At 45.5% G+C, this 65,738-nt stretch overlaps 7 protein-coding genes and 1 pseudogene across 8 annotated transcripts in view; 2 read left to right on the top strand and 6 right to left on the bottom strand.

Moving 5' to 3' along the window:
- The window catches only part of LOC124008477 (ephrin-A2-like), a 24,506-nt gene extending 23,203 nt beyond the window's left edge, over positions 1–1,303 (top strand). The window contains exon 4 of the mRNA XM_046319774.1: positions 565–1,303. Coding sequence (XP_046175730.1) covers positions 565–698 — 134 coding nt within the window. The 3' untranslated portion in view covers positions 699–1,303. The remainder of the gene's footprint in view (positions 1–564) is intronic.
- A 710-nt stretch (positions 1,304–2,013) lies between these two features.
- Positions 2,014–3,821, bottom strand: LOC124008476 (coiled-coil domain-containing protein 122-like). The gene is made up of 5 exons (XM_046319773.1): positions 3,671–3,821; positions 3,316–3,464; positions 2,752–3,150; positions 2,470–2,586; positions 2,014–2,206 (listed from the first exon to the last, which is right to left on the bottom strand). The coding sequence occupies exons 1-5, from the start codon at positions 3,702–3,704 to the stop codon at positions 2,060–2,062; spliced, it is 846 nt and encodes a 281-aa protein (XP_046175729.1). The 5' UTR covers positions 3,705–3,821; the 3' UTR covers positions 2,014–2,059.
- A 2,720-nt stretch (positions 3,822–6,541) lies between these two features.
- On the bottom strand, positions 6,542–9,344 carry LOC124008239 (tumor necrosis factor ligand superfamily member 11-like). The gene is made up of 2 exons (XM_046319374.1): positions 8,951–9,344; positions 6,542–7,480 (listed from the first exon to the last, which is right to left on the bottom strand). The coding sequence occupies exons 1-2, from the start codon at positions 9,098–9,100 to the stop codon at positions 6,845–6,847; spliced, it is 786 nt and encodes a 261-aa protein (XP_046175330.1). The 5' UTR covers positions 9,101–9,344; the 3' UTR covers positions 6,542–6,844.
- A 12-nt stretch (positions 9,345–9,356) lies between these two features.
- On the top strand, positions 9,357–12,391 carry LOC124008238 (peptide chain release factor 1, mitochondrial-like). The gene is made up of 9 exons (XM_046319373.1): positions 9,357–9,833; positions 10,039–10,136; positions 10,229–10,310; positions 10,494–10,601; positions 10,720–10,892; positions 10,959–11,076; positions 11,238–11,374; positions 11,461–11,559; positions 11,674–12,391. The coding sequence occupies exons 1-9, from the start codon at positions 9,494–9,496 to the stop codon at positions 11,782–11,784; spliced, it is 1,266 nt and encodes a 421-aa protein (XP_046175329.1). The 5' UTR covers positions 9,357–9,493; the 3' UTR covers positions 11,785–12,391.
- Positions 12,315–18,579, bottom strand: LOC124008240 (WW domain-binding protein 4-like). Its single transcript, XM_046319375.1, is given in 11 exon segments — positions 12,315–13,324; positions 13,517–13,701; positions 13,851–13,998; positions 14,001–14,037; positions 14,129–14,204; positions 14,354–14,424; positions 15,574–15,753; positions 16,105–16,231; positions 16,608–16,670; positions 16,936–17,008; positions 18,445–18,579. Coding segments are annotated over 11 exon segments (1,179 nt in total). The 5' UTR covers positions 18,447–18,579; the 3' UTR covers positions 12,315–13,107.
- Positions 18,580–22,389: 3,810 nt separating this feature from the next.
- Positions 22,390–30,217, bottom strand: LOC124007708 (SLAIN motif-containing protein 1-like). 2 transcript variants are annotated; one of them, XM_046318416.1, is made up of 9 exons: positions 29,615–30,217; positions 28,628–28,761; positions 26,445–26,576; positions 25,934–26,041; positions 25,018–25,167; positions 24,183–24,545; positions 23,166–23,318; positions 22,670–22,958; positions 22,391–22,560 (listed from the first exon to the last, which is right to left on the bottom strand). In XM_046318416.1, the coding sequence occupies exons 1-9, from the start codon at positions 30,013–30,015 to the stop codon at positions 22,485–22,487; spliced, it is 1,806 nt and encodes a 601-aa protein (XP_046174372.1). In that variant the 5' UTR covers positions 30,016–30,217; the 3' UTR covers positions 22,391–22,484. The 2 variants fall into 2 exon arrangements, with proteins under 2 accessions (XP_046174373.1, XP_046174372.1); XM_046318417.1 differs by lacking the exons at positions 25,934–26,041; positions 26,445–26,576 and having other exon boundaries at positions 22,390–22,560.
- Positions 30,218–31,002: 785 nt separating this feature from the next.
- Positions 31,003–52,199, bottom strand: LOC124008052 (annotated as a pseudogene).
- A 5,571-nt stretch (positions 52,200–57,770) lies between these two features.
- Positions 57,771–58,647, bottom strand: LOC124008622 (28S ribosomal protein S9, mitochondrial-like). The gene is made up of 2 exons (XM_046320033.1): positions 58,534–58,647; positions 57,771–57,953 (listed from the first exon to the last, which is right to left on the bottom strand). Exons 1-2 carry the CDS (start codon positions 58,630–58,632, stop codon positions 57,807–57,809), a joined length of 246 nt encoding a protein of 81 aa, XP_046175989.1. The 5' UTR covers positions 58,633–58,647; the 3' UTR covers positions 57,771–57,806.
- Between the last annotated feature and the right edge of the window lie 7,091 nt (positions 58,648–65,738).

Genomic DNA, 65,738 nt, shown 5'->3' with positions numbered 1-65,738 from the left:
TCATTTTCTCTCCGCTTTCAGATGGTTCTGGCCTTCTCTTTCTCTCTGTTCGATTCTGTCCCATCTCTCCTTTCAGATGGTTCTGGCCTTCTCTTTCTCTCTGTTCGATTCTGTCCCATCTCTCCTTTCAGATGGTTCTGGCCTTCTCTTTCTCTCTGTTCGATTCTGTCCCATCTCTCCTTTCAGATTGTTCTGGCCTTCTCTTTCTCTCTGTTCGATTCTGTCCCATCTCTCCTTTCAGATGGTTCTGGCCTTCTCTTTCTCTCTGTTCGATTCTGTCCCATCTCTCCTTTCAGATTGTTCTGGCCTTCTCTTTCTCTCTGTTCGATTCTGTCCCATCTCTCCTTTCAGATTGTTCTGGCCTTCTCTTTCTCTCTGTTCGATTCTGTCCCATCTCTCCTTTCAGATGTTCTGGCCTTCTCTTTCTCTCTGTTCGATTCTGTCCCATCTCTCCTTTCAGATGTTTTCTGTCCTCTCTGTTCTGTTGTTTTTTTTCTGTCTGTTCAGACTTCAGTGTTTTCACTCTCTGTTGAGTCATGCTGTCATTCTCTCTGTCTGTTCCAGGCAGTTCAGGGTTTGACTCTCCAGAGCCCTTTCTGACTGATGGAGCTGCAGACTGGAGCCCAGAGTCCATGCTAGCCCCAGCCCTAATACCCAGCCTGGCCTCACTGCTACTGGGCTTCCTCTCATCGCTGTGACCCCCCCCCCCCTCCACTGGACCAAGACCAAGACCAGAGTCTTTGCTGGAAGACTGCCTGGCTGGCTGTCCCTCAAACTCCCACACGCTCAGGGAGAAACTCTCTTTCAGTCCTGGATTAAAAACCACTGTGGGCCCCCAGGACAAGCATTTACAGCCCCTGGGCTAATTAATGGATGAAGAGCCCCTAGTCTAAACTTAACCCTAACCCCCCTTGGGTGTCTGAAGGGACATGGATGGGGGGTGGTGGTACTTGGCTGGACACACGCATGCCTGACCACTGTGAATCTGGACTGAACTGACTAAACTGATGGGTGTTTCTGTTATGTTTACATGATCACATATAATTTAATTGAAGTTGGTCCTACAGATGATGTCATGGTTATATTTGAAATGGACAGTTAATTAGACTTCCAAAGTGCAGATTCTGATCTGACACTCAGAAACCTTCTGATGGACAGAGAAACGACTCAACTATATTTACTGCTGCAACGCCCAGCCCACAGAGCGAAGAGGAAAAGGAAGTGGAGAGGGAAATAAACAAAGGAGAGAGAAAGAAAGAGAGTCTCTGGGGACCGAGACTTCTTTAATGTCGGGAAACAAACAAGAACACTGACACGTTTCTACTCTGTTTCATCTTATTTTTGTTCCGTTTAAAAGCATCATCAATTATTAATATGTGTGAGAGAGGGAGAGAAAGGAAATTTTGGTCCCTACTTTATTCTCTAACCCTAAAACTGTTGATGATGACTCAGTATTCTGTTCCTCTGATGTTGCGTGTCTTAGTGTGTGTAATCCGCCGGTAGTTGGTTCTATCATGTACAGCATTTACGCTAAGGCGATCCCTGCCATGGTTTAATGTATAAAAGGTTTCCTTCACGTCTCCATCTCATCAGTTTGTCTCCTGTTCTGATCTGTTGTTTTTGTCAAGATGATGAGAAACAGGAGAGAAACACACCAATAAATATTGTTTTGTCTACAAAGTGACTGACAGTGATTATTGTCTTCTACACAGTTAACACAGGAATAGTTGCTATTTCTTAATTGGTTGACACCATTGCCCTCTGCTGGTCAGTGAGTGTCACAGTTTTACCTCTAAATTCAGGGGGAAACCCAAGTTATTTATAATGGGGAGGGAAAGGGAGTTTTCTGTAAAGACATGTTTTTGTTTAATGGCTTTCCAATTCATTACTTTCACTGAAAAAACTATGAGAGGGAAAAGTGTAAAAAAGAAGAAAATGAACAGCAACAAAACTGTCATGCACAGACCTACACTAGTGCCTGAAGTATGTCTTGGTTAGGGAAAACTCTAGCCTTAGGTCATACTACAAAACATACAGTTTTATGAACCAGAATGCTAACTTATGGCACCTCGAGGTGTCTCTTGAGGTCCTGGATCTCTCTCTCCATGTGGTAGATATCATCAGACAACTGCCTGTGGCCGGACTGGGCCTTCATCAGTTGGCAGTGGAGACGCTTCACGATGGCATCGTACCGTCTGTTCTGGATCTGAGAACAACACATTTGGGTTTTAAACAGATATTGTACTTTTTGATTTTTGTTGACATTGTCCTGCATTTCTTTCCTTTTTGTATGTACAACACTTTGAGCTGCATGTTCGAAAGGTACCAGATAAATAGTTATTCTTATTATGAATACTGTACATGGTGTGTCTTTATCTGACATTAACTGTCTGGAGTGAGTTCTTTTCTGTTGGATTAGAGGAAAAAGGGGGTAAGTGAGCATCAGACAATAGGGATTCACTACCGTACCTCGATATGCTTCTTGATCAGTGTGTGACTCTCAAACTCCTTCAGGATGAGCTCTCTTCTCTCAGTCACCATCTTCCTCCGGTCTGAGATCTGCCCCCTCATGTCATCCAACTCTTTCTGTCAAGAGATTGCAGTTTTATTATTGATTCACGATAACAACTTGCGACCAGACGAATTGGAGAAGACAGGGATCACAGGACCTATTTTTTTTATTTTATTTTTTACATATCCCATATGACTGTAATCTGTCAACATCTACACTGGTTCCTCAGCTGCTCTGACCTGTGCCTGCTTCACAGCATTCCCCTCTGGGTTCTCCAGGTCGGCCCTCAGCTCCTCTCTCCTCTCTGTGAGCACTCTGACCAGAGCCCTCTTCTCCACTAGCTCCCTGTGAGCCCTCGTCTGGCTCTCCGCTTGCAAGACGGCTGTCCGGTGGCCCTCCATCTTGTTCCGGTAGGTGTTGTAACCGGCCAGCACACGGCTAAAGTTGTCCTCCTCTTCCTCGATCAGAAGTCGGAGCACTGTGTTTTCGTTGTAGACGGTGACGGAACGCAAGCCCAGGTCTTGCATGTGTCGCTGCAGGTGTTCCATCTCACCCTCCAGGATGAGAATCTGCCTCACGTTGGATTTTAACTCCACTTCAGCTTCTTTGCCTTTCTTCTCAATGTCTGATAGTATGGCCTGGTAGCAGATGAAAACAACATTGCTTTACACTGAGTGTTAAAACAAATGTTCTGATATTAATGTTGCAAGGAAAATATATATATTTAAGCAGCAATAATTACAGTGTTCCTGGAGTTTTAAAATGTTACTGGTCAGTGTGTTAGCAGGTAAGGAGAGATTCACCTGGAGAGAGCTGAGCACTTGTTGTTTCTCCCGAAGGGCCACAATCTGGGCATATCCTTGTTGTGAGACGTCTTCTAAAGCTTGTGTTAGAGAGAAGTCAGGCCCTCCATGTGTCTCTACAGCAATACATGGAAGGGACCCTGTCACGTCTGAAGAAAGAAGGTGGTTTGTTATTAGCTAAGCTAGCTAACGTTAGCTTCCTAAATTAGCTAGTTGTAGTCCTACAAACATGAACTCTTTTAGTATCTCCACCCCCAACAACTTTAGGCCTACTTTGCTGCTGTTTTAGCAAAGCTTCCCAAGATAATACAGATAGTCCAACATTTTATATGGAATTTGCTATATGTTTTCTTGCCGTTTTCCACCGTCATCCCAGCAGAGTTGGCCATGTTGACACGTTTGTTGTTGAGCGCGAAACAGAGTTGGTTTTCGCGCTCAGCTCAGCACGTGCGCTCTCTTGGCCTGGTGGACGTTTCTGGTGGGGGGTTTCCGGTGTGATTCCCCCAACACGCCCCATATTGACTGACTGCACCTTTGCCGAGTAAAACAATATACTTATGTTAAGAATTAAACCATTAAAGAAACCACAAGTTCAGACACACCCAAAGAGTTCCATTGAATTGAGTGGCTCATCTTCATTTTCCAGATATTGGAGAAATGTTCATTTGTGCCCTTCCCACACAAAATGTAGGGAAAATAAATAGTGATGTTATTAAAATCCATTGGTCAGTGAAGTAAACTAAAGGAAATGTAGCCCTAGTTTTTGTATACATTTATTTTACAATGGATTGCCAGATTTGTATGTGATAAAATGACAGGGACTTGTCCCTATGGTTTCTGGTGGTATGAGACAGTATAGATGTCAGCTATGTGTATGTACATGTTTCTTTGTTCCCAGTGTGAGGACATAGCCTACTGGTTAGATCCACAAGTGGTCTTTTAGGGTTAGCGAATAAAGGAAGGACCATTCTCTCCATCTCTATACCTTTGTAAACATCATTTATGATATGAGAAGACGGCAGTTATGGAGAAAATGTGTCTGTAGGCTATTTGCTTGCACACAGCAGACCTCCGGGATATGTACTCAATTCACTCATTTTGTTTCCTTACTAAAACATGAATATAGGAAGGATATAAGGAAGCTAGTACTGAAACATCCCCATTACGCTTCCACGTGCGCGTGTGTGATGGGATCAAGTCCTTTCAGTTTTTGTGCAGCCTACTGGAAATGTATTGCAACCATCCAGATGAACAAAACAAGGTTTCTTTCCCAGGCCCATGCAGTCCATAAAGCCATGACCCAGTAGGATTTGGCTGTGAAGGCGGGTGAGGGACCCACCATTTGCTAAACAATAGCCGATAGACTTGATTTATTAGCACAGGTCCTGACAGTTATTTGTGCTGGTGGATGTAAGTGTTTGATTTGTTGTTTGGGTTTGTTTGCGCACTAAAAAGAGCAAATTGTTTGAACGTGTTGACAGTTGGAGTCCCCCATTTGTGGTTGAATGCTTAGGTATAGGGAAAACACTGGCTATTATTGTTAACATGTTTGCCTCCAGATGCTGAAGTTCTGAGTAATTAGCTGCTGTGGTTTCTGAGTCTTGTGGCTTTATTGAGACACGTTTACGGTGTACATAATAGGTACAGGTGTGTGCCGGTGCCCCGTAACCAGTTATGAAAACAAAACGTATGTGCTGCAGTGAACATCATGATCTTATAGGCTATTGCGCCATTACATCCTATGCACTTTTTCTGCGTTTGAATTTCTCATGTGTGTTTGATTAAATAGAGCCCTCCTCACTCAATCTCAGTCTCAGTCCCATAGACACAACAGGATAAACTGTATGTATGACTCAACAGGGTGCTCCCCCTCCCTGCCTCCTTCCCTCCCTCCTACTGTCCCTCCCTTCCTCCAATCCCTCCCTCCTTCCAATCCTTCCCTCTATCTGTGACTTAATATAACCACAACTATTTCCTGTCTGGTTCCCTGACATTGTCTCTCATTCCCTGTGTTTCATCAGAGCTACAACATGTGTGCCAAAGAGACGGTTTTTACTAGGTCACAGGTGTTCCTGTTTTTACCCTAGTCTGCATTGTGTAAATAAAACATTAACTAGAAGTATCTGTTGCTATTATTTTGTCCACTCCATCCTTCCTCAAAATAGGAAGAGAGACAGTGAAGGGGTTATGGATGGCGATACAGTAGAACATAGCTATGTTAATTTTTAATTTCATATAATGTTGATCTTTTAAATACCATTAATAGCCCTAGAACAGGGGTTGTTGGCTGTGGGTGGTCAACTACATGAATACCCTTTTATTCATCTCATCTGCTGATATTTGGGCTACCTGTGTTTTGAGGTGAATACTGAGGTTTCTATATGTTTGATGTCATTCCATTCACTCCGTTCCAGACATTACTATGAGCTGTCCTCCCCTCAGCAGCCTCTACTGATTTGAAGTATAGTAATTTGAGTGCTTGCATCAGCAGTTTTACAAATGAAACCTTTTTTTGAAAGCCGAGCTGATTCGTGTGCTATTGTTGCCCATTTTCCGATAGGTTAAAGAACAGTGCCAGCTATATACCAGACTGAAAACAAATGAAACAATCTTTGTTTCAGTGGATGACTTTAATGCTCTCTTAGCAGTGCAACTGTAGAGCTGAGATGGTGTAGTTAGGTGGCATTAATGCATGTTTTGACATGGAAATGACATACGAGTGAAGAAAGCTTTCAAGGGAAACATGGTGTGTGTGTTGAATTGTTCTAATCCAAGCATGGACAGATCGATTCCTCACTTCGCAAATGGATTTTCACGTGAAGAAGGCAAACTGAGCATAGTAATGACATTACACGTCAACAAAGGAGTATCTCATTTTAAATCAGAGACATGAGGCGAGGTGGGGGAGGGGCAGGACTATAGGGGTCAGTGAAATCAGGGAATGAGTAAGGAGAGTAGGGGGCCTCTAAATGTGCATGACACGGCACTCTCAGCATGCATCACTAACTGGAGTTATTCCCTTCTAACCACAGAAAGCACATAAAATCGTGGTGCCCTGCACTCATACGCCTGAGACAGTGTCAAGTTTTCAGAGATGTGCTGAGGTAAACAGTCTCAGGGTGAAACGTAATGGTCTAATGATATCCCTATTTTCCTATAAAATGGGTTGAAGCATGGCAATATTGGTGATAATAACAGAGCATTTATAATCTCTCTCCTGTATTTCTACAATTGTATATGGCTTTATTGGAATGTTCTATAAACACACAAAAAACTGAACACAGAATTGAATACGAGACATCAGAAAATACATAAATATTGAAAACTTCATAAAACCAAGTTCAAAGTGAGCCAAATTCAGTTTGTTTTCGCAGTATAAAAATACAAAAATCTATTCCATATGCAGACAGTCCAGCTACCTAACAGATATGAATTCCACCTCATCTACAGCCCTGAGCTGAGAATGGGATTAAAGAGATATCAGTTACTAATTCATCAATTAATTGCCCTGGGTCTGCTTCCTCATTCTTCATCTGCTGATTCTGAAGGCCCCGAAGTAGCTTCCCTCAGCTTCCGGGTCCAGCAGCCAGGAGTTGGACACGCTGACGTAGATACTGTCCCCGGGCCCCAGGGGGAAAGCCCCTCCCTGCTGCTGACAACACATGTGGTAGTGGCCCCTCTGCCAGTGCTTGGTGCTGCCGCTTTTCATCAGCACAGCTGACCTGAGGGGGGCACTGTGACTGTGACGCTCGTGGAACACGTATTGTATAAGAAGGGCACCAGCCCCGCCCCCATCTTCTCTGTGAATGCTAGGCTCTGCTGAAGCCCCTTTTCTCCCTGGAGCATGAGACCCAGACTCCAACAGTGACTCCTCTACCTGGTCGTAGTACCTGAAGCAGGTTTTGGCATAGATGTAGTACAGGCCTCCCTCGCGGGGATCTACTAGGATCCTGCCGTCATGGTACCCGATCTTGGACAGGTGTCCATGGGCGTGGTCCCAGTGGATCATGGTGTTCTGGATATCTCTCTGGATGTGCCCACTTGGAGGCTGAATGGGCAGGTGGGCTGATGGTATGACCTCCCTGGGTTTTTTTGGGCACCTCTGTGACTCCCCTCTCTGGAGGTCGTCCGAAGTCTCAACTAGGGCTGGTCCGGTCTGGGTGACCTGAAGTTGCCAACAGAGACAGCGGCAAGAGAGGTTAGAGGTCACAGCAGCCCAAATCCCTCATTGGGCATCAATACACTGCTGTTAGACGCATTTATAGAGTTATTGACCACTTGTCACTTAAACTTTGTTACTGCAGTGGGCTAAATCAGGGTCACACAGTGTATTTCTTGGTAGTCTTAAACGAATCTACTTTGAAACAAGTATACACCTTCACACACATGGTTGTGGGCTTAAAAAGAAGACACCTGCACCATGTCAGATATAGAGTTGAAATGTATTACATTTTGAGTTTGCATTTCAATATTAACCTTTATATACATCACAGAAGACTGAAATATAACAAAACTGTTTGACATAGAAACATCGGATTTTCTGCAGGTTTTTTGAAACAATGTTTATTATTTGTGAAAAATATGAATAACATTCCACCCATGAGGCCACTAGGTCACTTTATATGTACAGTATATACTGTATTCTAGTCGAGGCTCATCCTATATAACTAGTTCATCCACCTCTGGCCTGCTCGCCTCCCTACCACTGAGGAAGTACAGTTCCCGCTCAGCCCAGTCAAAACTGTTCGCTGCTCTGGCTCCCCAATGGTGGAACAAACTCCCTCACGACGCCAGGACAGCGGAGTCAATCACCACCTTCCGGAGACACCTGAAACCCCACCTCTTTAAGGAATACCTAGGATAGGATAAAGTAATCCTTCTCACCCCCCCCTTAAAATATTTAGATGCACTATTGTAAAGTGGCTGTTCCACTGGATGTCATAAGGTGAATGCACCAATTTGTAAGTCGCTCTGGATAAGAGCGTCTGCTAAATGACTTAAATGTAATGTAATGTAGTGCTGTACACACATTCTCTATTAATATACTGTCCCTACACACCAATATACATATTTATATTCCGGACTCTGACATTGTTCATTCTGATATTTCTTAATTTCTTTCTTTTAACTTTTTGTATTATGTGTATATTGTTTTGTATTGTTAGGTATTACTGTACTGTTGGAGCTAGAAACGCAAACATTTCACTGCACCTGCGATAACATCTGCAAATCTGTGTAAACCAATAAACTTTGATTTTGACTTGTTGCTCTCTTGTAAAACATAAGGCTACCTTGTAAGCCATAAGATGCAATAGCCAGTAAAACCGTCCATACAATATGAAACACTTTGCCTCTATTTGAAGTTTAATGTGTTATAAATGTTGTGGTGAGAGAGCAACCACTTGAAATGGATTACAATTGTGTATTTGTGGCAATCATTGTATGTAATCATTTTCTTGTCCAATGTTTTCTTGCAGCACCTGCAAACTGTTATGACAATAACCTTTTTCTTACAAAATACAACTTGGTGCTATAGAATTACATAGATTTTATGACCATTTTTAGAGGAGACTCTTGGTATTATCCAATCTAAGAGACCTATGCATCAGGACTTGTGTTATTATGATTTCCTTACCTGTTGAAGATGACCTGTCAAGTGAAGTACAACAGCAACACTTGATACCACTTGAAGAAATCCCATGAAAACGACGGTACAAATAAGAGTCCTGTTTGAAGTTGCTTCTGTTCTCCTGAGCTGCTGAAATCTTGGCAGACTGCTTTCCATTTCATAAAGATCCGTTTAATACTGAACGTTAAATTTCCACTGTGTTTCATAAATGCAGACCCAATGTTAGTCTATGCTTTCCCCGAGATATGTTTGTATTTCAGCGTATTCTCATTACCAATAGAAGTTTTTAAGAGGTGGTTTTCTAGTTTAGTACCCCCCTCTTTGAGGACCAATCAGATTACAGATTAATTTAAATCGCTTTTTAACACCACCAGGGGTGCTGTTGTAAAATACTGTGCGAAAAACATCATTTATGACTACATATCCCAGCATTCAACACCACTCTTTGACCTTGCTGGAAGCATGATTATATTCTTTACAATGTTACTAAATATGAGGTGATAAACTCATGTAACCAGTTTACGCTTATTTCGTATACACTGTAGCCAGATGCTTACGCAGAAATGTATTCGACTGTATGGCTGGTGCGCCCTCCACATGCGCAAGAGAATATGGAAGGAACTAGCAAATCGATCACTCGTACCATCAAGACGCTTTTGTAACAATCATTTGGGAGATTTATACCGGAATGAGTCCGTACAAAGATATATTCGGCAGCTTGTGGAAGAGTACAGAGATGTCACCAAAACATTACAACATGGGTTTCTCAACGAACCCGCCAGGAAAGAGTTGAACAAGAGACAGGTGGGACTTTCAGCAGTGGCCACTGCGTTTCAGAGCGCTGAACACACCGTGAAAGACCTAGAGGAGGTTGAAACTCTGCTTCAGAGTAAGCAAGCTGTGTTCTGTTTCGTGTGTTTTGTTAAATTGCTACCTAGCTAGTGGTCTTTCTGTATCTTCCTTTCATAAGTGTCTGTAACGCCTACGTGCCGCAATAACCAGAGGTCGCTAATGCTTCAATAACAATGTGCTAACTGTGAAATGTGTCATGTATGTGAAAATAGTGTACAGTCATCCATATTCTCCTTTTACAGAGACAGTCGGTTCCAAAGAGGAAGACCGACAAATGGTCCAGCTACTGAAAGAGGAACAAGCACAGATCACCCAAAGAATCGAGTCATTGAGAAAAGATGTACGAACAGACATTAGACACAGAACATTTTAAATTTCTGCCTTGGGTCAGTCTGGAACTTGATGATACAATCTGAATTCATATTCCCCCAGTTGATCCAGACACTAGTACCCAGTGACCCACACGACACCAGTAATGTCCTTCTGGAGGTGGTAACAGGGAGGACAACAGGAGGTGAGTCGGTGAACTGTAATTACTCAATGAACAGCATAGGCCATGTGTAACAGTATAACTATAGACCGTCCCCTCGCCCATACCCGGTTTCACATCCGTTACACATGGACAACAGCTCTCCATTACACTCCTGGTCCTGATGATAATGCATGTCCCCTCTCTGGTGCACGTGTTTGGATCCAGGTGACATCTGTCAACAGTTCACCAGAGAGATGTTTGACATGTACCAAGGCCTTGCCAGCCACAAGAACTGGGCCTTTGAGATCTTCAACTACACACCTGCTGAATATGGTAATGCTTCTCTCCTGTCTGTCCTACTGTCTCCGTGTTTTATGGGTCACTGGATGAAAGTGTCTGCGTTTCTGTATGATTGATTGGTGTGTTTTATGGTCTGATTTGATTCACTCAGGTGGACTGCACCATGCGGCAGTAAGGATAGCGGGGGAGAGTGTGTACCGGCATCTGAAGCATGAGGGAGGGACACACCGGGTCCAGAGGATCCCCGAGGTGGGCCTGTCCTCCAGGATGCAACGTATTCACACAGGAACCATGACTGTCATCGTCCTGCCACAACCCAACGAGGTACTGTCCTGTCTGTCTGTCGGTCTGCCTGTCTGAACGATAATACATTGGGATTCTGTTTTGTAGCTGGACATCAGCATTGACCCTAAGGACCTGCGGGTTGATACGTTCAGATCGAGAGGGGCGGGAGGACAAAGTGTCAACACAACAGACAGTGCTGTCCGAATAGTACACCTGCCAACAGGTAAGCGCGTACAGTTCGGGGAAACAGAATATTTATTGAAAATCTACTCTAAGAAGTTTTTAAAAAATCAATGCCACTTCTCAATTCTTGATTTTGAATTGATCTCCTGATATTGACTGAATTGAAATGGAATTACTGACTGACCCGTTCTCTGACCCTAGGTACGGTGGCAGAGTGTCAGACGTCCCGCTCTCAGCTGCAGAATCGCGACACGGCCCTGCGCGTGCTGAAGGCCCGCCTTTACCAGAGCATGATGGGCAGAGAGACGGAGCAGAGACTTACGGCACGCAAACAGCAGGTGATCCCCGTCACAGTCCCATCCTAACGCTTTACTGTCCCCCTCCTCCCAACTCACCTCAGCCATTCATGTTACTCCTTCTCCAGGTGGGCACTCGCTCCCAGTCAGAGAGGATTCGCACCTACAACTTCAGCCAGGATCGCGTGACAGATCACCGGACTGGTTATGTGACCAGAGATATCAAGGTGGGCTTCTAACTTTGCAAACAAGCAGCCTATAATGGAAGTTGATTTGTTGTGTAATGTTTTTACATGTAGTGGTAATAGTTGGTTAATGTGTCTTCTGCATTCCCTTGGCAGGAGTTCATGAGGGGCGGGGAGCCCCTGGATGATCTGATCTCAGAGCTGTTGGAACACGGAGACAAGGAGGCTCTGCTGGAGCTGGTGGTGACCTGCAGTCAGAGATACTGACTCAAGACAGTGTGACGCCTTAGGTCTGGGAGCTAGCTGACATGACCCACTGCAGCAGCACTGACAGAACAGTCAGACCAGATATGGAAGCAGTCCCTCGAACACTGATTCAGTTTGTGAAAGAATGGCGTGTGGGTGGAGAAGAAAGCAGAGAGAGCCTGGCTGCAGACAACCCAGCTCTTTAACCAGTCTCAAACATACCCAATTACACCCTTAATAAAGTCCTAAAACTTGCCTGAAAATAGTTTGCGACGAGCCCTGCTCCTATTGGGTGTGTCAGAGCTATGTTTCAGCCCAACACACACCCTCTAATCTCAAGCACCCAGGCGGTCTGGCAGCTGGCCAGCCATGGCATCAGTATCTCTCCTACACAGCCATAGCAATGAGCATGTATTGGCACCAGTAAAGGGTTGAATTACCTTCGAGCCTACTCGAGCCCCTGTGAAATGTTTGAGTTGCTCTGACAGAAGTCTGCAAAATAAATCCAGGGAAGATGATTGATTACTAAAGGAAGAAGCACAGAGAAAATGTCCACACCAGCAGAATATATATTCAACAGTGCTCGCAATAAAAAAATTAAGTACAATCTTTACTCAATCATACTGTAGAAAACTTGCTTTGCATTCTTTCTCGCATACTCCAACCATGCTGGAGTACGGTTCACGGCTAGGATTCCCCAAAGCATCGTAGCACTAGGATATTAATACCATTGAAAATAAATAGACAAAAGATGACCGTAGTGCTACGATGGTTTTGGGAAACCCAGGCATGATGTAAATGTAATGTAAATGTGATGTGGAAAATAACCACCACCACAGTAAGGACATCACAGGGGTCCTTCACAAGCCATCCACAAATGATCCAGTTAAAAATACATCACACACGCATAAGAATATACCTCTGGGAATGACAGTCTGTCCGTCACGGCTGTACGCCATTCAACTCAAACACAAGCAGGAGGGCATCAGGCATTGAAAAAGGAAATTGTAAAGAGTAACACTTGAGGTTAGGACAGCTAAAGCCACTGATCCAGCAGGTTTCAGACGTCTGCTTGTCCTATTCAACCCCAAAAGCTGCTGATATGATGTAACTTGGAAGGTTGGATGGGTAAAATTCAACCTGAACAATTCTGAAATGATGGCATCTTGGTGAGTACCTAACTCGAGTTCTCTGTAGCCCACAGGGACCTGACCTGCGTATCCAGGTATATGACATTGCTCGAATTGTCCCCTTAAACAACAACAACAGTCTCCAACAACATCCCCCAGTTTGTCAAGGCTTGTTTCTGTTTAAAAAGATTTAATATCGGAGTTAGCCTGAGTATTAGTCATCATCTCCCCGTTGCCTCAGGCTCCTGGAGGATTTCCCGTTCTCTGCTTTCCTCTTCCTGAACGTGGCCCCGGCTCCCGACGCGGGGCCTCCCTCATCGCCCAGAGAGGTGATGATACGCTCCCTAAACTTGGGTTTGGGCTCAGGCGGCAGCTCCGCGGGGGCGCTAGCTGCTCCTTCCACCTGTGGTAGCTGCAGATCCACTTTCTCACTGGAGGAGAGAACATGGGTGGTGGTGGGTGGGGTATAGAGCAGGTAGGTGAGTTATTAGTTTAGCATTTAATAAGGCACACAATAAGTTGGCTAAAGTAGAGAAAGACTAGCACCAGGGTCCTGTTCATTAAGGCAAACTGTAACAAAATATCATAGTTAAATCCAAATGAAGACATTGACAGTCTCTTACTAAGGCTCTTCTTCTTCCTGTATCTGCTCCCAGGCTCCGTAAGGGTTGGTCTTTCTGGGCTTCTTAACAGCAGGCCTCTCCTCTTTCTCCTCAGGCACAGCTGCCGGTGTGTCTTCGTCTCCCTTCCCCCCGTCATCATCCTCACCATCTTTATCCTCTCCCTCCTTGTCTGAAGGTGGTGTATTCTTTTTGTGAGGAGAGCAAATCATTATTGAAATGATTGTCAGTCACCATGACTCAAACCCTAAACTAATGCCTACTATTGTTTGTGCCCATTCACTACCAATGGGGTTGTATTGAGAACTGAGTCTCACCCTGAACTGAATCTTGGTACCTGTTTGGAATCCTCTCTCTCCCCGGCTCCTTTGGTACTGTTGGAGCGGTCCTCCCCAGAGAGGGGTTCTGGCTGCAGGGCAGATGGGTCATCTAACCCTGGGGGCCCACGGTCTCTCCACTGGGCCCGGGCCCAGACCCAGACTCACCACCGGCAGGGAGATCTGCAGGTCTTTCCCAGCTGGACTCTGTCAGAGTGGAGGATATAAAAAAACTATGTCAAACATAATTATGTCAAACATACATCATTCTTGTCATCACCTGTCTTCATAGACTGACCTCCAGTCTCTGTGTTGTAGTAGTATGTAAATCCATCAGAACTGACGGCCTCCATCCAGGCACTACCTAAGGAGATCTACAGAAAACAAGTGTGTTCACACCAGGACTTGCATTACATTGGTACATTGCACTGACTCTAAACATATCAAATGGGTAACAACATACAAGAGACTTCCTGGTGAAATGAAAGGCATTAAGAAAAATACATTAAAAAGTTGGGTGTACCTCGGTTTGACCCGGCTGTGGAGAGGGTGTGCTCTTTCCCTGCGACCCATATGGTTTGTCCCACAGAGATTCTGAAAAGATATAGAAACACAATGCTTCAGGAGAAAGGTGAATGGTCCTAGGTGTATGTTCAAAACTGATTTATTAAAGTCACAGTCTGACTTAACCCGTCATCTCTGATATCTGCGGAGGTGTTGTGGTCTTCAGCCTACCCATGATTCGTACGGAGAGTTGCAAACCAAATTCAAGGGCTTTCAAGTACTTTTTAAGCACTAATATTTATTTCCAAGGACCAGCCATTTGTGATAGCTCCTATTATGCAATTGTTTCTATTCACCACCAGATGGCGGTATATTCGCCAAAACCTCATGAAAATAAAACGTACTTATTCATTACTACCTTAAAGGCTCTACTCAATAATACATGTTTCACTACTTATTTACTACCTGTACTACATACATGAGGTAAATCAGTTGACGTAATTTGAGTAGTGATGAGCAGAGTTTTGGGACATGCCTACTTGTGAACACACATTTCTTATTCGCATTACTACACAACTCCAGCTTTATGACAGTATTGTAGTTTTATTGGGCATTTGGGAATCTACCTCTCAATAGCTACGACAAAGCGTCTTGCTTCTGACTAGCAGCTTTAGAGTCGCTGGTCGGGAGAAGGGCGGGTGGGCTGTGTGAGGAAAACGGCACGTGAACGGCAACCAGTACAGCAGGAGCACGGCTGCTGCTTGATAAAGTGGATTATCGCAGGCGCCCCTTGAATGAGAAAAAAAAAAATCTCTTAATGTAGAACTGGCACCAGCGCAGGATGCAGTGTTGCGCCTTTCCACCCCAGGGCCGATTACACCATGTTGCCCAGGATTTTAACTATCGATGTGACGTTTGGCAGTGCCTAATCAGTCGGTTCTGTACCTGCCTGGCTGAGTGGCAGTGTGGGTAGAATGAGAGAGCTCGCCTGGCAACCAGAGTGGAAACACATTAAATAAAACTTGGTAGTGTACCTGTAAATGAATTCGTAAGACCAATATATTTTTCTAATATTTTTCAAATTAACTTACTTGATCGTTTTCTGTTCTCCTCTCATTTTAATTCAAGTACTTTTCAAGTACAAACTTCAGATTTTCAAGGTATTCAAGTAATGGAATTTCAGAGTGCCAAATTCAATTACTTGAAGCACTTCAAGCACCCTGTGTGAACCTTGCCTACCTCCTGTCATAGAGTTGTAGTAGTATGTGAGTCCTTCGCCTGTCTTTCCCTCCACCCAGTTCTCTGATTCGTTTCTGGGCATCCTCTCCTTTCCAGGCTTTCGCTTCTTTTCTTGTTTTCGAGGTGGAGATGGAGATGGAACTGGGCTTGGAGTTTGGGCTTTGGTTTGAGATGGGGAACCTAAGCAAACACACAAAATCACATTGATATATTATCCATTTGAGCAGACCCTCTTATCCAAAACAACCTACACTGAGTGTGTTCTAACAACTTTTTAAAAGCTTCATGTTTCATTAGTCGTATGTACAGTATACATCATGTATACATCATGTGTACATCATCCGACAAAATGCTTACTTGACAGGTTCCTTCTCGACAATGCAACAACAATAAGAGATAATAAAATATTAGAATATAAAAACTATAAGAAACAATGGTAATAAGTTACACACTTATTAGACAGTACAAATAAAAACAGACTGGCAGGTTATTAAGTTAGTAAATCAATAAAACATTTAACTAAGAAGTTACCTGATGGTTTTATCCCCAACCTTTTCATATCCTCCTCATAAGCTTTCAGTGCAGCCGCCTCCATCGTTGCAAACTCTTTAGACTGACGATCCTCCTTCTTCGCCTTGTCAATGCTCTTCTTTTGCATCTGAACAGAAGAGGGGCCGGAGTATCAGTCAAGTCACCGATGAGATGACAGCATGGGGTGAGAGTGGCATATCTGGACCTTATCTCTGCTTAAATACACCATTAGGCCAGCCAGGAGGGCTATGCATGCCAAGCTGTGTTTACAAAGCATCAATAGTTTCCCTCGCAACAGTGACCCCTGTTGATACCTCTGTGTAATAACGTGTTATCAGTAGACTACATAGAGCCCAGAGAGAAAACAGTATGGTCTCAGGTGATTGACAACATTTATGGCATCTGTATTTCTTATGCAGTATGGTAGCTACAACCCTGGCATTGACAGGCACCCATCTTTCTGTTTCACAAGCTGAAGGCAAAACACAATGATGACAACTCACCTCAGCAATTTTGGCAGCAACATTTTCTTTGTGATTCTTCCCTCGTTCATGAAACTCAACACTCTGCATGAGAAAAAAACAAGCACAGGGGTGAATATATGATCAAATCTTGTCCTCAGCCACAACCCCTTGTTGTCATAACTGACTACTCTCTCTTTGACACACATCACCAAGAACAAGTAAGCATTCATTCAACATTAGCAACATGAGAAGGTCAAAGAGACTGAATAACTAGCATGATGATCATGCCTGAATGGGTAGCTAGTCGGTTAATTACACCAACTTTACATACCGGTACAAATTACATGACAATTTACTCAACACTCACAGGTTTATTGTCGGCTATCCAGCACTTGCAGTACTGGCAGAATTTCTTCGGCTGGGACTTCCAATATTCTGACCTGAGTAATACAAACAAAATAAACAACTTCATTAACATGTCTTTGAAAGCTGATCAGAATAGCAATTTGGGCAGTGAATAAAACGCAACCATGGTCATTCCAACTGAACTCGCTAGCTTATGTTAGCTTATGAGTAGATACAACAATATGAAATCAAATGTTATTAGTCATGTTATACAACAGGTGTAGACTTTACAGTGAAATGCTAATTTACGAGACAATTCCCAACAGTGCAAAGTTAAAAAGTAAGACATATGTCTACACTACATTGCCAGGTCACAATTGTAAATGAGAACGTGTGCTCAACTTGCCTACCTGGTTAAATAAAGGTGAAATAAAACACATTTTAAAAAAATGTGCTTTTTATATATATATATATAAAATATGTTTTTGAAAGAAAAGCACATTTTGTTGTCCATTAAAATCACATCATAAATACAGTGTAGACATTGTAAATGTTGTAAATTACTATTGTAGCTAGAAAAGGCTGATTTTTAATGGAATATAGGCGTACAGGGGCCCATTATCAGCAACCATCACTCCTGTGTTCCAATGACACGTTGGGATAGCTAATCCAAGTTCATTATAAAAGGTTAATTGATCATTAGAAAACCCTTTTGCAATTGTGTTAGCACAGCTGAAAACTGTTGTTCTGATTAAAGAAGCAATAAAACTGGCCTTCTTTAGACTAGGTGAGTATCTAGGTGAGTAAAATGGCCAGAAACAAAGAACTTTCTTCTGAAACTCATCAGTCTATTATTGTTCTGAAAAATGACAGCTATTCCATGCGATAAATGTCTAAGAAACGGAAAATCTCGTACAACACTGTGTAATACTCCCTTCACAGAATAGTGCAAACTGGCTCTAACCAGAATAGAAAGAGGAGTGGGAGGCCCCGGTGCACAACTGAGCAAGAGGACAAGTACATTAGAGCGTCTATTTTGAGAAACAGACGTCTCACAAGTCCTCAACTGGCAGCTTCATTAAACAGTACCCGCAAAACACCAGTCTCAATGTCAACAGTGAAGAGGGCACTCCGAGATGCTGGCCTTCTAGGCAGAGTTCCTCTGTCCAGTGTCTGTGTTCTTTTGCCCATCTTAATCTTTTATTGGCCAGTCTGAGATATGGCTTTTTCTTTGCAACTCTGCCTAGAAGGCAATCATTGACGTTGATACTGGTGTTTTGCGGGTACTATTTAAGGATGCTGTGTTCCAATTGCACTCCGTTGTCATTTTAGCCTACGTTTCACTGATCTTTGTAGCATTTTACTCCCTCTGTTTAATATAACACACATACATTAATTATTAATTTCGGTTGCCTATCCTGATGTGAAGTTTGTTCTATAGAAAGTGTTTGACTCTAGTGACAAAATTAAGGAAATTAGAATTTCGGCAGGCAAGAAAATGGCGTTAGTAAATCTTAAACGAAATACTCACATTGTGTCTTCTGATCCAATATAACGTTAATATAATTAAGGTTAAACAACCTAGCTAGCTACACACAAAAGCAGAAAATGTTGAACATTTCTCAACCATCAACAGCACCGCGTCCGTTTCTTATGACGTAAATACGGATGTATCTGAGGGTCAAAATTGTTTGTACTCGCTTTAATTGGCATTATTTTGACAACACAATCGTTTTAAAGTGTCGTTTTAATCGCAGTTTATTATAAAAAATATGAGAAGAAGGTATCAAATAACAAAATTAAGTATAAATATGTCATCCGTCCCGAGTAGACGGAACAAATAGTCTATAGTCCTTTCACTTGTCAAGACCTCCCATATGGTCTAGCGGTTAGGATTCCTGGTTTTCACCCAGGCGGCCCGGGTTCGACTCCCGGTATGGGAACAACTGTTTTATTTAAAAATCATTGAACGTGATGTTCTCTATAGTAGTGTTTCTTAATAACCCTGCTCCTCGAACACATTGGTGGAAAAAGTACCCGATTGTCATACTTGAGTAAATATACCTTATAGAAAATGGTAAAAGTGAAAGTCACCCACTAAAATACTACTTGATTAAAAGTCTGAAAGTATTTGGTTTTAAATGTACTTAAGTATCAAAACGTAAGTCTAATTGCTCAAATATACTTAAGTATCAAAGTTGCCTCACTTTCGAGGGACTGATGCGGTTTCTTCTCTCTGTAATTATTTGTAACGTTTTCAAGAAGACCCTCTCAGAGGGAACGGATGTATCCACTATGCTCTCTCTATGCAGTCTTCCTGTCATTACTTTAGTAAGCCGTGGGTATCTTCAGATCTTCAATGAAGTGACATGTAACAAGTGGTTACCTTTGACAGTGGTAAGGCAAACTTCAGTAGCTTTTTGGACTCTTTCCTGCACTGAAGCCTGTGTGCTCTCGTAAAGTTGTGGAATAAGTGAATTAATACGTTTTGAAAGGGTTTTCCTGCTTGGAATTGTGTACATTGGATTTAGACTATAGCTCTCATTTCTAAAACCTCTGTCCTCCATGATCGAAAATGGCTAGAAATATGTGGCAATCATTTTAGCCAATGCAATATCAATGTGCATTGTTTTGCAACATAGTTGGCATTGTTTGCTACTTTGGGATAAACTGGTCTATAGAAGACTGCGTAGCTGTGGGTCGCAGAGTAGGCCTACTTGACTGAGTGGATACATCTCCACGTGTGGGCGTTCTGGCTCCACCACAATCACTAGCAGGCCCGCTAGTTTCTCGAAGCTCCGCTGCAGCTAGCTTCACAGTTCGCATATACCGGCGTAGGTTGTGCGTAGAACCGGCACTGTGCGCTAACATTGTCTACATTATTAAAATGCATCCAAATGCTACTATGCTTCCGACTCATTTTACAGCTCTTCCTCTCTCCTCAGCTGCTAAGTGTGTGACTGTGAGTGAGTTGGTTCGGCCCTCCCTCACGCATTGGTTGACACTGTGTGTCTGATTGACAGGGACAACAGGTGAGGCTATTGGTCTGAGCAGACAAGTCAGAACGAATGTGTGTGCGCTTGAGCATTTAGAGCTATATTATTTTATTTCCTTTTTCGTTATTTGAATTAGTTAATTATATTCATTTAAATATTTTGATGATTCATATCTTTAAAAAAAAACATGTTTATAAATAGATTCGGCTCTTCTGATATGCGTCCCGGCTCCCAACGTTCCCCTACAAGAGCCGGCTCATAGACTCGTTCGCGAACGACCATTCACTACAAACAAAGCATTTGTGTTTAGTGAGTCTGCCAGGTCAGATGCAGTAGGGATGACCAGGATTTTCTCTTTAAGTGCGTGAATTGGACCAGTTTCCTGTCCTGCTTAGCATTCAAAATGTAACGAGTTCGAGTACTTTTGGGTGTCAGGGAAAATGTATGGAGTAGAACGTACGTTATTTTATTTAGGAATGTAGTGAAGTAAAAGTAAGTTGTCAAAAATGTAAATATTAAAGTACAGATACCCCAAAAAACTACTTAAGTAGTGCTTTAAAGTATTTATACTTAAGTACTTTACATCACTTTTCGAATACCCCCAACAGTACATATTTGTATTGTAACCCCGGATTAATCACCAAACCCTGTTTACCAAGGCTATAATGAAAAGTGTAACTGTTGGGGCCCTCAAGGGTTCGGAAATAACACTCTACAGTACAATAAGCTTACCTATGGATTTGACTGTTAAATTACTGCTACATTTTCTAACCTCCCATATGGTCTAGCGGTTAGGATTCCTGGTTTTCACCCAGGCGGCCCGGGTTCGACTCCCGGTATGGGAACGATATTTTTATTAAAACTTTGAACATGTTATGCACAGTAGGTCTACAGATACAGGCATATGCCTGCCTGTGGCTTTGCCTGTTAAAATATTGCAACCTGACAAAATAAAATACTGATCTGATGTAGGCTACTCTAGTAATGCTGAAACTAGCGCTCAGTCTCAATCAGAATTACACGTTCATCCACGTTACTCAAACGTCAAATTTCTAAGTGCTTAGACATTAACGCCGCATTTTTGAGGTTAGGCATTAACGTTTAAATGTTAAGGTAAGGGTTGGGATAGGCTTCAAACACAAAGTGTTACATGACATTTGATACGGAAACTGAATTACAATCAATCTGACATATATAGAGAAACTGTAAGAACTTCACCTGTGAAAATAACCAGTAGCCTACTAACTCTAGAGACAGAATTGAATATCAGGTCCAAGTAACTTTTTTTATAATTTGAAAATCTTTAATTTTAGTTTTTAAAACAACTACACTCATTCAATTAAATACAGCCAAAAAAATGTTTTGGAGAAAGAGATGGTGAGGTGTGCCATGAAGACTAACCTGCTTTTTTGAAAAATAGTGAAAAAAATATTAAACAGACAGAGAATGCAATGTAAGTGATCTTTAAAAAGTAATCCTTCAGCCCAAAAAACAAAACATCTACCCTGTGCTCTTCATCAACAAAATTATAATTAACCATAAAAGTGCAATATCACAAATAAAAGGAACAAAATCAATTACATTTCAATTCACACTAGTACAATCAGTGCAACAATTACAAATATTTCATAGATATACCAGTGAATCTTTATAGTTTAAAAAGTGTCCAAAACACAACTTGAAGTCATTTCCCTGTCTTGGTGAGACATTTTGTAAACAGATTCAGACGTTAGCTTTAAATTTGGTTAATATGCTTCACATAAATTTTTTAAAATAAATCATGAAGAATATTGCATCAATACGATCAGCATCCCAACAATGCACACTGAAAGTTAACTTTCGTCCCTACACTAATCATAAGATGTATTTTAAATATACCTTGCCATGTAAAAATTAGACCAAATACACCCACCCAGACAACAGGGAGTGATTTAGACTTTTTTTAGCAGCATATTTGGTGCTCTCCATTAAGAGAAGATACACCTTTTATTAATCAGAATTCCAAAGTAAAAAAACGAATTATGTGGCTTAATTAGCATAAAGTGGCAGCTCTTTCTTTAGTATGTTAATGTAACCATAACGTGGTTAAAACTTGTTAGTGCATAAATATATCAACAGGGGGATTCCCCTTGGCACAGACCAAATTGGACAGGTGGAGAATGCATGTTTGACTGAGTGCTGACCACACCTCACATACCCAATCATGAGGGCGTTCTACACAAGGTTGTTATTCCCTATAGTTTGGTTGACCTGCCTTCTCAATTCCCCAAGAAGACTTTGTGTGGCAGTGAGTGACCCCAACCAGCAGGGTCTATCTACATTGCCAGCTCTTCTTCTCTGAATCTCATCTCTCCATTCATCCCTCTCTCAGTAGCAGCCATCCCTCTCTCAGTAGCAGCCATCCCTCTCTCAGTAGCAGCCATCCCTCTCTCAGTAGCAGCCATCCCTCTCTCAGTAGCAGCCATCCCTCTCTCAGTAGCAGCCATCCCTCTCTCAGTAGCAGCCATCCCTCTCTCAGTAGCAGCCATCCCTCTCTCAGTAGCAGCCATCCCTCTCTCAGTAGCAGCCATCCCTCTCAGTAGCAGCCATCCCTCCAGCTCCCGTCTCGTAGGGCACTCAGGCTGGACAAGCTCTTAGGAGGCGTCAATAAACTGGGGAAAAGAAGATCAGATTGAGATTAAAAATAGGAAATTATGATCCCAGACAACAATAACCTAGTTGAGCTTGTTGGCGCTCCCCTTGTGTCCTATAGTAGCCTACCTGCGTGTGGGTTGGGCGATCTTGCTTCGAGGTGTGGCGCTGGTCCCAATAAAGGAGGCGGGGCGGGGCAGACTGCTCCGGGGGGGTGTAGGAGTGCCCCCAACCCCCACGGCTGGTTTACTGGGGAGGGGGATGCCGCTCAGGGACTGCAGACTGGGGGAGGTCGGCATGGTAACTGGCCCTTTCACAGTGGGGCTGACGTAGGCTGTGGCTTTGAGAGGTTGCCGTGACAATGACTGGAAGTTCCCCACACTCTGGACTCTGTTCTGCAACTGACCGGGTGAAGGGACTAGTGGGGAGAGGGTTGACAATAGATCATATACAGATTAATGGATTGATATAATATTCATGTTTTCCTCAGATGTACTGTATAATGTATGCACTACCTACTTAGAATGATTATTTTCAATTTGATGAATTTTGGAAAGTCAATCAAGCCCTGCAGTTTTATAGTATGTGTATGGTCAGAGCTAAAACAAAGAAGAATGTATCTCACTGGAGGACTGTAGCCTGCTGGCCAGCCCATTGGACGAGTCGAAGCTCAGACTGTTCCGAAGGGTGGAAGGAGAGCCGATGTGATTGGCTGGGCTCAGTGGACTAGGCACACTGGGAGCCCTGAACAGGTTGGGCATGCTCCTCCGCAGCTTATCTAAATAGAATGTGCGCACACACACACACACACACACACACACACGCAATATTCCTGTATGAATTCAAGGCCACAGATCTAGATGACTAAGACTTTATCATTTCAGATTCCACATAGAGCCCTCTTCAAGAGGAATTACGTGCCACTCACTAGTCTCTCTTGAAGAACACCAGTGTTGAGGCCCCAAAGAGAAACATCTCCTGTAATCTCACCACCCTCTATTCAGTGTCCCTCTCCGGTTCAGCTCCCAGAACAGAAACAGAATAGCCTCCAAGAGCTTACGGATCAGTCAGTGTCTCAAGAGGCTTACAGTGAGCACATCCCTGGTAGTCTGCCAGTACAGTCAACAGGCTAGGGAAGTACCTAGGTGGTAACTAATGAGTGGGTGACCTTAAAATGACCTCTTCCTCCATTAACATAAACAATGACAAGTTGAAAACAAACCTAGAAATAGATTAGTATAACTTTATTAAGAGGGCCATCATGTCGTGTGTCAATTATTTTGTAGCCCTACTAATATTGTACTTTGTTGTGCAAATGTTCCATCAAGAAAACAAAGCTTGTTTGAAAAATGTACTCATATCTGCATTCCAAATGTGATCCCCAAAATATATAGCGAACATAAATACACAGAAAACAAACATTATTAGAAGAAAGTCTTGCAGAGCAAGAATTCTTATTAGAAAGTGTGAGATTTCATAAACTTAAACAGAGGGCCAGGGTTGAGTCCAATAGACACCGAACAGAAGAACACACACACACACATACAAAAATGGAGGAGTCCAGTGCAACTACCCCCAAAAAAATCTCCCATTTTCTCTAATGGATGCAACCCAAGTACCTGCATGGGCCAGGCCTGCTCACCTGATCCAGGCCTGAAGCCCTGTTGTTCGGGTGTGTAGGTGCTGAGTGTGGGGCTGGCCTGGGGTGGGGGTGGGGGCTGATAGGAGAATCCTCCAGAGGGGTACTGAGGGCTGGAGGGGCTGGAGAGGCTGGTTGTGCTCCTCCTCCAGTCCCGTATGCTGGAGAAGGTGTGGGAGTGGGAGAGGCCGCGCTGCAGGGTGGGTCCCACACGGGTCAGACGGGGCTGGGGAGGAGGTAGCTGCCCATACTCTTCCTCATCCTCTTCCTCCTCCAGGTCAGCCTCGCCGTTGTGCTGAAGGGAGAGGAAGGAGAAGCTGGCGCTGCGGCGGTTGATGGAGGTGGTGGCGTAGTCCTGACGAAGACCTGAAGGAGGGGGAAATACGGACAAGCGCAAACACACAAACACGCACGCGCACACAATCAGTCGTCACCTTCTGTGCCTGAGGTTAAGGTTAATAAAGCCTGGATGAAGCCTGAGGTCTTGTATCACAGGTTACAGTGTTAGAAGGGAGAGAAGGACAGAGGAAGATAAGGACAGAGAGGAACAATAAAGGGCAAGAATATGGCCAGGAATCCAAGACCACTTGAACTGACCAGGAACAACTCTGGGCCATATTTTTCATCTTGGGGCCCAGAGTTAATCCCTTTCAGGTCACCTATTCAATAGTTAATAATAATAATAAATAAATAAATAATAATAATAAGTCCTGATTTATAAAGCATTTTCCACACTTTTACATAGAAAGGGGGGAAAACTCACCTCTTACTATGTAAAACAATATATAGTCATAACTATGTGACGACAACAGTTTTTAATAAAGGGTGAGAGACTCACTGTCCTCCTGCAGACGAGCCATGACCTGGACGTCAACAAGATCCTGCAGCTTGTATCCCTGCGTGATGGAGTCATCCTCCAGCTCGGAGGCACTGAGCTCACTGTCCATGGAAGACTGGGGGCTGAGGAGGAACCGCCGGAGGCTGCGGCCTTTAGCACACAACAACACAGTTCAGAGGTCAGATCACAGACAAATTACATTGCAGAGATTTTACATTAACAATGAACACAAAGAATACTGACCAGATGAAAAGCAAGATTAGTTTAGATAAAGGCACACTGGCAGCAAAAAAACATCACTCTCCCTTTAAGAAACATTGCAGTCACTGTTAGTAGGGAGGCCACGTCATGGAATTGTGCCTTTGGTGATAGAAGCACCAGAAGCACCACAAATCACAGACAAAGCTAGAAAAGGCCATTTTGTGTTTATGGCCACTCTAAGCCCTCATGGCCATTTTCCATTATGGCCGCCGACCAGATCCCACAGGCTCGACCTAGCTGTGTGACATGTGGCGCTTCCTTCACCAAAGGGACTATTCCACTCAAGTCAGTGCGATGGGGAGGGGACAATGTTGAACTTCACATGGCAAACACCTGAAGTAGCAGAAACTGAACACACACTGAAACACTCCTTCTCTTGCCGTGACAAATGATGAATGATGACCTTGGGGGCTTCTCAATAGTCTATAACGGCTTCCTCTCCTCTCTTCTTGTGTCCACCTCTATTCTGATCTGACAAGACAGCCAGTAGGTGAAACTCAAGGTATTTCACCAGTCCATATGTCTAACATCAGCAGGAACGAAGGAGAGGAGACAAGGAGAGGAAGCTGTTTCAAACAGACTATTGAGACGCAAACCTTGACATGACAGAGAGACTGAGACAACGTGAGCCAGCGGGGGAGCGAGCGAGGCTTACTGTGATTGGCTGAGTGATTGGCTGGGAGGAATGTGGGAATTCTCTCAGCCTTCCCTACAGGAGTCAGGGACAGGTGGAGGAGAGGATGGAGGGGTGAGGAGAATGAGGCTGATGGAGGGAGAAAGAAAGGGAGGGGACAGAGACAGGATAAAACGGAGAGAAAGAGAATCATGGAGAGTTGTTTCAATGAAGAAAAAATTTAACTATTCCAATGAAGAGACTGTGGTATTTTTTTCAATCGTGAAATCATGGATGGAGTAACCCTCATGTCTAAGAACCAGGGGTTTTCCTCGCCTGGTGAACTGATCAGGAGTGTTGAGTTTCTGCTCAACACAGCCCAGGATTTTTCTGCTCAATATGGCCCTGATTCTGCTCAATAGGGACAAGAGATTCTCCTGATCAGGTTGCAAGGATGAAACCCCCATAGTTCAACTAATGTCATATGGTAATATTATGGTAACATTATGGAAATATGTACCCGTGTCACATAGTAATCTGTGTGTGTATTTACCAGGTCTGTTAGCGGGCGGAGGGGTGGGGCAGGACCTGGAGAACGAGGCACTGAGGGGGGACACTCCAGCTACACGTCTCAGGGGGAGGGCAGGGGAAGAGTGGCTGGAGAAGACCCCACGCCACCTATGGACTACGGAGGTAGGAGGAGGGAGGGAGGGGAAAAGGCAATGTCATACTCTATCGGACCTCAAAACACACACAGCTGTCAGTGCTTTCCGGGCCCCTCACAAGGAACAGAGGTCAGCAGTGTGAAGCGGTTGTTTACCTTACACCCAGTGCGTCACATTGCTGTGACAGTCACAGAACCACTATTCAGTAGCAGCCAGGGAACACATCTGCTGTCCAATGCCCAGGAGACAAAGCTGCATTCACAACCTCACACACACACTGCTCAACCCACCCATTCAGCACGGGCCAGAACCAGGGACGGAGCAGCGACCACACACACCTTCTGAAATATATTCATAGAGGAGACCTACAGGAATGAACACCAGCTTAGCATATTTACAGAAATCTATCTAGAGGAGATGTGGTGGATCAAAAGAACAAAGAGAGAGGAGAATGATTAATAAATGTTGCAGAGCTGAGAAAGCAAATCATCTCTCTCTCTCTCTCTCTCTCTCTCTCTCTCTCTCTCTCTCTCTCTCTCTCTCTCTCTCTCTCTCTCTCTCTCTCTCTCTCTCTCTCTCTCTCTCTCTCTCTCTCTCTCTCTCTCTCTCTCTCTCTCTCTCTCTCTCTCTCTCTCTCTCTCTCTCTCTCTCTCTCTCTCTCTCTCTCTCTCTCTCTCTCTCTCTCTCTCTCTCTCTCTCTCTCTCTCTCTCTCTCTCTCTCTCTCTGTGTGGTGGTTCAACTGTGAGCTGTTCAACACAGCGCTGCATATATCCTTGCACCAGATAGAGTGGGGTTATGTTATACCTGTCACTAAGAATATAAACCACTTAGCAGCATCGAGGCGAGGTGCCTTTCATGTAAACACGGTAACCATGGTTACCCCTCTGGTTGCCGAGGGAGGCCCTGTGAACGTAGCAACAGGCAGATAGTAGGTCAAGTGTGAAAGCAGTGGAAGGCTTTTCCTGCAGTTACAGCTACTGTGGAATTAATATACAGGCTTCTAGTATAGATCCTTACAGCAATATGTTGTAGTAAAATACAGGTAACTGCCAAAATAAAGGCAACACTAGTATGAGGGATAAAAGTATATTTTATAAGTATTACACTTTATATTGTTGTTCCCTTTATTTTGTCGGTTACCTGTAGTTCACTGATGAAATGGTGGCAGGTAGCCTAGTGTTTTTACTGCAACCCTTCTTCAGGTAGATGCTGTGAATTAGAATGTGATCTCCATCACCTTCACTTCAGGGCCTCTCATTGGACCTGGTCACCTCTCTACTGCAACCCTTCTTCAGGTAGGTGCTGTGAATTAGAATGTGATCTCCATCACCTTCACTTCAGGGCCTCTCATTGGACCCGGTCACCTCTCTACTGCAACCCTTCTTCAGGTAGATGCTGTGAATTAGAATGTGATCTCAATCACCTTCACTTCAGGGCCTCTCATTGGACCCGGTCACCTCTCTACTGCAACCCTTCTTCAGGTAGATGCTGTGAATTAGAATGTGATCTCTATCACCTAGCCAGGTGAAATGAACGCGCTCACTGTCATAACCATGGTGCGAATGTGTGGGTCTGTAGGTTGGTATACGGCTGTCTTTTCAGGAGTGACTCCGCTTGTGCGTGACCACCGTGCGTAGCTTAATGGCGCCGGTCGTGTGCGTAGTTTAATGATACCAGCACTATGGGTAGTTTAATGTAGCCAGTACTGTGTGTAGTTTGATGTAGCCAGTACTGTGTGTAGTTTGATGTAGCTGGTGCTGTGTGTGACTAGTGACTGTCTGGCAAGGTGCTGTACTTTTATCTCAGAGTCCAAAATAGTCTGGAGTTGGCTGGTTACATAATCCTGAGAGACTTGAGGACCTGTTTCACACTGAGCTCAAGGCATCACAGTGCCTCCCCCCTCACCTCCATGTACCCACACACACAGCAAAGTAGAATCATAACCATCTGTTGAAAGAAAGTCTTTGAAAAAACTAAACGTTTTGTCAGGTTGATAGAAACCAATGGTCTATTATATAGCCATCCATCTATCCACCCTTTTCGGTCCCTAGTTTCCACCCCTCCTCATACCTTGGTCCAACCTGAGGCACAGTGAGCGGGCCGACTCCACCTCTGTTCTGGGGCTGTCAAGGACCTGTCTGCTCCACTGGAGGGGGGTAACAAGGCTCTCCCTCCACAGCCGGGCCTTGGCTGACACATACAGCCTGCAGGGAAGACAGGATGAGAGCCAGAAGAGGAATGAAGAGGATTTTACTGCCCTATAGTCCCATATCAACCCTTATGGGCCTACAGGGAAGCCTGGTTTCAGATCAAGGATACATTTTCCAGTTTTACTATGATCCCAAAAAATGTACATCAAGCCACAACCTCACTTAGGACCTGAGAATAGAATCATATTGATTGTAGCCAACAAGTGCAAACCATGGCGCATAGTGTGGAGCAGCCAATTCTGACTGCAGTCCAAAATTGGTTTTGGGCACTATAATGGATTTGACATAATAAAGATTGAGTCACAAGTATAATGTCACATTTTATCAGCGGGTATTCTTATGCATACGTTTTACCACTAAAATTATAGCACTTCTTGTTTCCAGTCGTCCACCCCCAAGTCGACATGTCTCAGACTGATGCGGTCTAGCCTCCATTTCAACAGGCACATTTTCACAGGGCACAGTGGCCGTCTGCTCAATCATAATCGTTGACTATGATAACTGCAACACATCGATGTTTTGTGTTCGCTAAAGAAAAATCGAATGATATTGGAACAATTGTCAGCGCCATATTTCTGTCCAATTTGCCCCGAAGGTGTGGCTTTGTTGTCGTATATCATTCCTACTGGGATTTGAGTCTCATTTGCAGGTACATCATTATTTTCCAAACCAGAGTAACAGTCACATATCCTAAAAAAAAATATACAGAACACTGCATCACCATCGTATATGACAGATCAATTGTCATATGCAAATAAGGACTGCAAGTTTCAAATAAATCTGTCAGGTTAAATTTGCAACCTGTCAACTACATTATACAAACCATTGGATATTGTGGAATAGTTACCAGGTAGCTTCAGAGTCTTCAATTGAGAATAGAGCATCTAGGTCCAGAATGTCCACCTCATCCAGAACCGTACGTTCCATATAATCAGCCTCCGTCTCGAGAGCAGTATCAACATGATGCGAATGGAAATATTCGAACGGTTCGTCCAACGGGAAAAATGACTCCAAGGAAGACTGGCACAGTAGCGTCGGTAACGGGCTAGGTATGCAGTAGCTCCCGGCCATGTAGGCCGGGGAGGGAGGTAGAATGTGGGGGTTGCCAGTGCAACCGTTCGCCCGCGTCCTCAATTGCTCATTTTGCCGCTCCAATTTCCGAACAAGCTCTTGGAGCTTTTTCACCTCCAGTTCTGCGTTCGCGGCATTGCTGTTGCCGTTGACATCCGTCATTATCTGGGGGTTCATCACTGCTGCATCCGTTGGATGGAAAAGTACAAATACCCGATATATGTTTTATTAAATGGTGGACGGGGTAAGCTACACTCAAGTCTCAGCTCACCCGTTGCCCACACTGTGATTTGGGTATGGGTTGTATCTCGCTTGCTCTAGTGTCCATCAGGACTAGAGCTTTCAGATGTCACCCAATAAGGGATGGTGGCGTGCTACAGACTGTCTCCACCCCCAAAGTGCTGAATCCACCGCGGGAACTGTTGCCTAATTAGTGATTTTAGGACAGGTGCGTGCAAGCCTTCTCTCCTCAAACTTCACAGTTGTCACATTGATAAGTGACAATGATTTGTTTGACCACAAAGACAATGCACAACACATTGTCTTTGTCCGTAAAGAAGGAGCAGACGGCCACTGTGCTCTGTGAAAATGTGCCTAAAGAAGATGCAACATTTTTGTTTCAAATATATTTATTAAAACAAAGAATGAGAGATTACATCCGAAGTGGAAATAATATTATTTGAGCATAGCCTACCTTTTGATAACACAAGATATTGGCTAAACCATTCATATTTTATCTACAAGAATACACAGTTGACTTCATTAATATACACATAAAGATCTATTGAATTGAATAATAATTTCACCAGCCACTGTACATATTCTACAACCGCATGCTCAGAGCGCCCATGCATCTTGAACAGTTTAAACCAGGGCATTTTATGCGCATTTATCGCCCTCCTGTGGTGTAAATTGAGACGGCAAATGATGGTACTGTGGTGACTTTGTCCAATTTAACGCAGGAGTGAAAGTTCTGAAGGCACGAAATATAAATACAGAATCTGCACCGCAGGTTTCAGCACCATGGACAGCGACTAAGGCAGAATCCCCAACGTGGACTTTCAGCACCCCATGACAGTGGACAGCGCCTGGTTAAAGTGCAGCTTTAACGTTACAGGCCATTTATTTTTTTATATGGAATAAAAACAGCATATTATAGCAAGGTATATGAAAAACAAAATTTTATTTTCAATATACAGACAAAGACAATGGACAGGTGTGTTGCCAGAGATGGCCCTCTGGTGGCAGAAAAAAAAACATTACAGCCTATATGGAGTTACAGCCTATATGGAGTATATGGACAGAACCCCTTCGAATTTGTACATATTCATTTGAGTCATGTACTTGGTGGCTATTTCCAGATCTAAAACACCTTTAGGAGACATATAAAAGGCTACAATAGGGGTTGGATGAACAATTTGTCCACTTACTAATAACAGTTCTGATCTCAGAGGAAGATAATGATGAATATGCTGCTGTGATTTCCCTGTGTCCAGTTTTATTCTGTCCTCCACCTCAGCGTTTCTTCCAGGTGAACTTCCTCCTCGCTCCCTCCTGGCCCGGCTTCTTCCTCTCCTTAATTCTGGGGTCAGGGGTCAGCAGCCCAGCTGAGAAGGAGGCAGAGATGCAGGTCAAAGGTCAAACCAAAAATAGTACAATACATCAACAACAAAGCAACAGAGGAACAGCGGCCAGTGTTGTTCATTTGATGTAAATTAAAACGGTCCTTCTCTCAACACATATCAAAGCTGCAGGCTAAAGTTAAATCTACACTTAGTTTCCTCTATCGTACTCGCTCCTCTTTCACCCCAGCTGCCAGACTAACCCTGATTCAGATGACCATCCTACGCATGCTAGATTACGGAGACATAATTTGTAGATTGTTAGGTAAGGGTGCTCTTGAGCGGCTAGATGTTCTTTACCATTCGGCCATCAGATTTGCCACCAATGCTCCTTATAGGACACATCACTGCACTCTATACTCCTCTGTAAACTGGTCATCTCTGTATACCCGTCGCAAGACCCACTGGTTGATGCTTATTTATAAAACCCTCTTAGGCCTCACTCCCCCCTATCTGAGATATCTACTGCAGCTCCTCCACATACAACAACCGTTCCGCCAATCACATTCTGTTAAAGGTCCCCAAAGCACACACATCCCTGGGTCGCTCCTCTTTTCAGTTCGCTGCAGCTAGCAACTGGAACAAGCTGCAACAAACACTCAAACTGGACAGTTTATCTCAATCTCTTCATTCAAAGACTCAATCATGGACACTCTTACTGACAATTGTGGCTGCTTTGCGTGATGTATTATTGGCTTTACCTTCTTGCCCTTTGTGCTGTTGTCTGTGCTCAATAATGTTTGTACCATGTTTTGTGCTGCTACCATGTTGTGTTGCTACCATGCAGGACCATGCGGTCCTTCTGTAGCTCAGTTGGTAGAGCATGGCGCTTGTAACGCCAGGGTAGTGGGTTCGATCCCCGGGACCACCCATACATAGAATGTATGCACACATGACTGTAAGTCGCTTTGGATAAAAGCGTCTGCTAAATGGCATATATTATTATTATTATTATTATATGTTGTGTTGCTGCCATGCTGTTGTCATGTTGTGCTGCTGCCATGCTGTTGTCATGTTGTGCTGCTGCCATGCTGTTGTCATGTTGTGCTGCTGCCATGCTGTTGTCATGTTGTGCTGCTGCCATGCTGTTGTCATGTTGTGCTGCTGCCATGCTGTTGTCATGTTGTGCTGCTGCCATGCTGTTGTCATGTTGTGCTGCTGCCATGCTGTTGTCATGTTGTGCTGCTGCCATGCTGTTGTCATGTTGTGCTGCTGCCATGCTGTTGTCATGTTGTGCTGCTGCCATGCTGTTGTCATGTTGTGTTGCTGCCATTTTGTTGTCAGGTTGTGCTGCTACCATGCTGTTGTCATGTTGTGCTGTTGTCATGTTGTGCTGCTGCCATTTGTTGTGCTGCTGTTGTCATGTTGTGCCATGCTGTTGTCTGCTGTGCTGTTGTCATGTTGTGCTGCCCATGCTGTTGTCATGTTGTGCTGCTGCCATGCTGTTGTCATGTTGTGCTGCTGCCATGCTGTTGTCATGTTGTGCTGCTGCCATGCTGTTGTCATGTTGTGCTGCTACCATGCTGTTGTCATGTTGTGCTGCTGCTGTTGTCATGTTGTGCTGCTGCCATGCTGTTGTCATGTTGTGCTGCTGCCATGCTGTTGTCATGTTGTGTTGCTGCCATGCTGTTGTCATGTTGTGTTGCTGCCATGCTGTTGTCATGTTGTGTTGCTTCATGTTGTGCTGCTGCCATGCTGTTGTCATGTTGTGCTGCCATGCTGCCATGCTGTTGTCATGTTGTGTTGCTACCATGCTGTTGTCATGTTGTGCTGCTGCCATGCTGTTGTCATGTTGTGCTGCTACCATGCTGTTGTCATGTTGTGCTGCTACCATGCTGTTGTCATGTTGTGCTGCTACCATGCTGTTGTCATGTTGTGCTGCTACCATGCTGTTGTCATGTTGTGCTGCTACCATGTTGTTGTCATGTTGTGCTGCTACCATGCTGTTGTCATGTTGTGCTGCTACCATGCTGTTGTCATGTTGTGCTGCTACCATGCTGTTGTCATGTTGTGCTGCTGCCATGCTGTTGTCATGTTGTGCTGCTGCCATTTGTGCTGCTGCCATGCTGTTGTCATGTTGTGTTGCTACCATGCTGTTTTCGTGTTGTGTTGCTGCCATGCTGTTGTCATGTTGTGCTGCTGCCATGCTGTTGTCATGTTGTGCTGCTGCCATGCTGTTGTCATGTTGTGCTGCTGCCATGCTGTTGTCATGTTGTGCTGCTGCCATGCTGTTGTCATGTTGTGCTGCTGCCATGCTGTTGTCATGTTGTGCTGCTGCCATGCTGTTGTCATGTTGTGCTGCTGCCATGCTGTTGTCATGTTGTGTTGCTACCATGCTGTTGTCATGTTGTGTTGCTGCCATGCTGTTGTCATGTTGTGCTGCTGCCATGCTGTTGTCATGTTGTGCTGCTGCCATGCTGTTGTCATGTTGTGCTGCTGCCATGCTGTTGTCATGTTGTGCTGCTGCAATTTGTGCTGCTGCCATGCTGTTGTCATGTTGTGCTGCTGCCATGCTGTTGTCATGTTGTGCTGCTGCCATGCTGTTGTCATGTTGTGCTGCTGCCATGCTGTTGTCATGTTGTGCTGCTGCCATGCTGTTGTCATGTTGTGCTGCTGCCATGCTGTTGTCATGTTGTGCTGCTACCATGCTGTTGTCATGTTGTGCTGCTGCCATGCTGTTGTCATGTTGTGCTGCTGCCATTTGTGCTGCTGCCATGCTGTTGTCATGTTGTGCTGCTGCCATGCTGTTGTCATGTTGTGTTGCTGCCATGCTGTTGTCATGTTGTGTTGCTGCCATGCTGTTGTCATGTTGTGCTGCTGCCATGCTGTTGTCATGTTGTGCTGCTGCCATGCTGTTGTCATGTTGTGTTGCTGCCATGCTGTTGTCATGTTGTGCTGCTGCCATTTGTGCTGCTGCCATGCTGTTGTCATGTTGTGTTGCTGCCATGCTGTTGTCATGTTGTGTTGCTGCCATGCTGTTGTCATGTTGTGTTGCTGCCATTTGTGCTGCTGCCATGCTGTTGTCATGTTGTGCTGCTGCTATGCTTTTGTCATGTTGTGTTGCTGCCATGCTGTTGTCATGTTGTGTTGCTGCCATGCTGTTGTCATGTTGTGTTGCTGCCATTTGTGCTGCTGCCATGCTGTTGTCATGTTGTGCTGCTGCCATGCTGTTGTCATGTTGTGCTGCTGCCATGCTGTTGTCATGTTGTGCTGCTGCCATGCTGTTGTCATGTTGTGTTGCTGCCATTTGTGCTGCTACCATGCTGTTGTCATGTTGTGCTGCTACCATGCTGTTGTCATGTTGTGCTGCTGCCATGCTGTTGTCATGTTGTGCTGCTGCCATGCTGTTGTCATGTTGTGCTGCTGCCATTTGTGCTGCTGCCATTTGTGCTGCTGCCATGCTGTTGTCATGTTGTGCTGCTGCCATGCTATGTTGATGTCTTAAGTCTCTCTTTATGTAGTGATGTCTCTTGTGGTGATGTTTTTTAAAATCTTTATCGCAGCCCCCATCCCAGCAGGAGGCCTTTTGCCTCTTGGTAGGTCATCATTGTAAATAACAATTTGTTCTTAACCGACTTGCCTAATTAAATACAATTTAAAAAATACAACAATAGATAATGAAGCTTTCTGAATGATGTGTGTTAGTCGTGTGTGTGTGTAGTACCACTACCAACCTTGTCTCATGGTCTCCACCTGTCTCTCAGACAGAAAGCTCAGCATGGTGCGGGAGATGGCAAGGCGTAGCGCCCCCGCCTGGCTGGAATGGCCCCCGCCACTCACACTGCACTGCATGTCAAACCTCCCCAGCACCTCCACGAGGTGGAGGGGGAACATCAACTGCTCTGTGTCAGGGGGAGAGGAGAGGGATGGAGAGAAGGGAAGAGAGGGATGGGGAGAAGGGAGGGGGAAAGAGGGACGGAGATGGAAAGGAGGGAGGAGAGGGATGGGGAGGAGAGGGATGAGGAGGAGAAGAGGGAGGAGAGGGATGAGATGGTGAGAAGGGATGAGGAGGAGAGGAGGGAGGAGAGGGATGAGGAGGAGAAGAGGGAGGAGATGGTGAGAAGGGATGAGGAGGAGAGGAGGGAGGAGAGGGATGAGGAGGAGAGGAGGGAGGAGAGGGATGAGAGGGATGAGGAGGAGAGGGATGAGGAGAGAGAGAGAGAGAGAGAGAGAGAGAGAGAGAGAGAGAGAGAGAGAGAGAGAGAGAGAGAGAGAGAGAGAGAGAGAGAGAAAGCGAGAGAGGGAGGGAGGGAGGAGAGGGATGAAGAGGAGAGGGATAGGGAGGAGAGGGAGGAGATGGTGAGAAGGGATGAGGAGGAGAGGAGGGAGGAGAGGGATGAAGAGGAGAGGGAAAGGAGGGAGGAGAGGGATGGGGGGAGAGGGATGAGGAGGAGAGGAGGGAGGAGTGGGATCAGGAGGAGAGGGATGAGATGGTGAGAAGGGATGAGAGGGAGAGGAGGAGAGGGATGAGGAGGAGAGGAGGGAGGAGAGGCATGAAGAGGAGAGGGATGAGGAGGAGAGGAGGGAGTAGAGAGAGAGAGAGAGAGAGAGAGAAGGGAGGGGGGGTGGTGAGAAGGGATGAGGAGGAGAGGAGGGAGGAGAGGAGAGGGATGGAGATGGAAAGGAGGGAGGAAAGGGATGGGGAGGAGAGGGATGAGGAGGAGAGGGAGGGAGGAGGAGAGGGATGAGATGGTGAGAAGGGATGAAGAGGAGAGGAGGGAGGAGAGAGAGAGAGAGAGAGAGAGAATACCAGTTATCAACAGCAGTGGTTGTCTAGAGGATTGTAAAGAGCAGTGGTGTGTGTATAAAGTCCTGTTAACCTCTGTTAGAGCCACACGGTCATATTTAGACACCACAGCAGTCACTCTTCTGTCTCAGCATGAAAAAGACAGATGAGGGGTGTGTGTCTGAATGTGTATGTTCTGGCCCACATCCCAGCAGACTAAATGAAAGGCTTATTGCTGACACAGTCAAACCACCGTCACCCTTCAGGTCCTATTAGTCCTGTCTCAGTCTGTCCTCAGTCCAGGAGATAACACACACACACACACACACACACACACACACACACACACACACACACACACACACACACACACACACACAGTTGTGTAATTAACGCTGCTATATCCCAGATAAATAAAAGAGGCTATAAACGCAGTGAGGTGCAACATAAAGATACCTTTCGACAACGTTTTGAGAGTGCACGCGGATGGGGAGAGGAGTGTGGAAAGAAGCAGGGACTTGTGATTTCTTCTGTGGGAGAGGAAGCACTAACGAGCCATGTCAATCCTCTAAAGCTTCCTCTCTGATTTGTCTCCTACTTCATCAGTACGGTTTTCACTTTTTAATTACCGTTCATATATTTATTTATTTTTTCCTCAACTTTTTCACTCCGGACACGATTCGTCAGGACCTCCAACAGCCGAAGCTAAGTAGTAACATTAACATGATGCCTTCTAATTGTAGTCGCTGTGCTCGCCTTACGGCGAGGAAAGCTGTGCTACAAGCCCAGCTTCAGACGCAATCGTTAGGCAAGGGTAATTTCAGTGTAGGAAAGGATGAAACAGCGTCTGTGCCACTAGTAAGTACAGATAGTAGTATAAATCCCCTGGCACAGTCCCCGCAGCCGGACAACTTTCTCACGGTTTCTGGAAGGAAATGCTGTAGGAAAGCTCAACCGGTGTCGCTCATTCAGCCGACAGAAACTTTCAACCGGTTTTCCCCATTAAGCGAGTCGGAGTCAGAGGCCGAGTCTTCTCTGGTCTCTACTCCTCCCGTTACGGGGTCTGAGACGCCGAAGCTCCCCACCATTAGCTCTGACAAATTGAAAACTCTAGTCATTGGCGACTCCATTCCATTACCCGCAGTATTAGACTTAAAACGAATCATCCAGCGATCATACACTGTTTACCAGGGGGCAGGGCTACCGACGTTAAGGCTAATCTGAAGATGGTGCTGGCTAAAGCTAAAACTGGCGAGTATAGAGATATTGTTATCCACGTCGGCACCAACGATGTTAGGATGAAACAGTCAGAGATCACCAAGCGCAACATAGCTTCTGCGTGCATATCAGCTAGAAAGATGTGTCGGCATCGAGTAATTGTCTCTGGCCCCCTCCCAGTTAGGGGGAGTGATGAGCTCTACAGCGGAGTCTCACAACTCAATCGCTGGTTGAAAACTGTTTTCTGCCCCTCCCAAAAGATAGAATTTGTAGATAATTGGCCCTCTTTCTGGTACTCACCCACAAACAGGACCAAGCCTGACCTGCTGAGGAGTGACGGACTCCATCCTAGCTGGAGGGGTGCTCTCATCTTATCTGCCAACATAGACAGGGCTCTAACTCCTCTAGCTCCACAATGAAATAGGGTGCAGGCCAGGCAGCAGGCTGTTAGCCAGCCTGCCAGCATAGTGGAGTCTGCCACTAGCACAGTCAGTGTAGTCAGCTCAGCTATCACCATTGAGACCGTGTCTGTGCCTCGACCTAGGTTGGGCAAAACTAAACATGGCGGTGTTCGCCTTAGCAATCTCACTAGGATAAAGACCACCTCCATTCCTGTCATTACTGAAAGAGATCATGATACCTCACATCTCAAAATAGGGCTACTTAATGTTAGATCCCTTACTTCAAAGGCAATTCTAGTCAATGAACTAATCACTGATCATAATCTTGATGTGATTGGCCTGACTGAAACATGGCTTAAGCCTGATTAATTTACTGTGTTAAATGAGGCCTCACCTCCTGGCTACATTAGTGACCATATCCCCCATGCATCCCGCAAAGGCGGAGGTGTTGCTAACATTTACGATAGCAAATTTCAATTTACAAAAAAAAAATACATTTTCGTCTTTTGAGCTTCTAGTCATGAAATCTATGCAGCCTACTCAATCACTTTTTATAGCTACTGTTTACAGGCCTCCTGGGCCATATACAGCGTTTCTCACTGAGTTCCCTGAATTCCTATCGGACCTTGTAGTCATAGCAGATAATATTCTAATCTTTGGTGACTTTAATATTCACATGGAAAAGTCCACAGACCCACTCCAAAAGGCTTTCGGAGCCATCATCGACTCAGTGGGTTTTGTCCAACATGTCTCTGGATCCACTCACTGTCACAGTCATACACTGGACCTAGTTTTGTCCCATGGAATAAATGTTGTGGATCTTAATGTTTTTCCTCATAATCCTGGACTATCGGACCACCATTTTATTACGTTTGCAATTGCAACAAATAATCTGCTCAGACCCCAACCAAGGACCATCAAAAGTCGTGCTATAAATTCACAGACAACACAAAGATTCCTTGATGCCCTTCCTACCCAAGGACGCCAGAGGACAAAAATCAGTTAACCACCTAACTGAGGATCTCAATTTAACCTTGCGCAATACCCTAGATGCAGTTGAACCCCTAAAAACTAAAAACATTTCTCATAAGAAACTAGCTCCCTGGTACACAGAAAATACCCGAGCTCTGAAGCAAGCTTCCAGAAAATTGGAACGGAAATGGCGCCACACCAAACTGGAAGTCTTCCGACTAGCTTGGAAAGACGGTACCGTGCAGTACCGAAGAGCCCTTACTGCTGCTCGATCATCCTATTTTTCTATCTTAATTGAGGAAAATAAGAACAATCCGAAATTCCTTTTTGATACTGTCGCAAAGCTAACTTAAAAAGCAGCATTCCCCAAGAGAGGATGACTTTCACTTTAGCAGTGATAAATTCATGAACTTCTTTGAGGAAAAGATTATGATTATTAATAATATAAAAAATAATATATGCCATTTAGCGGACGCTTTTATCCAAAGCAACTTACAGTCATGTGTGCATATATGGGTGGTCCCGGGAATCGAACCCACTACCCTGGCGTTACAAGCACCATGCTCTACCAACTGAGCTACAGAAGGACCCTCTTTAAACCTGCGTATTCCTCCAAACCTCAGTTGTCCTGAGTCTGCACAACTCTGCCAGGACCTAGGATCAAGAGAGACGCTCAAGTGTTTTAGTACTATATCTCTTGACACAATGATGAAAATAATCATGGCCTCTAAACCTTCAAGCTGCATACTGGACCCTATTCCAACTAAACTACTGAAAGAGCTGCTTCCTGTGCTTGGCCCTCCTATGTTCAACATAATAAACGGCTCTCTATCGACCGGATTTGTACCAAACTCACTAAAAGTGGCAGTAATAAAGCCTCTCTTGAAAAAGCCAAACCTTGACCCAGAAAATATAAAAAACTATTGGCCTATATCGAATCTTCCATTCCTCTCAAAATTTTTAGAGAAGGCTGTTGCGCAGCAACTCACTGCCTTCCTGAAGACAAACAATGTATACGAAATGCTTCAGTCTGGTTTTAGACCCCATCATAGCACTGAGACGGCACTTGTGAAGGTGGTAAATGACACTTTAATGGCATCGGACCGAGGCTCTGCATCTGTCCTCGTGCTCCTAGACCTTAGTGCTGCTTTTGATACCATCGATCACCACATTCTTTTGGAGAGATTGGAAACCCAAATTGGTCTACACGGACATGTTCTGGCCTGGTTTAGATCTTATCTGTCGGAAAGATATCAGTTTGTCTCTGTGAATGGTTTGTCCTCTGACAAATCAACTGTAAATTTCGGTGTTCCTCAAGGTTCCGTTTTAGGACCACTATTGTTTTCACTATACATTTTACCTCTTGGGGATGTTATTCGAAAACATAATGTTAACTTTCACTGCTATGCGGATGACACACAGCTGTACATTTCAATGAAACATGGTGAAGCCCCAAAATTGCCCTCGCTAGAAGCATGTGTTTCAGACATAAGGAAGTGGATGGCTGCAAACTTTCTACTATTAAACTCGGACAAAACAGAGATGCTTGTTCTAGGTCCCAAGAAACAAAGAGATCTTCTGTTGAATCTGACAATTAATCTTAATGGTTGTACAGTCGTCTCAAATAAAACTGTGAAGGACCTCTGCGTTACTCTGGACCCTGATCTCTCTTTTGAAGAACATATCAAGACCATTTCGAGGACAGCTTTTTTCCATCTACGTAATATTGCAAAAATCAGAAACTTTCTGTCCAAAAATGATGCAGAAAAATGAATCCATGCTTTTGTCACTTCTAGGTTAGACTACTGCAATGCTCTACTTTCTGGCTACCCGGATAAAGCACTAAATAAACTTCAGTTAGTGCTAAATACGGCTGCTAGAATCCTGACTAGAAACAATTTTTTTTATCATATTACTCCAGTGCTAGCCTCTCTACACTGGCTTCCTGTCAAAGCAAGGGCTGATTTCAAGGTTTTACTGCTAACCTACAAAGCATTACATGGGGTTGCTCCTACCTATCTCTCTGATTTGGTCCTGCCGTACATACCTACACGTACGCTACGGTCACAAGACGCAGGCCTCCTAATTGTCCCTAGAATTTCTAAGCAAACAGCTGGAGGCAGGGCTTTCTCCTATAGAGCTCCATTTTTATGGAACGGTCTGCCTACCCATGTCAGAGACGCAAACTCGGTCTCAACCTTTAAGTCTTTACTGAAGACTCATCTCATCTCAGCTGGGCTCCCTGCCTGTGCCATTAAACCCCTACAACTCATCCAGAACGCCGCAGCCCGTCTGGTGTTCAACCTTCCCAAGTACTCTCACGTCACCCCGCTCCTCCACTCTCTCCACTGGCTTCCAGTTGAAGCTTGCATCCGCTACAAGACCATGGTGCTTGCCTACGGAGCTGTGAGGGGAACGGCACCTCAGTACCTCCAGGCTCTGATCAGGCCCTACACCCAAACAAGGGCACTGCGTTCATCCACCTCTGGCCTGCTCGCCTCCCTACCACTGAGGAAGTACAGTTCCCGCTCAGCCCAGTCAAAACTGTTCGCTGCTCTGGCCCCCAATGGTGGAACAAACTCCCTCACCACGCCAGGACAGCGGAGTCAATCACCACCTTCCGGAGACACCTGAAACCCCACCTCTTTAAGGAATACCTAGGATAGGATAAAGTAATCCTTCTCACCCCCCCCCCTTAAAAGATTTAGATGCACTATTGTAAAGTGGCTGTTCCACTGGATGTCTTAAGGTGAATGCACCAATTTGTAAGTCGCTCTGGATAAGAGCGTCTGCTAAATGACTTAAATGTAAATGTAATGTCTTCAGTGGGTCATATGATTGAGTGTAGTCTGGCCCAGGAGTGGGAAGGTGAACGGAAAGGCTCTGGAGCAACGAACCACCCTTGCTGTCTCTGCCTGGCCGGTTCCCCTCTTTCCACTGGGATTCTCTGCCTCTAACCCTATTACAGGGGCTGAGTCACTGGCTTACTGGGGCTCTCTCATGCCGTCCCTGCAGGGGGTGCGTCACCTGAGTGGGTTGATTCACTGTTGTGGTCATCCTGTCTGGGTTGGCCCCCCCCTTGGGTTGTGCCGTGGCGGAGGTCTTTGTGGGCTATACTCAGCCTTGTCTCAGGATGGTAAGTTGGTGGTTGAAGATATCCCTCTAGTGGTGTGGGGGCTGTGCTTTGGAGAAGTGGGTGGGGTTATATCCTTCCTGTTTGGCCCTACTTCCCCTGTCCTATTCGGTGTCCTGTGTGAATCTAAGTGTGCGTTCTCTAATTCTCTCCTTATTTCTTTCTCTCTCTCGGAGGACCTGAGCCCTAGGACCATGCCCCAGGACTACCTGACATGATGACTCCTTGTTGTCCCCAGTCCACCTGGCCATGCTGCTGCTCCAGTTTCAACTGACCTGAGCCCTAGGACCATGCCCCAGGACTACCTGACATGATGACTCCTTGCTGTCCCCAGTCCACCTGGCCATGCTGCTGCTCCAGTTTCAACTGTTCTGCCTTACTATTATTCGACCATGCTGGTCATTTATGAACATTTGAACATCTTGGCCATGTTCTGTTATAATCTCCACCCGGCACAGCCAGAAGAGGACTGGCCACCCCACATAGCCTGGTTCCTCTCTAGGTTTCTTCCTAGGTTTTGGCCTTTCTAGGGAGTTTTTCCTAGCCACCGTGCTTCTACACCTGCATTGCTTGCTGTTTGGGGTTTTAGGGTGGGTTTCTGTACAGCACTTTGAGATATCAGCTGATGTACGAAGGGCTATATAAATAAAATTTGATTTGATTTGAAAGCACATGCTATTTGAAAACATTACGGTGGATGTCTACTGGGAAGGGATACGGACCGGTCTTGCAGGACAGGGAAGTAGTGGACATAGTTTGTCCCGTTGATGCTAATGGATCCTGAACCGCTGTCTCTCAGTAGGACAGTACCCGTAGCGGTCTTCCTTCTGCCTGGAGAGACACACACAACTTATTCCTAGATCTTCCTAGATCTCCCTCTTCTACCATGAAGCCCTGGTCAACCAATGACTGTAGGTCATTCTTCAAAAGGTAAAGATCACTGAAACTGTCATGAAATTTAGACCCTGTTTCTGTCAACTGCTTTAAGACAAATGTAAATAAATGCTACTCGTAACATATTGATCCATTGATTGATAAAAGCCCCGTCGTATTAATTGATTGCGGTTTACCATCTCCGGTGCTAAGCCACTCCGTGCTGGTCGTATTGTAGGGGCTGGACCTGCTGCTTGGAGGACTGGATCTCCAGCTGTCTGCGGTAGCGCTGGACAAAGTCCTCCTCCACAGAGCAGTAGGGCAGAGACAGCAACCTCTCCATCAGCTGGATGAACCGTGCATACTGACGAGAGACACACGCAACATGGAAGAACAGGAGTAGCCCCTAGACGCTGATCTTGGGTCAGTTGATCATTTCCCCAACTAATGGCAAAGGTTAGGATTGGGGGAGGGGAAGCTGACCCTGGATCAGTAGGGGAAACGTCACCCCGGAGCATAAGTACATAAGCACACATGCCTACTTTCTATTGGCGTTGAGGGCTCTGTTCAGTGTCTAAACAGCAACCTCCTGTGGTGACTAGGTAAACTGCATCCTACCAGTAATACAGTATCTAGCATGCCAACAACCAGGTGTAACAGTATAATTTTTAAACCGTCCCCTCGCCCATACCCGGGCGCGAACCAGGGACCTTCTGCACACATCAACAACAGTCACCCTCGAAGCATCGTTACCCATCGCTCCACAAAAGCCGTGGCCCTTGCAGAGCAAGGGGAATTACTACTTCAAGGTCTCAGAGCAAGTGACGTAACCGATTGAAACGCTATTTAGCGCACACCGCTAACTAAGCTAGCCGTTTCACATCCGTTACACAGGTTTCCAGTCAACCTTCTATGTGAGTTAAGAACATGTCAGATACAAATACTGGAAGGCATGATGGAAACAGCAAAGTTGTCGGTAAGCTTTCCAAATGTTGCAAATATTGATATAATAACCATCATATGGAAGTAAACTTGGAGTCACGACCCAGGAAACCATCCAGTTTATTAGACTACAGATGAAATAAATGATGATGAAGGACCAGGGAGAGGGACCAGGGAGAGGGATCCTTGGCATCCTGGGTGAAGAGATCCTTTCCTCTCAGACGGTCCGGGTGCTTCTCTACTGCCAGGGCTTTAGTGAAGGTGTCCTGAATGGGACAGGAGGACACAGACGACCAGATTAAACAACATGGAACACTCTATGGTCTATGAACCTTTCACTCAGTGTTAACAATGTGTATTTGTGTTGTATCAAGAAAAGACCAGTATGGAATGCACTGTATACTCTGGAGCGTGTGCGCGCGCACACACACACACACACACTAGAGATAAAGAAAGACAGAGAATTCTCCATTATGAAAGCAGATCCCATATCTGTCCCCATCCTTGGCTGGATTTAATTGGGTGGGAAAATTGAATTGGGGAGCACTTGGGCTAAAGCTTACTCCCCCTTTCTCCCCAAGAAGCCGACATGAAGAGCGAGAGGGCGAGCTACCCGCTGTCTGCGGGCACGCTTATCTAAATAGGCATGGAGCCCACGAGCTTGGCATTAGCCCATCAAGTGTGGTACAGTACATTAAGGCTGGTGGTAGAGGGCCCAGACCTGACCCGGGCCAGCAGCCTAGCATTATGGTCACGTCCCAAAGCAGCCTCAACCCCCCCCACCCGCGGTCGGGTGAGAACTCATTTCCCTGTCCATTATTCAGCAGATGTTTGTTTAATTCCTTCTTGATAGAGTGGAGTCTAATCCGCCGCCACTCCACCACAGAGAGACAGAGGGAGACAGAGAGAGAGAGGGGAGGGGGGGGGGAGCAAACATCAAGCAAAAACCAATTTGTGTCACAAAAAAAGAAGTAATAAAATAATCTTCATAAAAAGGGAGGGCAGGTGGTGGTGTGAGGGGGTTTGGCGTTACACATTTGAACACTGGGCCCAACAATGGCTGGGAAATGATTGAGGTATAGAGGCCTGGATGAAAAAGAGGAGGATAGTGGGAGACAAGCCAGTCATACAGAGAGAAAGAGATATAGAAGAGTAATGGATGACTTCTATACTTTTATTTTATACTCAACTCACTAGTCTAGTTCTTCAAATTCAATAAGCAGCGTGAAGCAGCACCCTGTTAGCATGCTTTTGATTTGTCTTCACCAGTGAGCCCTTACATAGCAAAGCTCTGAGGAATATGAGAAGGAAATCCTCCAACATCAGAGGCTCCAGAGTCCAGAGTCAGGAACCCCTGGTTCCCCTCAGCAGTGGGTAGGGTAGGGGGTAGTCAGGAACCCCTGGTTCCCCTCAGCAGTGGGTAGGGTAGGGGTAGTCAGGAACCCTGGTTCCCCTCAGCAGAGGGTAGGGTAGGGGGTAGTCAGGAACCCCTGGTTCCCCTCAGCAGTGGGTAGGGTAGGGGGTAGTCAGGAACCCCTGGTTCCCCTCAGCAGTGGGTAGGGTAGGGGTAGTCAGGACCGCTGGTTCCCCTCAGCAGTGGGTAGGGGTAGTCAGGAACTCCTGGTTCCCCTCAGCAGAGGGTAGGAGGCAGTCAGGTACCCTTGGTTACCCTCAGCAGAGGGTAGGGTAGGGGGTAGTCAGGTACCCCTGGTTCCCCTCAGCAGAGGGTAGGGCAGGGGGTAGTCAGTGAGGGGGGAGTAAACCCAACAGAACCACAGAGCACTCAACCTGGTTCCCCTCAAGCCTCTTCCTGGGTATACACACAGCCAGCTGTACACCCCAATGACTTGGCAGAGCTGGTTCCCCTCAGTGGTGTGTGTGTGTGGGTAGTGTGTGTGTGTGTGTGTGTGTGTTCCCCTCAGTGTGTGTGTGGTTCCCCTCAGTGTGTGTGTGTGTTCCCCTCAGTGTGTGGGGTGTGTGTGTGTGTGTGTGTGTGTGTGTGTGTGTGTGTGTGTGTGTGTGTGTGTGTGTGTGTGTGTGTGTTGTGATGTATTATGGGGTCGGGGGGAGGTGTTGTGGCTGTAAATACAGTACTGTGCACATGTAAGTAGATGTGTGTTTGCAGAGTTAATTAACACAAATGTTGGGATTGTGATTCTTCCAGAGGTATCAAACAATACGTTGTGAAGTGAGAGAGACACATAGAAAGAGGGGGAAACAGAGGGTGTAGTGACCCGTCCCCCTTTTCATCTCAGACTCAGTTCTCCCCTGTAAGGCACACTGGGGTGTTTGTTGTACATGGTCGAGTTGCACTACAGGGGTCCGGGCTGAGAGGGGGAGGGGGAAGGGGGGGAAGAGATAAAAGCCAAAAGAGTGGAGGGGGTGAGTTCCCCGTCACAGAGAAGAGAGAGAGCAGTAGACTGTTTACTGTTATTTTTTATTGGTTATTTGACTATTGTTTATTATCTAGTTAACATATGTTTCACAAGCCAATGAAACTCTTAAAATCGAATTGAGAGAAACAGAGTAGTTTTCCCTCAGACAGACAGACAGACAGACAGACAGACAGACAGACAGACAGACAGACAGACAGACAGACAGACAGACAGACAGACAGACAGACAGCCCTCCCTCCCTCCCTCCCTCCCTCCCTCCCTCCCTCCCTCCCTCCCTCCCTCCCTCCCTCCCTCTCAGACACGTCTGGTCTGACATCCCTATTTAAAGTAACAGCAGGGAGCCAGGAGTTGCTGCAGGGCATGGGAAGGGATGGGGGGGTTGACAAGAAGACAAAAATATTGCCAGGTTACACACACTTCTTATCTGCCGGAGAAACACACCTCTGTCCTCGGTCAAATCAACCATATAAACAAGAGGGAGGTAAAGAGGGTGAACGAGCGGGTGTGAAGGAAAAATACAGAAGATGGAGGGATGGAGGGTAAGCTGAGTGGGTAGAGGTGGGTAGCTAATCTACAGCACCGGTCTCCAGGGACCCTCTACCTCTCTGGTGAAATCCCCAGGGCAGAGCAGCTCTCATCCAGGCACAAAGCCTGACTATCAGCCATGGTAGTCACCGAGCCAGGCCTGAAACACGATTTAGGACAGGGACAGAGGGGCCCGTCACAGACACAGTCACGCCCCCTGTCTGTCTGCACCCCTCCCTACCTTCCACAACCCACCTCTCCCAAATACCCCCACCCCCCTCCCTCTCACACTGCTCCTACTCTCACCATCCCACCTCCAGCCACATCGCTCTCCATACCTTCCCTCCCTCCTCACCTGGCCTTCCTGCTGTATTCAGCTGTAGCTCTGGCTGTGTGTGTGAAATGGGATGTGACAGGAGCACCTTTCCCTGGGGATCAGAAGCCTCTCCCTCCCATAAATAGGGCCCTGGAGGTGAAGACTGGGGGCTTTCTACCTCCAGAAAAACATCCCCCCTCAGTCTTTCTCACTCATACACCCAGTACTCACGTGCATTAGAGAGTAGTAGGACTGCTTTCCTGTGTAGAACAGAAAGTGGAATGGCCGTCTATCTGCGCCCCATTGGACAACTAGAGGATATATACATATATGAGAGAGAGAGAATTAGGCCATTGGTGTAAACCACTTTACCTTGTAGCCCAATCAGTTAGAGATTGAGCAAGACTCAAGAGGTCCCCCTGCTGGTGATGTTGTGAAAGTGCAGCTCTCACACAGTGAAAATGACCATAGGAGTAGAACAATCCATCTCAGTTGTAAATCTATTTAAAAAGGACCTACCTCTCTGTTTTGGAAACACCTCATCCGGATGCTGGAAAAAAATATGAAGATTTTGAATCACTAATGAATATGACGTTTCTGAGTAAATACACATACATGAGACAGAAAAAGGAGACAGGGAGGAAGTCTTACCTTCATCAGTTGATTGGCTTTATTTTTTAAACAGGCCGGAGGGGAACAGGGCGAAACCTTTAGTTTAAACAGCCAGCTCTAAACAGGGAGAAACCTTTAAACAGCCAGCTCTAAACAGAGAGAAACATTTAGTTTAAACAGCCAGCTCTGAACAGGGAGAAACCTTTAGTTTAAACAGCCAGCTCTAAACAGGGAGATACCTTTAAACAGCCAGCTCTAAACAGGGAGAAACCTTTAAACAGCCAGCTCTAAACAGGGAGAAACCTTTAAACAGCCAGCTCTAAACAGGGAGAAACCTTTAAACAGCCAGCTCTAAACAGGGAGAAACCTTTAAACAGCCAGCTCTAAACAGGGAGAAACCTTTAGTTTAAACAGCCAGCTCTAAACAGGGAGAAACCTTTAGTTTAAACAGCCAGCTCTAAACAGGGAGAAACCTTTAGTTTAAACAGCCAGCTCTAAACAGGGAGAAACCTTTAAACAGCCAGCTCTAAACAGGGAGAAACCTTTAAACAGCAAACAGCCAGCTCTAAACAGGGAGAAACCTTTAGTTTAAATAACCAGCTCTAAACAGGGAGAAACCTTTAAACAGCCAGCTCTAAACAGAGAGAAACATTTAGTTTAAACAGCCAGCTCTGAACAGGGAGAAACCTTTAAACAGCCAGCTCTAAACAGGGAGAAACATTTAGTTTAAACAGCCAGCTCTGAACAGGGAGAAACCTTTAAACAGCAAACAGCCAGCTCTGAACAGGGAGAAATCTTTAAACAGCCAGCTCTAAACAGGGAGAAACCTTTAGTTTAAACAGCCAGCTCTAAACAGGGAGAAACCTTTAGTTTAAACAGCCAGCTCTAAACAGGGAGAAACCTTTAGTTTAAACAGCCAGCTCTGAACAGGGAGAAACCTTTAGTTTAAACAGCCAGCTCTGAACAGGGAGAAACCTTTAGTTTAAACAGCCAGCTCTAAACAGGGAGAAACCTTTAAACAGCCAGCTCTAAACAGGGAGAAACCTTTAGTTTAAACAGCCAGCTCTGAACAGGGAGAAACCTTTAAACAGCCAGCTCTAAACAGGGAGAAACCTTTAAACAGACAGCTCTAAACAGGGAGAAACCTTTAGTTTAAACAGCCAGCTCTGAACAGGGAGAAACCTTTAGTTTAAACAGCCAGCTCTAAACAGGGAGAAACCTTTAAACAGCCAGCTCTGAACAGGGAGAAACCTTTAGTTTAAACAGCCAGCTCTGAACAGGGAGAAACCTTTAGTTTAAACAGCCAGATCTAAACAGGGAGAAATCTTTAAACAGCCAGCTCTAAACAGGGAGAAACCTTTAGTTTAAACAGCCAGCTCTAAACGGGGAGAAACCTTTAAACAGCCAGCTCTAAACAGGGAGAAACCTTTAAACAGCCAGCTCTAAATAGGGAGAAACCTTTAAACAGCCAGCTCTAAACAGGGAGAAACCTTTAGTTTAAACAGCCAGCTCTAAACAGGGAGAAACCTTTAGTTTAAACAGCCAGCTCTAAACAGGGAGAAACCTTTAAACAGCCAGCTCTAAACAGGGAGAAACCTTTAGTTTAAACAGCCAGCTCTAAACAGGGAGAAACCTTTAGTTTAAACAGCCAGCTCTAAACAGGGAGAAACCTTTAAACAGCCAACTCTAAACAGGGAGAAACCTTTAAACCGCCAGCTCTAAACAGGGAGAAACCTTTAAACAGCCAGCTCTAAACAGGGAGAAACCTTTAAACAGCCAGCTCTAAACAGGGAGAAACCTTTAAACAGCCAACTCTAAACAGGGAGAAACCTTTAGTTTAAACAGCCAGCTCTAAACAGGGAGAAACCTTTAGTTTAAACAGCCAGCTCTAAACAGGGAGAAACCTTTAAACAGCCAGCTCTAAACAGGGAGAAACCTTTAAACAGCAAACAGCCAGCTCTAAACAGGGAGAAACATTTAAACAGCCAGCTCTAAACAGGGAGAAACCTTTAAACAGCCAGCTCTAAACAGGGAGAAACCTTTAAACAGCCAACTCTAAACAGGGAGAAACCTTTAGTTTAAACAGCCAGCTCTAAACAGGGAGAAACCTTTAGTTTAAACAGCCAGCTCTAAACAGGGAGAAACCTTTTAGTTGTTCATTTTAATTGTATTTATTTCACCTTTATTTAACCAGGTAGGCAAGTTGAGAACAAGTTCTCATTTACAATTGCGACCTGGCCAAGATAAAGCATAGCAGTGTGAACAGACAACAACACAGAGTTACACATGGAGTAAAACAAACATACAGTCAATAATACAGTAGAAACATAATTCTATATACAATGTGAGCAAATGAGGTGAGATACGGGAGGTAAAGGCAAAAAGGCCATGGTGGCGAAGTAAATACAATATAGCAAGTAAAACACTGGAATGGTAGATTTGCAGTGGAAGAATGTGCAAAGTAGAGATATAAATAATGGGGTGCAAAGGACCAAAATAAATAAATAAATACAGTAGGGAAAGAGGTAGTTGTTTGGGCTAAATTATAGATGGGCTATGTACAGGTGCAGTAATCTGCGAGCTGCTCTGACAGCTGGTGCTTAAAGCTAGTGAGGGACATAAGTGTTCCGAGTTTCAGAGATTTTTGTAGTTCTTTCCAGTCATTGGCAGCAGAGAACTGGAAGGAGAGGCGGCCAAAGGAAGAATTGGTTTTGGGGGTGACCAGAGAGATATACCTGCTGGAGCGCGTGCTACAGGTGGGTGATGCTATGGTGACCAGCGAGGTGAGATAAGGGGGGACTTTACCTAGCAGGGTCTTGTAGATGACATGGAGCCAGTGGGTTTGGCGACGAGTATGAAGCGAGGGCCAGCCAACGAGAGCATACAGGTCGCAGTGGTGGGTAGTATATGGGGCTTTGGTGACAAAACGGATGGCACGGTGATAAACTGCATCCAATTTATTGAGTAGGGTATTGGAGGCTATTTTGTAAATGACATCGCCGAAGTTGAGGATCGGTAGGATGAAGGATGCTTTGTTGCGAAATAGGAAGCCAATTCTAGATTTAACTTTGGATTGGAGATGTTTGATGTGAGTCTGGAAGGAGAGTTTACAGTCTAACCAGACACCTAGCGATTTGTAGTTGTCCACATATTCTAAGTCAGAGCCGTCCAGAGTAGTGATGTTGGACGGGCGGGCAGGTAGCGATCGGTTGAAGAGCATGCATTTAGTTTTACTTGTATTTAAGAGCAATTGGAGGCCACGGAAGAAGGGTTGTATGGCATTGAAGCTCGTCTGGAGGGTTGTTAACACAGTGTCCAAAGAAGGTATACAGAGTGGTGTCGTCTGCGTAGAGGTGGATCAGAGACTCACCAGCAGCAAGAGCGACATCATTGACGTATACAGAGAAGAGAGTCGGTCCAAGAATTAAACCCTGAGGCACCCCCATAGAGACTGCCAGAGGCCCGGACAACAGGCCCTCCGATTTGACACACTGAACTCTATCAGAGAAGTAGTTGGTGAACCAGGTGAGGCAATCATTTGAGAAACCAAGGCTATCGAGTCTGCCGATGACGATGTGGTGATTGACAGAGTCGAAAGCCTTTTTTAAACAGCCGGCTCTGAACAGGGAGAAACATTTAGTTTAAACAGCCAGCTCTGAACAGGGATAAATGATAGTAGCAGCCAGGCTAGCTAACAGGTTTTAGAGAGGAGACACTCAAGTCTTAAGAGTTCAGATAAAGGCTAGAGGGAAGTTCCTTGAGAACAGCAGTGAAAGTTAGAGGGGAGAGAGAACAAACAAACAAACAGCTAGGTGACAGGAACCAGAGGACAGACTAGAGTCACCAGTTCACCCTAAGTTCACACACTCACAGCCAGTCTCCTTGTGAAGGCAGCAGAGTGGAGCCAGGTCATTAGTGCTGCTACAGATGGCACTACCCTTGACAGGGTGTGTGTGTGGGGGGGGTAGGCTGAAGGCGTGTGTGTGTTGGGGGGGTCTGAAGGTTTGTGTGCGTGTGTGTGGGGGAGAGTCTGAAGGTGTGTGTGTGTGTGTGTGTGTGTGTGTGTGGGAGGAGAGGGGGACAGACAGGTAGTGTCCACCCTGCCACTATTCTCCAAACAGTCTGCTCATCCCTCCTCTCCCTCATCTTTAACTTATTTTCCTCCTTCACTCTGTCTGCTCAATTAAGAGAGGGAACAGGTGCTAGAAGGAGAGAGCATGTTGCAGCCTTTTGGGCTGTCAAGACGAGGGGAATCAAAGAGAGAGAGAGAGAGAGAGAGGTGGAAGAGAGAGAGGCAGGTGAGGGGGAGGTAAAAAGAAGAAGACAGGAGGAGGAGAGTGGAACACTGTGCCAGATGAAGGCAGCACCTGTTCATTTCATACCCTAGGCTGCAATATGGCAGAGTCCCCTAGGGAGAGACAGAGAGAGGGGAAAGGGAGAGACCTTCTCCCTGCCACAGATTTCACTGTGTTGTTCACAGCACTCTAGATTCCTCTACTCGGTCTGAACTCCATCGATGTCAATAAAACAACTTAAAGAGAGTACTGCTACACAATAGTTTCTGCCCAGTGCCTAATTTAGAAACTAAGTTTCACTTTAATTATCTCACTTGCTAACACTTGCATTGTTTGCGCTACTAGGAATGTCACATCAACTGAACCAGAGTCAACAATAACACACAGGCGCAAGTCTCCCCTAATTACCCCTCCAGTGGTCCCCATTACCCCTCCTTTTCCCCTAATTATCCCCTAATTACCTCTCAAGTGGTCCCCATTACCCCTCCTTTTCCCCTAATTACCCCTCCAGTGGTCCCCATTACCCCTCCTTTCCCCTAATTACCCCCACCAGTCCCCATTACCCCTCCTTTTCCCCGAATTACCCCTCCAGTCGTCCCCATTACCCCTCCTTTTCCCCTAATTACCCCTCCAGTGGTCCCCATTACCCCTCCTTTCCCCTAATTACCCCTCCAGTGGTCCCCATTACCCCTCATTTCCCCTAATTACCCCTCCTTTTCCCCTAATTACCCCTCCAGTGGTCCCCATTACCCCTCATTTCCCCCTAATTACCCCTCCTTTTTCCCTAATTACCCCTCCAGTGGTCCCCATTACCCCTCCTTTCCCCTAATTACCCCTCCAGTGGTCCCCATTACCCCTCATTTCCCCTAATTACCCCTCCTTTTCCCCTAATTACCCCTCCAGTGGTCCCCATTACCCCTCATTTCCCCTAATTACCCCTCCTTTTTCCCTAATTACCCCTCCAGTGGTCCCCATTACCCCTCCTTTTCCCCTAATTACCCATCCAGTGGTCCCCATTACCCCTCCTTTCCCCTAATTACCCCCACCAGTCCCCATTACCCCTCCTTTTCCCCTAATTACCCCTCCAGTCGTCCCCATTACCCCTCCTTTTCCCCTAATTACCCCTCCAGTGGTCCCCATTACCCCTCCTTTCCCCTAATTACCCCTCCAGTGGTCCCCATTACCCCTCCTTTTCCCCTAATTACCCCTCCTTTTTCCCTAATTACCCCTCCAGTGGTCCCCATTACCCCTCATTTTCCCCTAATTACCCCTCCTTTTTCCCTAATTACCCCTCCAGTGGTCCCCATTACCCCTCCTTTTCCCCTAATTACCCATCCAGTGGTCCCCATTACCCCTCCTTTCCCCCTAATTACCCCTCCAGTGGTCCCCATTACCCCTCCTTTTCCCCTAATTATCCCTAATTACCTCTCAAGTGGTCCCCATTACCCCTCCTTTTCCCCTAATTACCCCTCCAGTGGTCCCCATTACCCCTCCTTTCCCCTAATTACCCCCACCAGTCCCCATTACCCCTCCTTTTCCCCTAATTACCCCTCCAGTCGTCCCCATTACCCCTCCTTTTCCCTCCAGTGGTCCCCATTACCCCTCCTTTCCCCTAATTACCCCTCCAGTGGTCCCCATTACCCCTCATTTCCCCCTAATTACCCCTCCTTTTCCCCTAATTACCCCTCCAGTGGTCCCCATTACCCCTCATTTCCCCCTAATTACCCCTCCTTTTTCCCTAATTACCCCTCCAGTGGTCCCCATTACCCCTCCTTTTCCCCTAATTACCCATCCAGTGGTCCCCATTACCCCTCCTTTCCCCTAATTACCCCCACCAGTCCCCATTACCCCTCCTTTTCCCCTAATTACCCCTCCAGTCATCCCCATTACCCCTCCTTTTCCCCTAATTACCCCTCCAGTGGTCCCCATTACCCCTCCTTTCCCCTAATTACCCCTCCAGTGGTCCCCATTACCCCTCCTTTTCCCCTAATTACCCCTCCTTTTTCCCTAATTACCCCTCCAGTGGTCCCCATTACCCCTCATTTTCCCCAATTACCCCTCCTTTTTCCCTAATTACCCCTCCAGTGGTCCCCATTACCCCTCCTTTTCCCTTAATTACCCATCCAGTGGTCCCCATTACCCCTCCTTTCCCCCTAATTACCCCTCCAGTGTTCCCCATTACCCCTCCTTTCCCCCTAATTACCCCTCCAGTGGTCCCCATTACCCCTCCTTTTCCCCTAATTACCCCTCCAGTGGTCCCCATTACCCCTCCTTTTCCCCTAATTACCCCTCCAGTGGTCCCCATTACCCCTCCTTTTCCCCTAATTACCCCTCCAGTGGTCCCCATTACCCCTCATTTTCCCCTAATTACCCCTCCAGTGGTCCCCATTACCCCTCCTTTTCCCCTAATTACCCCTCCAGTGGTCCCCATTACCCCTCCTTTTCCCCTAATTACCCCCTCCAGTGGTCCCCATTACCCCTCCTTTTCCCCTAATTACCCCTCCAGTGGTCCCCATTACCCCTCCTTTCCCCTAATTACCCCTCCAGTGGTCCCCATTACCCCTCCTTTCCCCTAATTACCCCTCCAGTGGTCCCCATTACCCCTCCTTTTCCCCTAATTACCCCTCCAGTGGTCCCCATTACCCCTCCTTTTCCCCTAATTACCCCTCCAGTGGTCCCCATTACCCCTCCTTTTGCCCTAATTACCCCTCCAGTGGTCCCCATTACCCCTCCTTTCCCCTAATTACCCCTCCAGTGGTCCCCATTACCCCTCATTTCCCCCTAATTACCCCTCCTTTTCCCCTAATTACCCCTCCAGTGGTCCCCATTACCCCTCATTTCCCCCTAATTACCCCTCCTTTTTCCCTAATTACCCTCCAGTGGTCCCCATTACCCCTCCTTTTCCCCTAATTACCCATCCAGTGGTCCCCATTACCCCTCCTTTCCCTAATTACCCCCACCAGTCCCCATTACCCCTCCTTTTCCCCTAATTACCCCTCCAGTCATCCCCATTACCCCTCCTTTTCCCCTAATTACCCCTCCAGTGGTCCCCATTACCCCTCCTTTCCCCTAATTACCCCTCCAGTGGTCCCCATTACCCCTCCTTTTCCCTAATTACCCCTCCTTTTCCCTAATTACCCCTCCAGTGGTCCCCATTACCCCTCATTTTCCCCTAATTACCCCTCCTTTTTCCCTAATTACCCCTCCAGTGGTCCCCATTACCCCTCCTTTTCCCTTAATTACCCATCCAGTGGTCCCCATTACCCCTCCTTTCCCCCTAATTACCCCTCCAGTGTTCCCCATTACCCCTCCTTTCCCCCTAATTACCCCTCCAGTGGTCCCCATTACCCCTCCTTTTCCCCTAATTACCCCTCCAGTGGTCCCCATTACCCCTCCTTTTCCCCTAATTACCCCTCCAGTGGTCCCCATTACCCCTCCTTTTCCCCTAATTACCCCTCCAGTGGTCCCCATTACCCCTCATTTTCCCCTAATTACCCCTCCAGTGGTCCCCATTACCCCTCCTTTTCCCCTAATTACCCCTCCAGTGGTCCCCATTACCCCTCCTTTTCCCTAATTACCCCCTCCAGTGGTCCCCATTACCCCTCCTTTTCCCCTAATTACCCCTCCAGTGGTCCCCATTACCCCTCCTTTCCCCTAATTACCCCTCCAGTGGTCCCCATTACCCCTCCTTTCCCCTAATTACCCCTCCAGTGGTCCCCATTACCCCTCCTTTTCCCCTAATTACCCCTCCAGTGGTCCCCATTACCCCTCCTTTTCCCCTAATTACCCCTCCAGTGGTCCCCATTACCCCTCCTTTTGCCCTAATTACCCCTCCAGTGGTCCCCATTACCCCTCCTTTCCCCCTAATTACCCCTCCAGTGGTCCCCATTACCCCTCATTTTCCCCTAATTACCCCTCCTTTTTCCCTAATTACCCCTCCAGTGGTCCCCATTACCCCTCCTTTTCCCCTAATTACCCATCCAGTGGTCCCATTACCCCTCCTTTCCCCTAATTACCCCTCCAGTGGTCCCCATTACCCCTCCTTTCCCCATAATTACCCCTCCTTTCCTTATAATTACCCCTCCAGTGGTCCCCATTAACCCTCCTTTCCCCTAATTACCCCTCCAGTGGTCCCCATTACCCCTCCTTTTCCCCTAATTACCCCTCCAGTGGTCCCCATTACCCCTCCTTTTCCCCTAATTACCCCTCCAGTGGTCCCCATTACCCCTCATGTTCCCCTAATTACCCCTCCAGTGGTCCCCATTACCCCTCCTTTTCCCCTAATTACCCCTCCAGTGGTCCCCATTACTCCTCCTTTTTCCCTAATTACCCCTCCAGTGGTACCCCATTCGCTGTCCCGTCTCCCTCATTTCCCTCTCCAGTCTCCCTCATTTCCCTCACCCCCTGTCCAGTCTCCCCATTCCCCCATTTTCCACACCTCTCCCTCCTCCACTCATCTGAGGACGGGACGCTCCATGTCACTTCCTTTTACACAGCCCACTGCTAAAAGCTCTATTCATTAGATAGGATGAAGGTTAGAGACTGCCAAGAAGTGAAGAATCATGGGAAATCAAATAAATGAGTGGGGCAAATGAAGCTAATGCATTCTTCCTTCGTAATGAATAAAACATGGGATGTGTGTGTATCAGGCGTTGCTAATACAGTGGACACAGCACATTACACATTGCTGGCCCCTGCTGAGTCTGTCTGTGTGATCAGATCCAGGTCTTATTGTTTATTTTCATAATGACTATATGTGTGCACATCTTCTGGACATCAGAATAGTAGAGGTACACAAGTTGTTTTGAAGTAGGTCACTCTGCAATGATTTGCACGACCACCGTGCATCCCACATGTCATGGTAATGTAGGTGGGTGTTTTACACTTTTGAACATAATATTCCCTTACTGCTGTCTAGCTTCCAACCCGGGCTGATTGTACATATGAATGTAATTATTGATGCCAACATGTACCTCTCTGTTTATTGAATATGCATAAAGTGTTGTTTTTTGAATGGGTATATTTTGTATAGTATCTACATCCACTATGCGTCGTATGTGTAATGGCTATGCGAGGTAAAATGTGGATATATTAGGAGATGGGATAACACTGTCTGCTTGACATGATGAAGATCCGTGTTGGATCAAAATGTTGTCATTAAAGGTGGTAATTGGGGGCAAATTCAGTGTGCCGGCCTTTCTGTTATTTTCAATTAAACTTCCTTACTCCATCACCTAGGTGTTTTAAGGACATGCATATGACCACAAACTGTTTTACACAGCCCACTGGTAAGTGCTAACAGTTCTGTTCATTAAATAGAACGATGGTTAGAGACCGCCGGGAAGTGAAGAATCATGGGAAATCAAACTAAATGAGTGGGGCAAACGAAGCTAATGCATTCTTCCTTCGTAATGAATAAAACATGGGATGTGTGTGTATCAGGCGTTGCTAATACAGTGGACACAGCACATTACACAGTGCTGGCCCCTGCTGGTGACTGTTAGAGTGTGTCTGTGTGATCGGCTCCACCAGATGCTGCTGATGGCATGCGGAGACAGACCAGAGACAGACCAGAGACAATTCTCAACTACTGTTGGGGAATTAAACTAATATGGCTGGAAAACCACCTTAAAGACACGTGACATCTCCTCTGAGAAAGAAAGCATAATGTATTTACCCCAAATAAGGTGCCACCTTTCTAAACCTTGCAGAGCCAAATGCATATCTCAATTGAGTTGATGGGGGACACCATAGACTTATTGCGGTATGAATCCGTCTCTGATTGTAGGGTAAGGACAAAAAACTGCATTACACTACATCCATCTAGGGTTTACTCTGCATCCCTCTATGAAAGACAGGAGTTGTACACCCCTCGTTAGACATAACTGCAGTCTTTCTTACATTAATGTCCCCCTGAGTGAAGGTCTCAGGGTCCTCTCACATCATGTTGGCTAGATGTCTCTTCCCGATGTTGAACTCCTCCACCTGCTTCTTGATGAACTCCTCTGAGAACTTCTCTGGGCCCGCTGCAGCCAGGTTCTTCCTGTGGAGAACAGCACTCACACATAGCTGTCTGGACAGCACCTGAGGTGTGGGAGAGAGGAGGTTCTTATGTTAGGATACATACTGGTGCTTTAATAACCCAGGGCCTTGGTATCACAGGGATGGATGAATGGCAGTTATCTGGGCTAATAGACAGTCTCTGGTCTTTCAGGTGCATTAAGTTAGTCTGAAACGGTGAGATTTGGCATTGACAAATAGACCGACTGATGTACATTTGACAGCAAGGTATCCACTAGTAAATGGGACTAACATTGAACGTAGTAAAACGTTAGCTAGCTATGTAAACAAGCTCTGTGAGGCTTAGCTAACTACGGTTCTATTCAACCAAAATATTGCGAATTGTATGTCCATTATGTTCATGTAGCTAGCTATGTCCACTATGACATGCATGTTGAGACAAGAAGAACAATATCTAGAGAGTCAACTAGCTACTTAGCTCGCTGTCTGTCTTACTTCAATGACAGTTTACATGTGAGCTAGTTGACAAGGCAGCGCATTGCTACTAACGCTGAGCTATTTCAGGGACGACTCAGCCCTTCTCTGCAGCTCAACCCCGTTGACATTACCGTGAAAACATGCCGAATTAAACTCTTGGCATTACCTGGCCAGTTAAATTTGACGAGACTGTGTTAAAATTGAAGCAGCAATTTTCGAATTTCCAAAGAAAATATCCCACGGTTTTTCCACTGGAGGCCGCCATGTTTGCTGTACGACGCTCTCGTGAAAACAGGAAGTACGTCGATAGCAAATGCATTTGTGTTACAATGTAACTGTTACAATGTTACTCCATTACATTTCTCAAAATTCGGATACATTCGGATACAAATTCGGATACAACGTATTTGATTCAACAAAACAATAACCGTATTTGATAAATCCATAGAATAACTAGAATAAATGTATAGGTTGTTCAGTCCCTTTGTTGCATCCTACAATTAGTTGAACAGATAGGAATTATTTATTTATTTATTTGATCTATTTCACCTTTATTTATCCAGGTAGGCAAGTTGAGAACAAGTTCTCATATACAATTGCGACCTGGCCAAGATAAAGCAAAGCAGTTCGACACATACAACGACACAGAGTTACACATGGAGTAAAACAAACAAACAGTCAATAATACAGTAGAAACAAGTCTATATACGATGTGAGCAAATGAGGTGAGATAAGGGAGGTAAAGGCAAAAAAAAGGCCATGGTGGCAAAGTAAATACAATATAGCAAGTAAAACACTGGGATGGTAGATTTGCAGTGGAAGAATGTGCAAAGTAGAAATAAAAATAATGGGGTGCAAAGGAGCAAAATGAATAAATAAATACATAAATACAGTAGGGAAAGAGGTAGTTGTTTGGGCTAAATTATAGGTGGGCTATGTGCAGGTGCAGTAATCTGTGAGCTGCTCTGACAGCTGGTGCTTAAAGCTAGTGAGGGAGGTAAGTGTTTCCAGTTTCAGAGATTTTTGCAGTTCGTTCCAGTCATTGGCAGCAGAGAACTGGAAGGAGAGGCGGTCAAAGAAAGAATTGGTTTTGGGGGTGACCAGAGAGATATATATACCTGCTGGAGCGCATGCTACAGTTGGGCGATGCTATGGTGACCAGCGAGCTGAGATAAGGGGGGACTTTACCTAGCAGGGTCTTGTAGATGACATGGAGCCAGTGGGTGTGGCGACGAGTATGAAGCGAGGGCCAGCCAACGAGAGCATACAGGTCGCAATGGTGGGTAGTATATGGGGCTTTGGTGACAAAACGGATGGCACTGTGATAGACTGCATCCAATTTGTTGAGTAGGGTATTGAAGGCTATTTTGTAAATGACATCGCTGAAGTCGAGGATTGGTAGGATGGTCAGTTTTACAGGGTATGTTTGGCAGCATGAGTGAAGGATGCTTTGTTGCGAAATAGAAAGCCAATTCTAGATTTAACTTTGGATTGGAGGTGTTTGATGTGGTTCTGGAAGGAGAGTTTACAGTCTAACCAAACACCTAGGTATTTGTAGTTGTCCACGTATTCTAAGTCAGAGTCTTCCAGAGTAGTGATGTTGGACAGGCGGGCAGGTGCAGGCAGCGATCGGTTGAGGATCATGCATTTAGTTTTACTTGTATTTCAGAGCAATTGTAGGCCATGGAAGGAGAGTTGTATGGCATTGAAGCTTGCCTGGAGGGTTGTTAACACAGTGTCCAAATAAGGGCCAGAAGTATACAGAATGGTGTCGTCTGTGTAGAGGTGGATCAGAGACTCACCAGCAGCAAGAGCGATATCATTGATGTATACAGAGAAGAGAGTCGGTCCAAGAATTGAACCCTGTGGCACCCCCATAGAGACTACCAGAGGTCCGCACAGCAGACCCTCCGATTTGACACACTGAACTCTATCAGAGAAGTAGTTGGTGAACCAGGCGCGGCAATCATTTGAGAAACCAAGGCTATCGGGTCTGCCGATGAGGATGTGGTGATTGACAGTGTCGAAAGCCTTGGCCAGATCATTGAATACGGCTGCACAGTAATGTTTCTTATCGCTGGCGGTTAAGATATCGTTTAGGACCTTGAGCGTGGCTGAGGTGCACCCATGACCAGCTCTGAAACCAGATTGCATAGCAGAGAGGGTATGGTGAGATTCAAAATGGTCGGTAATCTGTTTGTTGACTTGGCTTTTGAAGACCTTAGAAAGGCAGGGTAGGATAGATATAGATCTGTAGCAGTTTGGGTCAAGAGTGTCCCCCCCTTTAAAGAGGGGGATGACCGCAGCTGCTTTCCAATCTTTGGGAATCTCAGACGAGACAAAAGAGAGGTTGAACAGGCTAGTAATGGGGGTGGCAACAATTTCGGCAGATCATTTTTAGAAAGAAAGGGTCCAGATTGTCTAGCCTAGCTGATTTGTAGGGGTCCAGATTTTGCAGCTCTTCAGAACATCAGCTGACTGGATTTGGGAGAAGGAGAAATGGGGAAGGGTTGGGCGAGTTGCTCTGGGGGGTGCAGTGCTGTTGACCGGGATAGGGGTAGCCAGGTGGAAAGCATGGCCAACCGTAGAAAAATGCTTATTGAAATTCTCAATTATAGTGGATTTATCAGTGGTGACAGTGTTTCCTATCTTCAGTGCAATGGGCAGCTGGGAGGATTTGTTCTTATTCTCCATGGACTTTACAGTGTCCCAGAACTTTTTTGAGTTAGTGTTGCAGGAAGCAAATTTCTGCTTGAAAAAACTAGCCTTGGCTTTTCTAACTGCCTGTGTATAATGGTTTCTAGCTTCCCTGAAAAGCTTATAACAAATGTTATAACAAATGTGATTTTATTAGTATTCATTATTATGTGATATGAGGGTAGAATTCCTCATTTTGGTCAATGTTTCGTGGGGGGGGGGATAACAAACAGCCATACAAAGTATTCACTATGCTTCAGCTGTAAACATAAGTGTTGGATACTTGCACTCCCCCTTCATGGATTTAAAACCAGCTTTGGCCGGAGGGAGTTTCCACCATTGCTAGTTTTCAAATGTTAAAATACTGAACTTTTCTTTTAAGAAACTCTTCTCTCCCTGCGGCTTCCTGGTGTTGTGTAAGGTCCTCCGGAAAAGTGAAGAGTAAAAAAAATGATTTGTTGCACAGGATCTATTATATGACATCTTCCATCTGGCCACTCTACCATAGAGGCCTGATTGGTAGAGTGCTGCAGAGATGGTTGTCCTGCTGGAAGGTTCTCCCATCTCTACAGAACTCTAGAACTCTGTCAGAGTGACCATCGGGTTCTTGTTCACCTCCCTGACCAAGGCTCTTCTCCCCCGATTGCTCAATTTGGCCGGGCGGCCAGCTCTAGGAAGATTCTTGGTGGTTCCAAACTTCTTCCATTTAAGAATGATGTAGGCCGCTGTGTTCTTGGGGACCTTCAATGCTGCAGATGTTTCAGTGCCCTTCTCCAGATCTGTGCCTCTACACAATCCTGTCTCGGATCTCTACAGACAATTCCTTCGACCTCATGGCTTGGTATTTGCTCTGACATGCACTGTTAACTGTGGGATCTTATATAGACAGGTGTGTGCCTTTCCAAATCATGTCCAATCAATTGAATTGACCACATGTGGACTCCAATCAAGTTGTAGAAACATATCAAGGATGATCAATGGAAACAGGATGAACATGAGCCCCATTTCCAGTCTCATAGCAAAGGGGCTGAATACTTATCTAAGTAAGGTTTTTGTTTTTCATTTTTAATACATTTTTCAAACATTTCTAAACTGTTTTCGCTTTGTCAGTATGAGCTATTGTGTGTAGATTGAGGAAATTGTTTAATTGAATACATTTTAAAATAAGGCTGTAAGGTAACAACATGTGGAAAAAGGGAAAGGGTCTGAATACTTTCTGAATGCAGTGTATACTGTTCCAGATTATTCTTTAAAGTCAACCTTTATTTAACTAGGCAAGTGAGTTAAGAACAAATTCTTATTTACAATGACGACCTACACCGGCCAAACTCGGACGACGCTGGGCCAAGTTTGTGCCGCCCTATGGGCCTCCCAATCACGGCCGGTTGTGATACAGTCTGAATTCAACCCAGGTTGTCTGTAGTGACGCCTCTAGCACTGAGATGCAGTGACTTAGATAACCAGGTAAAGACGTCTTCTTTCATGACGATATCGAGACATCATGTGAAATACGTGATATTTTGGTTGTTATCTGGTGAGAGAACCAGATCATTTATGGTCGTTAAAAAGACGTTTGACAAAACAACCTGACCAAAACATGTCATAATGACGTCAATACATACACACATACTGTTACCATGGCAGTATATAAAAAGTAAACTCACTGGATCTTTCGTTTTTATTGCAGTCCAAGACAAACTGAAATCCTACCTTAGGAAGAAGTACGGCTGTATATATGAGGGGACGTCAAAGGAAGGTGATTCCATCTACCTAGACCAGATCTACACTGAGCTCCATGTGATCGAGGGGGCCTGGGGAGGGGTCAGAGATGAGCATGAGGTCATACACGGATGTCAAACATGGATACATAATGGATGTGTTTGACCTGTGTCAGACGAGGGTCTTCTGAGGATGCTGCCAGTAGTCAAAGCCTCCAGAACAGCCCTGTGAGTAACTGTTATGCTAACTGTTATGTTACTGCTATGCTACTTCTCAAGTAACATGTTGTAAAATCTCAAATTGTGGATTTTAAACACCTTATTTAGGCTGAATCAATGTAACCTCTCAAACCGATGCTGCAAAGTGCTGGGCACAGCTCTCATCTCCTCACACTTGGAAGAGCTGGACCTGAGTGGCAACGACCTGCAGGATTTAGGAGTGAAGCTGCTCTCTGCTGGACTGCAAAGTCCACAATGTAAACTGGTGACACTGAAGTGAGTATTCCTGTACTTGTTCAACAAGTAATAATGGTTCATTAGATCAACATGTGTTTAGAGGCCAATTTCAGTTGAATTAACTTTCAGTTTCAATACTGCAAAACAAAAGTCCTGTAAAACAATACTGTGTATGTTCAAATACATGCTTTTCAAGTGGTTTTCCCCCCAAATACAGTATATTTCAATCCTGGTCTCCCCCATTTAGATGCCTGTGATCTGACACTGGAGCCAAACACAGCACACAGAACCCTCTCTCTGTCTGAGGAGAACAGGAAGGTGGAATGGACCTGGAGGGAGCAGCCGTATTCTGATCACCCAGAGAGTTTTGAGGACTATGAACAGGTGCTGTGTAGAGAGGGTCTGACTGGGTGCTGCTACTGGGAGGTAGAGTTGAGTGGGAGGGCTTGTATCGCGGTAACATATAAAGGAATCAGCAGGAGAGGAAAGGGTCCTGACAGTCGGCTTGGAGCCAATGACAAGTCCTGGAATCTGAACAGCTTTTATGACAGTTACTCTGCCAGGCACAATTATATGAGAACTGACATACCTGTCCCCTCCCCCCGCTCCAACAGAGTGGGAGTGTATCTGGACTGGCCGGCCGCCACGCTGTCCTTCTACAGCGTCTCCTCTGACACACTGACCCACCTGCACACATTCCACTCTACATTCACTGAGCCTGTCTACCCAGGGTTTTATGTAAGGGGTGACACAGGGACTGTGACCCTGTGTCGGGTAGAATAACCTCCTGTGTCCTGGAGGAACACCTGAGTCTTCAGAGAAGTCATACTCCTGTTCAATCACATCTGGATGACCTGATGCGATATGTTTCACTCTAATCATGACCTGACTGAGTAAGTAAACATGAATATACCGTACATCTCTAAAGCTGACTGACCTTGTAACTAGAACCACTGCTGTAAAAACCTCCCATTTAAAATCTCTTGTTGTTATTGCTTTTCCTTATTGTTTGTAATAAAATGTTTCTAGAATGTTCTTTTTTATTACGTTCTACTTTTAGATACAAAAAGCATAGGTGCTGTTGGCGTCTTTCAATATTTTACTAAAGTAGGATACATAGTACATACCACAGGAGGCTGGTGCACCTAAACTGGGGAGGACGGGCTCGTGGTAATGACTGGAGAGGAATCAGTAGAATGATATCAAATAACTTAATGCCATTCCGTTTACTCCATTCCAGAAATTATTATCAGCCGTCCTCCCCTCAACAGCCTCCTCTGGTACATAGACTTATTTGATATTATTGAGGGACTGAGGCACAAGGCAGTGAGCAGCAATAGGTTTGTGAACGGACTGTAAGGTGCTAGCATTACAGTACATGAATGGGCAAGGGTAAACATCACTTCATAGGCCTGTTAAGTAGTATGCAAGTCCAGATCATTTCTGCATCTAGAAGAAGAGGTAATAAGTACACTGCAGACCTGGTTTGTGTGTGTGTGTGTGTGTGTGTGTGTGTGTGTGTGTGTGTGTGTGTGTGTGTGTGTGTGTGTGTGTGTGTGTGTGTGTGTGTGTGTGTGTGTGTGTGTGTGTGTGTGTGTGTGTGTGTGTGTGTGTGTGTGTGTGTGTGTGTGTGTGTTTAGAGATCTATGCTGTGTCTTCACTGAGATTACTTTGATAGAGTTGGAATGGGAATTCTGGGAGATGAATCAAAGTGAAGGGGCGCAGACTCCCGGCCCGTGCCAGTCGATATGGTGGCGTGGTTAATTCGCCTAAGGAATGCTGTCATTAAGCTAATGATAAACGGTGTTTGCCCTGGTTTTAGCCGCGAGCATGCCCCTGCTCACAAAGAAAAATAGTGTTCGACCCGTGGTCTCTAATTCACAGTGGGGGGTGAGGGGTGCCACATAAATCAAACCTCTGCCTCAGTCCCACTCTGACAGGACAGGAGAGCCTCAGCAGATTGGGTTGTGGAGATATTTGTGTGTGTGTGTGTGCGCTCGCCGAGGAGAGAGTTCTTCATGTGTAAACTGTGAAACATGACACTAGGTTGTAATTACTTCAAACAAGACACTTTGTTTTTGCAATGTATTTTATTAAATGACAGCCTTTTATTAATCTGGATTTCTGCACTTTGTTCAAAATATATATAAATAGATAAGAAATACCTTGCCAACTGTTAGACTGAAAGAGATATACGGTATAAGGAGAAGTACATTCATATATTGGACCTATATTATGGATGGCTGGTTGCTTGTTGGCAGATCTATGATAGGCTACCTCGCTCACTCACAGTCATTAGGAAATTGGCTTCCATCCAATCCAGTCATTGTTCCGTATGGATTACCAAGGCATTCCAGCAGACATTCATCCTGAAAGACACTGCCACAACAGACAACGATGACCTCCAGTCACTATGATGGCAGATTGAGTGACACTTATTAATTGTTGGCTATGGCCCACAAAATGAACCACACAACAAGTAATGGGGATATGAACACAC

The sequence above is a fragment of the Oncorhynchus gorbuscha genome, linkage group LG21 (genome assembly GCF_021184085.1).
Source record: "Oncorhynchus gorbuscha isolate QuinsamMale2020 ecotype Even-year linkage group LG21, OgorEven_v1.0, whole genome shotgun sequence".
In the NCBI taxonomy this organism is placed as follows: domain Eukaryota; kingdom Metazoa; phylum Chordata; class Actinopteri; order Salmoniformes; family Salmonidae; genus Oncorhynchus; species Oncorhynchus gorbuscha.
This window is presented reverse-complemented; position numbering and strand designations above follow the sequence as displayed.

Coding starts and splice junctions, on each gene's coding strand:
- LOC124007708 (XM_046318416.1), bottom strand. CDS start 30,015: ATGAACCCCCAGATAATGACGGATGTCAACGGCAACAGCAATGCCGCG. Junction 28,762..29,614: donor GAAGACTCTGAAGCTACCTG/GTAACTATTCCA, acceptor TCTTCCCTGCAG/GCTGTATGTGTCAGCCAAGG. Junction 22,959..23,165: donor CAGCAGGCTACAGTCCTCCA/GTGAGATACATT, acceptor TCTCCCCACTAG/TCCCTTCACCCGGTCAGTTG.
- LOC124008238 (XM_046319373.1), top strand. CDS start 9,494: ATGCTTACGCAGAAATGTATTCGACTGTATGGCTGGTGCGCCCTCCAC. Junction 9,834..10,038: donor GGTTGAAACTCTGCTTCAGA/GTAAGCAAGCTG, acceptor CTCCTTTTACAG/AGACAGTCGGTTCCAAAGAG. Junction 11,560..11,673: donor ATGTGACCAGAGATATCAAG/GTGGGCTTCTAA, acceptor TTCCCTTGGCAG/GAGTTCATGAGGGGCGGGGA.
- LOC124008622 (XM_046320033.1), bottom strand. CDS start 58,632: ATGGCGGCCTCCAGTGGAAAAACCGTGGGATATTTTCTTTGGAAATTC. Junction 57,954..58,533: donor CGTCAAATTTAACTGGCCAG/GTAATGCCAAGA, acceptor CCCACACCTCAG/GTGCTGTCCAGACAGCTATG.
- LOC124008239 (XM_046319374.1), bottom strand. CDS start 9,100: ATGGAAAGCAGTCTGCCAAGATTTCAGCAGCTCAGGAGAACAGAAGCA. Junction 7,481..8,950: donor TGACAGGTCATCTTCAACAG/GTAAGGAAATCA, acceptor TGGCAACTTCAG/GTCACCCAGACCGGACCAGC.
- LOC124008476 (XM_046319773.1), bottom strand. CDS start 3,704: ATGGCCAACTCTGCTGGGATGACGGTGGAAAACG. Junction 3,465..3,670: donor TGGGATGACGGTGGAAAACG/GCAAGAAAACAT, acceptor TTCTTTCTTCAG/ACGTGACAGGGTCCCTTCCA. Junction 2,207..2,469: donor TGATCAAGAAGCATATCGAG/GTACGGTAGTGA, acceptor TGTTGTTCTCAG/ATCCAGAACAGACGGTACGA.